Consider the following 72089-nt stretch of genomic DNA (forward strand, 5'->3'; position numbering starts at 1 on the left):
AACTAGCAGTGTTTGGTGTCATTTGTAAAGGATATTTCTGTAATGGTGCATAACTTGAACTTCCATGCTGTCCATTCCTTTACAGACTTCATGCTTTAAATTGCAAGGTTTTTAGATTTGCATCCCTTGGTTAAGGCAAGTTTTTGCTGGTTCTCCTTAGCAAAAACATCTCCTTAGGCAGATTCCTGAAAAAGTCGAGAAATATCCCCACTATTTTGGGATTCCAGGAGTCTAAAATTACTCATGAGCAGGGTGTGGGTATTTCCTTTGACATGAATATTTCCGGAGAATATATGTCAGTGGTACCTGTTGTCACTGCATTTTATTTTAAGCTCTTATTTCTTACAGTTCTTTATCTCTAAATTACCTGTGGAGACTTTTCAGTTCACATGAGCGCATTGCTATGCTTATTGTCCTCACTGTGTTCATTGAAGAATCTTGACAAAAGGCTTTTGTCTACTAAAGGTATTGGCTGCTGCTTACTATAGGGTCACCAAGCATTATCACAAATTTATCCCAGCTTCATTTTCTTCCTCTCTTTCACAACTGCTGAATGTTTAAAACCTAGTGGGATTGAGAAAGCATGTTCAGGGTGGAGAGAACTAAAAAAAATTAAATGTTTCCTCCAGAAACGTTGATTCATGGAAACAGATTATTAAGAGGCCTCTAAAGAGCTCACATAGACCTCTGCAGGGGAGCAGGCAGGGGAGCTCACACTGTGATGTGTGTGCACTCCAGTGGTAGGGTTTATTGGCCATGTGAAATGTGGAAGGAGGCCACTTGTTCTTCCCTGGCAGGAAAAACTGTACATGTTCTTCTCCTGACATGCTAAAGAACAAGGGCACTCATCCTTCTTCTGAGTGATGGCATCAGGAGTAGTGTAGTAACAATGACACAACTATTGCTTATTTATCTGGAAAGTGATGTTTTTCTCATTCCCAGTCTGTGCTGGCTAGTGGGAAGAATGTGAAGGCAGGAAGTCACCTTCTTGCCAGCTGCTGGGACAGCACTAAAATATTCAGATTGTTACACTTAGAATGTTGTAAATGGTCGTTGAAGTGTAGATATGATCCCTGAAAAACTGGAAGAGGTCTCACATCAGAATCAGCACCCTCACTAGGGCAGTGATTGATGGAAGAAGAAATTATGCTTCTTTCCCCACATCTTCTCAAGAAGGAAATCATAATGAGACCAGGCCAAAAAAGCCAGGACACCATGTTGATCTAACTAAAAAATCATGAGGTTGTAGACTCAAAGTGGCTGTTACATTTGAATTTGTTTCTCTGCGTTGGCCCTGAGCTTTGTAAAGTGGTACAACTCTTGATTCACTGGTGTGCACAAATGAAGTTTGAAGCAGGTTAGTCCCCAGGGTTTCTTAACAAGAATGGTATGGATGCCCAAAGGATGTTCATAGCAGAATTAAATAGAAATATTTTCATCAACTACTTTTCATGCCAAAATGCTGCCTGTAAAATAACAAGTAGAATGTACATGGAATTTCAAGACTTCAAACAGACTAAGGAAAGAATCTTCCGCTGATGACTGCTGGAGATTTTTTTGAGAGAGGCTAAGCTGTTAAAGTTGCTTGTTAAGTTTGTCCTGTATTCATTTGTGCATTCATTCATGCGCATTAAAACAAGAGGAGAAGCCACCAGGATCTGATGTTCCCAACCTGATTCCAGATGACTTAATGGATAGGCTGAAAAGCAGAGCAAGCTCTGTGAATAAAAGAGATAATAAATATAATTAGTCCTTTCAGTAGCCTGGGCTCTCCTGTTGTACCCCATTACCCACTGATGACTTCTGTCAGTCTCTGAAATGAGAGGTGGTGATGCTGTATGCTTGTTTCGACATTGAATTGAGAATGTCCTACCCTTACTCCTGTCTTAAATGGTGAGGGAAGCACACTGCCTGCATACTGCACACTACCTACCCCTATAATCTTCTCTGGGGTGGATCTGGAAGGTTGCATGTAGCATGCAGCTACTGGGAACAACAGCATGCAGAATGCTCTATCCCAACTGAGCTGGTTAGTGGGAGAAGAGTGGTGAAAGATGAAAAGAATGAGAAAATGCTTGTGGTTTTGTTTTGTTTTTTAAATTTTTGTTTTTTAATTTAAGAAGTTTGTTTTTTAATTAAAAGTCTACAGGAAAAACTTTATGCAAAATATTTTTTTTCCTTGTTTTCTTAAACTCCCTGATGCCATCCACTGATGTGGTGGGATAATTGATGTGGTGTACTAATGCTGCATACTAGTCCACAATATCCAGGTTAGGTAGCATTTTAATTTTCAAACATGGTTGGCTTGTCAGAGCTGTTTTTCATCTTTTCACACCAATACAACAGGGAATTTTTTATGTGACTTCTGGAACTACTGGTCTCCCTATGGACTATCTTATGTACAGTAACTCAGAACTGTTTTTAAAACCCAGGCAGTGAATGCAAATGATCAGGATGCATAAATCTTCAGTGTTGAGGGAAGAAGACAAAGCTGGTATGCAATGGAAGGATGAACCACTGGTCTCCAGATATCTTAATGTCATCTCCTCCCACTTGCTCTTTTAAGTGACTGATCCACTTTCACAATCTTTTTGAGGTATATCAACTCCACAGTTCTTTGTTTTCTGCTAAGAGAAAAAAAAAAAAAAAAAAAAGATTCTTGCTAGATATCTTTTATGATTAAAGTGTTAAGGCACATCATTTGAAATCGAGGGGGAATCACTTTTGATTTCCTAGTCTTTAGAGGCATGGAGTATGTATTCCTAGCTCTGGGATAGGGATAACCATAGCTGTGTTGATATGTTATGTTTCTTTACTCCAAAGACTGAAGAAAAGAAGCTTCACTCCCTTTGAAGTTTATCCTTCTGAGCTTAGTGCTGGTACAAGCAAAGCTTCAGTGTTCCCCTTTGGATATGTCTCATTTCTGCCTCGAAGTTTCTTTCATTTTTTTCCCTTCAAACTTGATGAAGTTAAGAGAACACAGAGCAAGCATGAAGTCAATATGAGGAAGGTTGTATCACCTTGATTATAACCTGAGTGGAGAGGTAACGTCAGCAGCAACAGATTTCATCCACTTCTGATAGAAAAACACATTCTTCCCCCAGTCTCTTCATGGAGTGTTGCAGCGTGAAACGAAAGGGCACTCACACCACCTGTAACCAAGGCACCAGGTCAGATGCTCAGCTGAATGGCTCACTCCCTTAAGACACTCCCTCTATCTTCACTTGTGCTGTCATCTTCTGAAAGTGCCTCCTTCACCATGACTGCTGAGAATGGAGACCTATAACTTTGGCACTTCCATGAGATACAGAAAGTCAGATTTTGCAGACACCCTACAGAGCCCCATCAAAACCTTTCACAAACTTCACCATTCCACTGTCTCCTTTGAGATACACATTTCTGGAGCTGTTACATATTTGATATTTTCCGAATACGTTTTAAGTGTTCATTATCAGCAGTTCATTTTACAGCACCATTCTGATTGTTCAAACTTTCTTCATTTAGTACACTATAAAGAGATATATAAAAAAGTGAGCTTCTCCCAGTCATTTTGAGTCATAGTTACTTTCTTCCATTTCTCATTTTTAATTGCCCTGTTATCTCTCTAGCTCCATTCCCATTCCAGTATATTAGGAAGAAAAAAAATATCCAACCTTCTGTTTTCTCCTAGCCTTGACTAACAGTAACTCATTCTGGGATTTTAATTGCAATTTTAATTAAGGCTGCCTCAACCCTATTGGCTTAGAGCCTTTCATCACGCATAGCAGTTTTTAGTATGCAGTGCAGTGCAAGCCAGTCAGCAGGGACAGCCTGTGCATAGAGGCTGTAGGCACAGAATGGAGCATGTAACATATTTTGCTTTACAAACCTGGGTAGGGAATAAGGAGATGAGAGGTAATTTCTTAGCTGTCGCGCTCATATATGAGTTTATTTTGTCACCACAACACTGTGTCAGTTCTCTGTCTTATCAACCTTTGAGGTAACAATACTCAGCCTCCATACACCTCAGTCTAATCACCACTCATTTCCTCATATAGGCACTAAATAGCACACCCTTGCTCCAGCACTAGCAGTTCTTCTGTTTGCAGAATTCCAGAATGGCTTCCTCCCCTCTTGTGGATACCACAAACCCAATATCAATTGCCTGTCCTGACCTAAAGCCTCCCCACCCACTTTCTTTTACACCCATTGAACATCTTCCAGGTGGCCCAGGACAAAGGTATGTGATCTCACCTGGGAGCGGAGAAAACCTGAGATGGCAGTTGTGCCATCTTAAGCAGAGCAGTCATCTATCATTAATGCTTAGCTTTTAAAGCCTAAAGGACACTTATTACAGATGTGTTTCATGATTTGCTATTACTTCACTGTATATGACTCATCTTACTGACCCTGTGTTAACATCAAGTCCAGATTTGTGTTAATAGAAGTTATGTTTAAAAGGTTGTGAGTGGGTGCTCCTGACACTGCAGTTGCTAAAAACAGCATTAATTCATTTCCAAGAATACAGAAATTTTAGCTTTGATAACATAGCCAAAACCTGTATTTCATCATCTTCACTGGCAAACAGCTTCACTTCCTACCTTAAACCTTGTTGGGATGCCTGGACAGTGTACGCAGTGATGTACACAGTGGAGCTTTTACTGCATTTATATATTCCAAAAAGATTCTAAGAAGAAAAAACAGTGACAATATTCAAATCTACAAATGGTTGTCATTCCTCCAACTTTTCTGAGAATTACTGGTGTTTATAAAATGCACTGAATTTCTCTGATGAATTGTGAGCTGTAAGAACAGTCACTGTGACTAATCACAAATAAATCCCATGTCTCATAATTATTTTGGCTCCAGATTCTACAGATTTCATAATGCATTAGGAAAACATAACCAGCTATGTGATTGCATGGTAATTAGTTTAGGAAAAGCAACATGGATTTTGTTTAAAACAAGCTAATGTTCTTCATTCATTTCAGCTTCTTCAGGAAAATCAGTTTGGGAAGAAATTCATTCCACATTCAGCAGCCAGGAGCTTGTGACAGTCACTGAGACAGGTGACTCAAACACAGTGTTCAGAACCCTGGTATCAGATCAGCCTTTCCTGTAGTGAAGCTATTGATCAGGTTCTGAGGACCAAATTGTCACAAGGATGGAATCCACGGGTTCCCAATACCCTTCCCTCATAGTGACAGTCTCAACAATGAGAAACAGAGCAGCTACATAAATAAAGAATAAATTAGGAATACTTAATAAATAGCATTCAACAGATTTTTAGCATGTCAAAGTTAGTTTGCAATAGAAACTTATCTGTTCTGATACAGCACTCAGCAAGGTTTGTTCCTCAGAAGACATTTGTCCAACAGAAGTGTCAGAAATTAGACAATCCCAAATGTCGCCTTTTCACGGCTGTTGTTACCCACCAAAGCCATTCACTTTTACAGGTAGTCCCATGAGTAAAGGGAAATTTTGTTCCAAACAAGAAATAACCACAGGCTTATGCTTTATAAATAATTGCAATAGCCATTCTTTCTCTTTCCCTCAAAGGCATGTAGGATTTGATAGACATTCGTCCACATATCAGAACACCAGAAGTAATTACAAAACATAAATGAGGCTTATCCATTCATCTCAACTACTCTGTCAGATTGTGTAGACAGCAGGCATTTTATCACACCTTACACGATTAAGTTTTGTAATAGCTTACTTTCTTCATGCACTACAACACCTTCATGCACTTAAGCTATAATGAAGCTCCCTGGATTCCTCTTTGAGAATCACTTCTAAAATACAACTCTTCAGCCTTTCTTACCAAACAAAAACAAAAAAAGAGGATGCCGTGAGAAAAGAAGAGGATTGTATAATTATAGGCAAGCTGCCCTCTTAACAGGAGCTAAGCATAACTACACTGAATAGGGCTCAGTGACCATAAAGCAACAGGTGTTCATAGTGTTTTGGCTCCTCAGTCTTGGTGCTCTAGAGCAGAAATTAATGAATTGGTTTCAGAGGGGGGGTCATAACATCTAATAGTGCAATTGTGGGTCTCACCAGCTTGGGCACACACAAAGCCCTCTAAAAATCACTACATTGCTTCTACAACCAAGTTGAACACCTACATATATGCTTTTCAGCAAGAAATGCAAATCATTTTTTGTTACTTTGTCCAAGACGGCAAATCTAGTTGACATACAAAGAGCTTTAGTTCTGGTTGTAAGGAATATTTCTGTTTTCATTGATTCTGGGACAGATAAAAGACAGGAGCAAAAGAAATCTTTGCCTCCCGAGTTTCAGAAGATTCTTGAGATTGCCAAGTTTAATGATATTTCTCAAAACTTCACCAGGCTACTTTGAAAGCCTTTCACTCAGAATTATCTGTAGGTTACTGTTGGTTATACATTAGTTTCATTAGTTACTTTACAAATCCTTAACTTTCACAATCTTTATACTTACTGACATATCCATAGCAAAATCTTTTAGCTATCTTCTACCTTTTCCTAGTAATGAAAATTTTCCTTTCCATTTTTTTTTTCTTTGTATGACTTTTTTTTTCTTTGAAAGAGCATTTTTAAAGAACAGCTCAATATAACATTTATTAGAAAATGAAAACTCTTGTAGGCTTTTGAAGCGCACTGAGTGCCCTGTGGAGTTTAGAGAGTTGCATCTTCTGTAGAATGCTGCAGGAAGTCTCAAGAGCACTACAAAAGGATACTCATAACTCTTCAGAGGTTTCAATAGTAATTTTCAGCAGAATCTTTTCAATGTGTCCATAATTCTCTTATAACTTTAATAAGACCTCTTGGGACAATCCTAATGCATTCTTGTTTTGAATGCTCCATTTGCTTGGAAGTTTATGGTCTAAAGACTGAATTATTACATATCCAAGGCTCTTATTTTTATACTATTTGGGCAATATCAGTGTGCCTTAGCATGAATATGTAGGCTAAAAAATGGAAATTAGGTACTATTAGGTACTATTTGTGTGAGCTCTTTTCGTCTGTTGGATTGGATTGAAGATAAGACTGCATTGTATGAAACCACTTCTTGGGTTCTTGTGGATGTGGACTTGGACTAATTCAAGAAGGAGAAGTTCTTTTTCAATTTTTACACCTTTGAATAATTTCTGTAAACCTATATTGGCTGCTTCTTGTCTTTTGCGTTTTCTTTGTTCATCCATTTTTAAATAACCAGACATGCACACTATTACAGTTCAATTTGTTCTTCAATATTGATTTTTTAGTCTGACATAAGATTTGTGGTTGTTTGCAGTGACAGATCTTTGAAGCCTGGAGTTCTTGATAAAAGAAAATGTGCTGTTTCCTTCAGCTACATTGTCTGGAAGCCAGGAGGGCAAGGCATGCCAGGCCACCTGAGCTGCTCACCCTGGAGATGAAGGCTGTGCTTACAAGACCATTTAATGAATAGAACTCAAGTCCATTGTGTATGTCTTAATCAGATTTGGAATATCTGAATTTACCATTGTAAGGAAAAAATATCCCAAAATGGGAGACGCTGCCTTACCTACCTAACATCACAAATGACAACATTCTTTCTTTCAAAGCAGGAGTCTGAAGTTCAAAGTTGGTTCAAGTTATATTCTAAAGTACAGTCAGGGTTTACTTATACTGAGATGTGATTTTTACAGTTTACTTCTGGCTAACAAGGGGAACTATTTCTTCTAAAAGTCAAAGGTCCTAAAGGGGAAACATTTCCATTGCTTTCTCTACCAATTGGTTCAAACACAAATCCAACAATGGGTGAGCGCTCGGGAACAACAAAAAAGGCACCAGGAGCCTATGAGGGGAGTGCAGCTCTGCTCTTCTCAGGGCTGTTACCCACAGCTACTGAGCAGGAGGCGCCTATATCTAAAATGCAAATAACTCCTGGTGCACGTAGCATTGATCTCAGAGCAGCTTGAACAGAAAATGAACTCTGTCTACCCAAAGTCTAATAGATGGCCAGGTGGAATAAGCCATCTCCATTTGCTCTTCTTTGCTCTGATCAGTGCTGGAAGGGAAAAGGATCATAGAGGCTCCATAGCTCCATGGCTGCTACCATCTGTTAGAGCAGGAAATGTCTAGCAGCAGGACATAAGGCGGATGGCCAAGGTGGCCAGAGAATGCAGCAGTTCCCTCATGTCCCTCTTTTTCCTTACATAATCCCCCTGTCCACACACTGTGTGCTGTAGGAATATCCAGAAGGCATTAAAACACAGCAACATCTTGGGAATTAGACAAAATATAGTATGATGCCAACAGTTATTGCAGGAGCCACCTCCTACTGTTCAAATTCTTTTTCAGATTCTTTTTTTAGACAAACAAACCTCACCTTACAAACAGCCATCACAAGTGGATCAACAAAAAAAAAAACCTAGCCCATAAGAGATGACATTGTTGTGGTATTAAAGGCAATGAAAATAAAATAAAATAAAAAAAAACAACCAAAAAACAAAAAGCGACATCTAGTCAGTTAGCATCTTTTCTGTTAGAGCACATACATAATTTTTTTTTCCATATCAGTAACCTTTATTCTTTATTTATATACTAAGACTACAGAACAAAAGAAAATAGGACAGTTGTTGAAATTCTATTACTGTTTAAATTGAGTAAATAACATTTCATATACAGAAGTATCACTTGTACAGTATATAATACAGATACTAAAATTCTCTGCTATCTTTAGCTACAGAAGAATCATTTTCCTCTCAAGTTTATATCACACAAGAATATGTAGAGAAAAGCAAATGATAAAAAAAATTGTGCTACTGGAATGAGAAGAAACGAGTCCTCAAACACGCCAACTGTTAGATTGTCTTTTTTTGCTAAATACAAACAAACTCTTTTGAAAGCATGCCATGAGATTGTAGTTTTAATAGGAGGAAGGCTTACTCTGAAACTATACATTTCATGAGCACTACAGTCTGGAGATATGCTAAAATATACAAAAAAAAAGATTCTAATTTTAACCTAATTATAAACAGATTTTCATATTCATCAATTTCCTCTGTGGTTTAGTGATGCTATACTTAATATTTTTCTTGAGTATTCTACTTTCATAATCAAAACTATTTCAATATAAAATATGAGGTGAAAATTCAGCTTTCTGCTTTAAGAACAAGCCGAAGAAAAATGTTCCAGGGACTTCATTTGTAGGGCTGGAGGGGAGATCTTTTCCTGCTGCAAAGCATTGAGCCGTTTGTCAACAACTTAAGATAAAAAAGAAGTATCTTGGGAATGAAGTCACAAAAGTATACTGCACAATTGTATGTAAAATACTGTGATATATATTTTTCATTAATGTTTAATGCCTTAGGATAGTTATATCCAGCTTTTCTTTCAATGTGAACTTCCCAGAAGACAGGCAGGATTTATATGTACTCTGGTAACAGTACATTTTGTTCTCCTGAAATAATGTCTATCTATCACAAGATATGAATGGGAATGTCTAAACTGACTGAAGCCTGTGGCTAAAAATTTCAGAGTGCCTACCTGCCAGCTCTGAATTAATGTTTAGGAAACGAACCACAAACCACAAACCACTCCCTAAGGTGCTGTGCTCTTACAAGACCTTTTTAGTAGCGTTCCTTTGGGTCCCTTTGCTGGTAGAAATACTCATACAGATGCAGTGCCATGGGCCATACATTGCTGTACAGCAACATCTCCAGCATATGTTGCACATTTCCACCACAGTTCAGATGCCATAAGTAACTAAGGCCAGCTCTTCCAGAGCCATTGTCCCGGATGGTGCTGAGAAAAGCAAAAAGGTTTTGGCCCATGGAAAAAAGCCACTCAGTGGGGGATAATGGTGGGAGACATGGAGGCTCAGGTACCAAACTATGTCATCAGCAGAGAAGGGTGTCCAGTAGGAAGGACAAATGGTGCCTGGCAACAGAGCGTCTGGGATACTGATGAGCATATGGGGAATGCCTGAATGCACACCAACACCCATAAAAACCTGCAGGAAATAATAAAGGGCAAAGAGGGTGTCTGAGAATGGCAGAAAGGTAAGAAAGACCCTACCAAGGGTTTCTGGCAGAGGCCAGCTTGGAAATTGAGCATCTCTTCTATATGCTGTTGAAAATTTACTTTGCATGTGCATTGTTTCTTATTTGGTGGCAGTAAACAACTGATTCTGTCACTGTTTTCTCCTCCAAGCATGAGATGACACTAAACAGCAGTTAGTGGCTTCAGCCATTGAGGATTTGAGGTGGAGGATGCTGGCAAGTCCTTTGTGAGACTGCAAAAACTGCTATGAACTGTACATATCAACTTCCTAATGATTACGTAGGCCTTTGCTGGTACTCTTTACTATGTTATTAAATGGCTATCCATGCCTCTTGATGGTTGAGGTTCAAAGTAATCTTCTGTTTCTGTAACTCAATATTCCAGATCTAAAATGAGGGAAATAGAACTTTCTGACTCAAAGGCTGCTGGGAGACTGAAAGCACTGATGCTTTCTCTCTTTTCAGTGCTGAAAATCAGTAAGCAGCTCAGTAATTATGGCATGATAATATCAAATAATAACATAATTTTTGTGGGTAAAGAGATATGACAATAGACTAAGGATGTAATTATTCAGTAACATACTGAGGAGAAAGAACTTTGCAACTGTGAATTTGATTATTATAGTTTTGTTTAGTAGGTATAAGCAACATCATTTCATTATCATCATTACTTTATGATTGGAACACCTCTCCTATGAAGAAGAGCTGAGACTATTCAGGCTGGAGAAGGCTCAAGGGGATCACATCAATGTGCACAACTACTTGAAGAGAGGATGCAAAGTTTCATTTACTTCTCATACCCCATATTAATTGCACAGATTTTCCCATTACCTCATGTAGAAGGTTGGTTTTTCCATTGCCTCATGTAGGTCTTGGTTACAGCTGGGCATTCATTTGCAAGCAGATCACACTGCTGTACAACATATATACAGACCTGAACTACAGTAGTCTCAGCTGGTGAACACTCATCTCTGCAACTGAGCTCTGTGGAAAATGAAATATAAATTCAAAATCGTAGAGAAACTTGAAGAAGGCAGAGACTGGTCAGGAAGGAGAAAAGCAACTGGATTATCATATTAGCAGTCTTTGGAGCATTGATTTTGGCTGATTAATTTTCAGATGTAGTCAGATGTAAGGATTTTTTTGTTTATTAAAAAAAAAAAAAAAGGTCAATTTTATTTTTTTATTTCAATTATCAAATGATAATGCCATTCTCACAGCATGAGAGTCCTTGGGTGTACCTCTTGTTGATACAAACAAGTAATTGGTCCTGAGGAACCAGAAACACCTAACAACTAATAACAGTTGCTTATCTGGTACTATCATCTGAGTTTCTCAGTTTCCATTGTGAGCAAATTTGGAGCTTTGTAGCACAGCAGAACCGTTCTATAACACACCATCCTTGCAGTATATTTGTTGAAAACATCCACCAGCTGATAGCAATCAACTGTTTGTTCTGAGGTTGTTTCAGGGAAGAAGATTTTTATTAGCAAAACTGACTACAGCCAACCTCATTTTCTCTCTCTGGCAGCTTGCTCCTAGCCACACCTTACAGCATGTCTTGGAGATATTAATATAGTTGAATTATGCAGTTGTGGCTGCATAGTGAAAGCAAGGAAAGATCTTGCTTCTGGCACAAACTTGTCAAATCTAATAGCTACAGTGACGGTTTATCAATAAAATGGAAAGTTTGGAAGATGTGTGATGTTAGGAGGTTAATGATGTGAGACTCAAGGATGCAGACTGTAATCTTGTTAGTATGCTATTATGGCAATACACATTCATAATTCAGATGTTTTATATACTTGGTGTTGATTAAAAGAATTAATCCAGCCAGCTCACCAAGGGCAATGTGCTAGCTGGCAGGCACTGGTAAACAACAAGGCAGAGCAGTGTAATCACCTGTAAGGATAAACGTAGGTGACACAGTCACAATAGTAGAAAGTAGATCCCAGGCAGGCAGCAAACACTGCCATTGCCTATTTCTGACCTGCTTGGACAGCTGTGGGGGGGAAGATCCACACTAGCATTTGGAAGGGCAAAGAAATCAAAGGACCAGGGACTCCTCAGTGAAGGAAGAGACATTTCAACAGCAAAAGAAAAAAAGATTTGACAAGCATGAAAAGTATTGGTGAGAGAACCTTTAATAAGAGGAGGGAAGGAAGAGCTGAAATAAGCTGAAAGCAACAGCGTTAAAATAAAGCAAGAGAAATCCAAACCAGAAAGATGTGACACTGGGAAAAAGTTCTTTTCATAGACCACAGCATAGAAATGCTTAATATCAGCGAAGCCAAACATTTAGTATGTATCAACATGCACAACATTTATGAAAAAAAACTTTCCTGTTTTCCATTCTGGTTCTGTTTCTCCTTGTAATCAAACACAGATTAACTAATGAAGAATACATAGCCTGAAAGATATTTCTTCTACAAACAATACATTCCATTTTGATTCATTAATGAATTTTGGATGTACTGAATTTTATCAGCAGATTTACTTTTGGTCCCCAACACTGGCTTGCACTGTTGCAGGTAAATTATATTCTAACAGACCTTTTTCAAAAAGAAACCTTTTGTGTGGTGTGGTAGCTGTACAAAAGCCTTTTAAGGTTTTATAAGTATAAATAAGTATCTGTATTTTGTAAGTATAAATATTTTATTGTCAAACTAGACATGGTAAAAATGTAACAGCAATGCAACAGAAGATGTTACAACTATATAAAAATAATTTCTTTATCTCTATTGACTAGTAATATTGAAATATATTTTAATACCCAGTAATATTAGGTTTTTCTGCTTCCTTCTTCCTTCTCTATGCACTGCCCAGAAAAAAAAGACAAACAAACTTCTGTTTACATAGTAAAGAGAAAGTAGAGTAATTGTCATTATGGCAATATTTCTGATAACTGTTAATTAAAACCTAAAAGTAGCTTCACCAAAACGTAAGAGGAGGAAGAAAGCACACAAAGATCACACGCTTAGCTAAACAGACAGTCTTCAGTAAGTGTGTATGCTGTCTGTTCCTTCTTTGTTCAGCACTGCACAGCAGCAAAAACACCCCTCAGACCTTGGGAGAGTTCATTAACGGAAGGACAGCTTGAAACATATGCTTAGTGTTTAATTTATTTGATTTTCCTTTTTGGAAAATATAGAATTAATTTTGAGGAATGTGTAGAAGTGGGGTTTAGCCAGAAGCATGAGGTTACTAGTTTAAACAAAGATGTGAGGAAGGTAGGGAAAATTATAATGCAACATAAAATCAGAATACACCATTGGCAGTGCTCCAAAGGGTTGCAAATATTAGGCCCCAACCTCATCTTTCTGAAGTTTTTTGTCAATCTCTTCAGATGAAGCATGAGAGATCAGAAAAGAAAGTTAGCACTGTGGGAAATGTTTTTTTTTTTTTTTCCTCTGGAAATTGAGTTTTTCATTTTCTTTATTCTCAGTTCCCAAGAAGACTAAAGACTTGTTTGAAGGACAGCAGCATGGATTCTGGGAAAGAGATTTCAGGAGGAAGGAGAGGGAATAAACTTCTAGCATATGTTGTCAGTTTCCTTCATGTTTCTTATGAGCTGGATGGGATAGGATCAGCTCACAGATACATTTTCTGCCATAACAGTGAGGAAAAAAAGTAGATTCTTTCTTTCTTCCTTCCTTCCTTTTGATACTATTAGATAAAAATCAGTCAGCCCAGTAGCATAAAATCCCCTCATATTAAAGCTATCTTACTTCACAGACCTTCTTCTCTTCTCCTGTGATGTTCTTTTTATCCAAGTGTACTTTTTCAGAGGAAAGTGTAAAATTTGGCCTCTGTCAAATGGTAATTTTTTCAAATCTTAAAGTATCTCACATAATTCAAGTTTTACAAAGATGCGTTTTAAGCGACAAATGGGTCCTTTTGTACTTCTGATAGGTTTGCTAGGTTGATTGAGAGTCAGTGGGTGAAAATAGGACTCAAATTCAGTTTTGATTGATGAGTCAGATGACACAGTTGAGAAAAAGTAGGGCACAGCAACTTGTATTCCCTCTAAGTGGATAAAAATAAAGGACTAGATTTTCAAAAGATTCAGGTCACTGAAGTAGGCTTTGGTATTCATTATAGCAGGTGCATGTGGCAGTAGTATCCGTGGGCTGTTTCAGGCATTGGTTCAGTGACACAATGAATCACGGTTCTTAAAATTTAACTCTGCTGAGGCACAATTAGCTGGAAAATCGATCTGTCCAAACAGCATGGCTAACTAGAAGTATCATAGATTAGGTGGTTTTGCTTTGTGCCTCCTCATGGTAACTCCTAGCATCTTAACACTGTGTTTCCTCATGGTTTCCTCTGCTTACTATAATGTAATAATGTGGGACTTCAGCTGTGAGAAATAAAGACCAAAACTCATGTCTGGCATTCTATGCTGCATGCCCAGTGCACTGCTATCAGTACTGAACATGTGAAGAGAAGAATTTGCACTGCAGCCATGGGTAGGGAAAGATCTCTGCTTCACCAATGCCTTCCAACATGTGCTGGCTGTAAAGGCAAGAGGGTTGCCTGCATTCTCCATCCAGCTAGGGAACTTGTAGGAAAATACTGGAGTTTGTGCTAGCCTTCAGATCAAACTTCTTTGAGCTCTAGGATCCATCCAGCACAGGGAAGACCCAAGGTCAGATATGAGTGCTCCTTCGGTGTACCTTGTTTTCAGGTATAGCTGAGAACCTAGGCTAGAGACTAGCTGTAAAAGGGATCTCACATTAGGACTCCCATTGAAATAAGTTAAGAGCTAGTTACTGAAAAGCCAAACTGCTGTATATCCTATCTCTCAGTTATAGGAGAGAGCAAGCCTTCCCTGTAGTTCCTCCTTCCAAGGTCCCTTACTTCTTGGTCTGCCATCCTAAGGACCTGCACTATTGGCTATGTAAGATGCACACACAAAAGCAATCACATCCATTGCCAGTCTCTCCTGTTACAGCAAAGTAATGTGGCCTGGAGGTGATGCATAGTTACCACAAGTTCTCATGTAGGCCAGGGACAGTCAAGGACACACAGCAGCTCCTGTTACAAATGACAGGAGTCAAACTGCCCAGTGCAGAGTCAAAGAGCAGTTAGTGTCCTGAACTAGGCTTTGGCACACCGTCTCCAGTGCATGAGGAGATCCAAACATGCATACTCTTCAGACAGCACTAATTACCAAGGTCAGGGAGGCCTCGGAGAGCCGTGCTGAGCTGTGTACACACCTGGAGTGTCAGGAAAACAAATGGAATCAAAGAGAGTTGAAGCTGAAAGCCATTCTGGCAAGTTAATGTGACCTTTCTGTGAATAGGAGCGAGGGCGTGCTACTTGTCAGGGAAAACATCACTGCACAGCATGCAGGTGCACTTCTGTGAATCCCAAAGTAATCGCACGTCCAACTCAGCTGGATGCATATAACTATTTATATGAATACACAAACTCTGAGGCAATACAAACCGAATTAGAACAGGCAAAGGATTTACCAGTACTCACCAACGACAGTATTATAGTGAGAGACTGTGACTGGGTCTCAACAACTGACTGCAAATGGCAAACAAGGAAATAAGGTGTAACTACTGAATAAAGTAATGACAGACAGGCTGGTCAGTACATAACCCTTTCTGGGGATGAATGTTTTGAAAATGACACAGAGAAAGCTGGTGGGCTTTCTGTCACCAGCACTTCTTGGGCACCCAAGAACCAGGACAACATCTTTAAGACAAACCCAAGTTCAGTCCAGGAGGTGATAAGATCAGGAGGAACAGCAGCTGTTTGAATCCACCTCAAATACTATGGCTTTTTTTTTTTTTTTTTTTTTTTTTTTTAACACCATAATCATCTTTAACACCAGGCTTGGAAGACGTGGGAGGAAGTACAAAAAATTCTACAGTGCAGAAGGAAGAGAAATAAAATATTTTATGAGCCATTATTTTCAGTACTACTGAAAACTAGTACTACTAACTACTTTTTTCCCCTCTTTCCAGACTCTTGAACAGAAGTTAAAAAGACTGATTTGCTTGCTGACTGCCACAGGATTTAGGAGGACAAGGTCACTTTATTTAAAACACTAAATTTTATTTAATGTAGGTCACATTGACATCCTGAATTCTCAGCCCATTGCGTTCCTTTAGCATTAACACAATCCTACAAATCACAGATAATTACCTTTTTTACCAAGACATAGCACAATTTATGACATAAGTAACAATGAAAAGCTTGAGAAAGCATACTATGATTTACATATTTTTCTTCACGTGGGCAGCCCTTGTACCCATTGGTCCCACACCTCTAAAGACTGACCAAGTTCCTTTGTGGATAACATCAGGATAAATTTGACGAGTCTATGCATGCGATTACTTTTTCCATGACATCTCATTAAAATCGTTAAGTATCAGCTGTATTGCTTGCACACTGACATCACAGGTTATATATGAATCCTTACTGCAACTGTAAAGGAAATTACATTTACTCTGAACAAGGCATGACTCACTTGAGAAAGAATTTGTGTCTGACTATGCATATAAACTTTCTTGATTCTAAACACTACTACTTCATGATGTAAACCTTCCCCTAAATATACTCCCCTAAACCCAGCCATGTGCATTCATTCTTTTACTATCACAGTTCAGTGGTCTTAATCTCTATGGACAGTGTTAACAGGATAAAATGACTTTTCTGAGGCTGCCACTAAAACACAAGCCTTCTCTCTTCCCTTTCAAGTAGAATACAACCAGGCAGGATATTGGAAATGGTACAGACGCACACTTTGCTGTCTCTTTTACTTCCACTGCAATATTTCTTCTGTCACCAGGTTGCTCAGTGATAAATTTTAAAGACCTAAATATGTCTGTACTCTCCTATCACATCTCCATCCTCCTGCTGCATTAAGATAGGACTGAATCCGCTCTTCAAAGACTGCTTTTTCCTATAACGTCAGATTGTGTTGTTTCAATTTTTGCAAGGTTCACATGGTTTGACCCAAATCTAGATGATTCCTTTTAGCTAAAATAGAACACCTTACCCATCTGATGCACAGCAAATGGTAACCCATCTGACACACAACACATGGTAACCCATCTGACAGCTTCTCAGCTACATTTGTGTTGGTGTCTGTGAGGACACGATTCCTACAAATTGACATCCCACATGCCCACAAGGACATAACATTCAATCAGAGCCACTGGATGACCTTATATTAACTTTTTGCAAAAGCTCACAAATGGAGTGTTCAGAAACAAAGGTTAAGGATACACTTTCTTCTACAAGAACAGGAAATAAATTATGCTCCTGCCTTCATTTAATAGACACGGTAAATTATGAAGGATTTTCCTTTTTCCTCAGAACAATTAAATGTGGCAGAATCCTTAATGCAAGTGGATTCAGTGTATCTTACATTTATGCCTATCTTTCTTCACATATATTTAGGACTAATAAGAGAGACTTTCAACTTGAAATAACCGCTGAATTCACACTCTTGTTGCCAAATTTGAAGAAAAACCCTGGAGGACAAATCAGAATTATTGCTATTCAGTATTCAGCTGTCAGGGTGATAGCTTTGATGCTATTTCATGTTTTCCACAAGTAACAGTTTACTGGCCCCCACACTGCCCGGGTTCATCCTGCTCACCACCACCACCACCACCTCTGCTCAATGTACTGTGAGCTCATGCAGTAGGTATGCCAGAGCAGAACAGGAGTGTCAGGATTGTTAGTGCTGAGTAGCTGATTAGAGTTATTTATTTGTGTTCTTCAGCACAAGTATTTAGACTTTTATTTGAGAGGAAGGATATTTTCTTGTGAGACATGACAAAATGGAGAAGTTTGTAATGTTCCTTTGAAACTAGCTCTTTTGCAACAAAAAACAGCTTTCAGTCAACTTGAAATTCTCTGTATATTTGAATCCCTTTCAATTACCTCACTTAGGTGATGAACGTAGCATATAGTTTTGTCATGAATAACTGTGCCCAGTGTGGTTGTTTCCCTTTCCCCAGACTCACCCCTCTCAGGGTGTAGAGCTCAGCAATGAGAGCAGCAGCACTCCAGCTTTCAATCTCTTTGCCATTTGCCATTCAGCAGAGGCCAGTCAGTAGAACAAAGGCCAGTGTGCACTGGCCTCTCTCCGTTCACTGTCTGCCACCAGGCTGTCATCTCCTCTCTGCCTACCATCATCTCTTGTTTTTTGGTGTTTGGAGCACTTCAGATTTTCAATGGAAATGTGTCAGTAATAAAAGATTTATTTACTTAATGTAAAAGCTCAAGGAAAACTAGGCTGTGTTTAACGCTCCTTATGTTGATATCATCTCTCCTAACGGAAAACGTCAGTGATTCACGCTGCTCTGAGAGGGCCTCACTTTTGTGCATGTGAGAGAGGATTTTCTCAGCAAAGTTTAGCAGACTGTGTACTATACAAGAGAAGATGCTGCCTAAGTGATGTGATGGGGATCGTCACATCTCCCTCAGTAGCACAGTTAGAGCTGACTACTACCTGTCTCTATGGTTTTCTGGCACCCAAGAAAACAAACACAGTTTCTGTCTAAGTTGCATTTGTGAAATAGGACATTTTTTCCTCTTTTCTACTCTTCCCCATGAGTTCCCTCACAGGACAAGCAGCTTGTACCTGCATTTTTTTGTAGCTCAGAACTGAGTCTGGTGCAAAAAGAGGGCACCAATATGTACTGGTTGCAGGTTTCCTCACTCTGCTAGCAGCTAGACTCATTCAGTTGGGAGCCCAGCCACCACTGGGGTTAGCTAGTGGATGAGTGATAGAATTACGGGGTTTGTTTTATTAACTGGATCAATGGCTTATGATGAGGGATGATAGCAACAGAATGAAATGTTGCTGTAAAAAAGACTGATTTCTAATATGTTTCTCCAGAATTTCATTCACTCTTACTGAGGCATTGTGTGTCTTTTTGTTATACAGCACATAATACTGAATTCAGCACACTCAGTCCCTCACTAGCTTGATCCTTGACTACAAGAATGATGTGAAAATGGACATAACATACTCTGTAATAAAACTGAAATGACATATTTGCATTCATATGTAGCATTACTATGGTAAGTTGCTGACAGTATTATCCAGCTAAACTCGGGCAACTGAACACTAGGACCCTTTTCTTTTTGCACATCTATCATGATGAAATCTATAATGTAATCATCAGGTATGTTAAGGGCTTTAGTTTAAAGCACAAACTTAAACAACAATGGCTAGAAGTCAGACACTTGCTTTGGAAGGAAGAACATGAATACTTGAGTGGTAAAGTTGTGCTGCTCTGCTGCTGTCCCCCAGCCTACGCTTTCAAAAACATTTTGGAGGAAAAAATCCTTGAGTTACAAGGGCAGCACAGGTTCGGTTTGGCAGAGAGTCCTGCACCTCCCTCTAGCCCAGCAAGCCTGCAAGTGTGAGAGGTTTCTAAAAATGGAGAATGACTGACTCATAAAAATGGAAAACAGAAGGAGGCCCATGAATAAAACTGTTCAGCTACCCACCACAGCTTCCTGTAACCACTGAAGAGAGGTGTGTTCGTAGGCAAACACTTTCCAATCTTTAAGCAAATATTTGGCCTGAAGGTTGAGAAAATACTGTTTTATAGAGACATCCATGCCCTGTCAAGCATGCAGTGTACCTACCAGATGTTGCTATAAATCAGATCATATTATGAAACCTATTGTATCGGGCGAACTGGGAACACTTCATCAAAATGGAGGCCAGTATGTCACAAGTTTCGTTTTAAATGGCTTTTCTGTTATATATTGACATACTCGGTCACTTGGACATGGAGGGGACAAGTGATTAAGTAATTGGACAGAGTCAGCCAAGCATACCAAATAGGTTAACGAGGTTCCTTGACCTCTTTTTCTATAGCAATGCTTAAATGCATGCTGTCCTAGTGCAGTACAATAATGCATTTGTTTGAAACACTCCCAAAGCCTGTCTGAATTACATTATTATTTCAGGCAGTATTCATTATTAATTGTCATTGATTTTGATTTAGGTAGCCTTTTTCCACTGTTTTACAGCAAAAAATGATCCTTCAAAGATACGCTGCCGATGATGAAAGGCACTGAAGTGATGGTGTAAGGATGTATCCATAGGGCTCACTCCCTGGCTGTGTGATGGAATGAGCACTCAGAAGGTGTATACACAAGCACAGCACACATACATCTGTAGGCTGAAGCACACCTGCACTCCTGGCACCTGATCTGCTTTTCTCAGGTGTGTACCGCCCACAGCATCGAAAGGCACACTTTGTCCAAGCATTCAAGCTCTGTGCTTTCAGGATGCCAATGTGAGTTCACAATAACAAGGGGTGCAAAATGCTGGCACAACTAAGCTGTTGGCAGCAGTGGTGTGGCCTGCTGGGCATGGTCATGCGACCTGCTCTGCTTCCTTTACCAGAAGCTGCCTTCAGCACTCTTGGGGTATGCCAGAGGGGCCAGAGTGTGTGCTGTTTCTTTTCATGTGGGGTAAACTTCTTTGAGGGCCATGAAGCAGCTGCCTATCTAAGATGTGCACCTTTCTCCTGAAATGTTCCTTTTTTTAGTGTCTGATCTAGTGATTGACAGCTCTGCCCATGGCAGGAGGAGGAACTAGATGATCTTTTCAGGTCTCTTCCAATCCAAGCCATTCTGTGATTCTATGAAGCTTAAGACATTTCATTTTGGACCATCACAGAGGGCTGGATGGACTTGTGTATTTCTACTTGTGTTTCTATTCGCTGTGGGCACCGCTCTTAGCTATTTATATACACCGCCACACACTTCTTGCTATTAAAAGAATGAGGATTTTTGGGAATGAAGCACAGAATCGGAGCAGTTCAGCCTGGATGGGGCTTCTGTAGGTTCCCTGCTTCACACCTCAGCCCAAAGGGTCCCATTTTTACGTCGTGGCTCTGACGGAGACCATCAGCTCCTGCCGCCAGAGCTACTTGGTGAACCCATCGCGCAGGTGAACAGCAGCTCCGCGTCCTGCTTCAGAGTGGCAGCTCTGTGGCATCACCCCCTCCTGCTTTGCTGAGCGGAGGGAAAGCTTTCGCTGGCGTCCGCGTTCCAGAGCGAGGCGGGGGGATCTCCCGCACTCCTGCGTACAAAGGGGAGGAGGATACGCGCCCTGCCTGGCTTCCCCGGCCGCCCCGCCCCAGCGGGTTGGACCGGGACTCCCGCCCAGCGTCCTCCAGGGAACGCCGACAGAGGCAGGGTGCGGGTAGGCCGTCCCGTCCCGCCCGGCGCGCCGGCGGCTGTCGGTTGGGCGGCCCCGGGCGCGCTACCTGCGCGGCGCCGCCACGTGAGCGCCACATCAGCGCCGCTCCGCGCGCTCCGAGCCGGCAGGCGCAGCAACTGCAGGCGGCAGCGGCCGCGCTCCCGCTCGGCGGCCCGGGAAGATGCTGCAGTCGCTGGCGGGCAGCTCCTGCGTGCGGCTCGTAGAGCAGCACCGCTCCGCCTGGTGCTTCGCCCTGCTGGTGCTGGGCTACCTGCTCTACCTGGTGTTCGGCGCCGTCGTCTTCTCCTCGGTGGAGCTGCCCTACGAGGACCTGCTGCGGCAGGAGCTGGGCAAGCTGAAGCAGCGCTTCCTGGTGGAGCACGCGTGCCTGTCGGAGCAGCAGCTGGAACAGTTCCTGCTGCGGGTGCTGGAGGCCAGCAACTACGGCGTCTCGGTGCTCAGCAACGCCTCGGGCAACTGGAACTGGGACTTCACCTCCTCGCTCTTCTTCGCCAGCACCGTGCTCTCCACCACGGGTAAGGCGGCGGCGGGCCCGACACCGCGCGGCGCCGGAGGCCTCACCGAGCGGGGCTCCTCTCGGGGCCCCTCTCGCCGCGGGGAGCGGGGCGGCCTCTCGGGAACCCGCGGGGCCGCGGCCGGGCCGGGGCCTTGCGGCGGGAGGGCAACCGCCGAGCAGGCCGCCCCCGGCCGCGGGCGGAGCGACCGAGGCAGGGCGAGCCGAGGCGTCGTTCGTTTGGCTGTGGAAAAAACAACGGCTGGGTGGGTGCCTGGAAAGAGCGCGTCTTTAATTCGATGAGCCTCCGTGTTTGAGCGCGCTGCCCTGCCGCACCTGGAAGCTGCGCTCGGCCGGCCGGTACCGCCGGCACAGCCAGCACCGGGGCGTCTGCTGCTCCGCCAGAGATCCGTCGTTCTACCTTTCTGTCAGTCTGAATGTAGCCCTCTGGTTCTATGGGTCAGTGTCGGATTTGGAGCATCTCGCAATGGAGGCAAGAAGAGACTCTTGTGTGCCTTGCACAGAGTCGGGGTGCAGAGGCTCTGAGTTGATCTCATTGATGTAACTTTCATCCCACCTGCCCTTGGCTTCAGGAGGGTGTCGGGCTGCCTTGTGACGATCATAGCAAAGAGGCGCCCGCAAATGGCTGTAGGGCAGAGCAGGGGACGTTCGAGCCGCGCCTGATTTCCCAGGAGCTGCAGAATTCTCCTGTGTAAGAAGTGTCTCTGATGAATTAGTGGTGCCTCCCACAAACATCTACACTGATGTCCCTGTGCATGCTAAATTATTAAAAATGAAGCTGTATTTTTAAGTCCGCCCTACTAAGCACCGAGAGCAAAAGTATTGACTTTGCTCAGTCCTCAAAGAGGCAGGCAGTGTGCCAGGTTTACTCCTCCCCTTCCCCCCCAGGAAGGTGCTTTTGGAAATCCAGCCAGATGCCCATCTTACAACTTCTCATTGCTTTTAGAAGCACTTATTATGGACTCAGCCTCTTTTGCATTTCTTTCAGTCTGAACTGAGGGGAAATACCTAGCTGTTAAATGACTGTGTTTTGGTTTGTGGCAGTTTCTTGGTGTGTGGGTTGATTGTTGTTATTTTTTTTTTTTCCCCTTTACTGTCCGTTTTGGCTTAATGTTACATAATGCTCACTTGGTTCCAGATAGCAGGTTAATTGGTATTTTGAAAATCTTGAGTCAACATTCCTTTAGCCAAAGTTTTTGTAAGCACTTATTTTTCAAAACAGTTGTCTTTCAGGTATGGGTGTGTAGTGGTCAGCCTCCCTGAGAAGAATGAGTTCAGGCATTTATGCTGGGAAGCTGAACTGTGAAAACCTGAACAATTGAGTTCCTCACTAAAATCAGTAGCAGAAGCTCTTTGATTAAGAAGAGCTTCAAAAATTTACCTAAAAGTTGTCCAGAGTGCTGCCCTTCCAGAGATCCAAGCCTTGGCAGTCAGGTGGTACTATACAAAATATGCCATGTTTTTTCCATTGCTCCAAAATGATCGCTCACACTACTAATGCAAACTTAATCAGCTGATACCAGTAATGGCATTGACTGTTTTGCGGTGTAGTTGATTTTAGCATTGCCTGAATTATTGGAACAAGCATTAACTTTTTTTTTTTTTTTTTTTTTTTTTTAAGTCACTGAGTATACAGATCAGGTTGTCTGCTTATTACAGAGAGTTTTTATTTAACAGAAAGGTGAAAAGTTTTTTGACAGATGCAATTCTGCTGGTCCCAACTGATGGTACCATGTTTTTAGGCTAGGAGAGGCAATATGAAATTGCAAGGAGCACTTGGAGGGTGTTCCTTAGGTTCAGCTGATGGAATTTGCCATTCATCATGTGAACAAATGCACGTAAAACTCATAGGGAAAGTTTGATCTCAGCACCCTGAACTCCACTTCTTGTTCCCTCCCTTTCATTTTATGTGCGCTGGCTTCATCCTAACTAGAAAAAAATCCTTGAAAAAGATAAGAAAGCCAGTTAAGAATTCTGAAATATTCTTCAATGGATGCCATTTGTAAAATAAAAACAGTAAGGTAATTATTACTTGGAAGAAATTCGTACGGGCTGTGTGTGAAGACTGCCCCAGGACAGCCACAAACTGCAACACATCCCTGCTGTGGGCTGGGGGTGAAGGTTCAGCAGGCTGTAGCAGTGACTGCATTGAAACCACGTCTGTTTGCTCTTGTATGTAAAAATACAAACTTTATGATAGTTTAAACTTGGTTATCTCTGTCTCCAGTGGAAAACTGAGGCTTCCTTGTGTTGCTCCTGTGTGTAGCACTTGTGGATCATTTAAATACCTATGATAAATTGCAGCTACTCACCAGGGTGGAGATGCTAAACTTTGGGAGGGAACTTCGTTTCTCTTGTAGGAGTAACTAGTTACTTAGCAACAGCACTCACAGGAAAATGTGGTTTGCTCAAGATGCTGTAGGAGACAAAGCTAGATTGTGCAGCAGTGTGTGGTGGAATGTTCTTTATGCTGGAACCTCAGTAAGGAAAGTGAAAGAGATGAAGAGGTGAGTCGGAGAAAGATGCCAAGGCGGGGTTACTTTTCAATGTGCTGACTGTTTGGATGTTGATTTAGGATGTAAGGAAACCACATTCTTTTCCCTCCTTCGGTTGGAGGAATTTGAACACAAACTCCTGGAGAATGGCTTAATGTTAGCTGGCACTGGAGAAACAGCCATAGCTGTTTGCTGTAGCTGTTTGCTGTAGCTGTCTCCTTACAGACTGATCTGGAGGTGGTCCTAAAATCACAGAATGGCCAGGGTTGGAAGGGACTTCAAGGATCATGAATCTCCAACCCTCCCAGAATCAGGCGTGGTGTCCAGTCCCACCTCATAGCTTCAGTAGTCATGCACAGAGTGAAAGAGTCATTCTGTCTGCCTGTGTGTCTGCTCTCCTCTTGGGGTACATTTCCATTTTTACTGACTGCAGAGCAGCTCCAGACTTGCCACTGCTCTATTTCAGTCCACCCCCAGAGTGCTTTCATTTGGGGCACAGGAGAGTTTTAAGGCGAGGTTTGCTTTATGCTCTTCTCAGGACAAAGATTTGAACTAAAGGTTTTCTCCTCTCTTGAGGAAAAAGAGAGAAAACAGCTTCATAAGACATACAGTGCTTGTCTGTAAGAGAAAACAAGACAAATAGGATGTAATAAGGTAGAAGGTAGATTGGATGCTTTGTGTCACAATCCCTGTCTTAGAGTGCATGGCAACATTAAACAAAGTCGAAACAACTTCAAATTTAAAACTATTAGATAAGGGACTTAAGTTTAAGAAAACAAAGCAAAAAACCTCCAACTCATCAGCCTGTCTGAGATTGAGGCAGATAAGTCACTTACATGACTATTTCCAAAATGCCAGTATTTGTAAAAATTAATGACAGCAAACATTTTGAGAAGGAAATATCCTTTTCTTAATGCTTCAGGATGTGAGTTGCTTTTTACTTACCAGAGGTGATAGTTCCAGCCAATAGCCTGGTGGCATTACCTCTTGTATGCCTGAGACAAAGCCCTTGTGTTCTCTATTGACATAGAAAGTAGAAAAGAGGAAATCCGGGTCTGTCTTCTCATGCAGGCTTGTAATTGCAGGCGTCTCATGTGACCACGGCCATCAGTTTGTACTTGTTGAAATAAAGGGTGGCAACCCTAGCTCTAATCCAGTGTTTATGCTTTGCAGGCCAATGAGTAGTACAGGCTAAATCCTGGCAGAAGCCAGAGAAGCTATGGAATAGCATTACTGCTTTGTTGTTCGGAGCAGTGGTGGCTGGTGATGGATGGAGTGCTGCCCTTACCTGCTCTGTCCTCACTTCTGCATCCCGCTGTGCTGCCTGCCTTGCTCTCATCTCAGTGGTGTGGAGCTACTCCAGCAGCTCTCCACACTGGAAGGACTATTGTTGCTGCCTCTCATCCTTCTGTATTAGGTCTAAGGTCATTTTTTCTCTTCTGGAAGAAAAAAAAGAAAATGAATGAAGCAGTCCATTCAACCTAGTTTGATACACAGTGTAACTGGGGTCAGGACTGAGTTGATGATGTTCTATCCTGGGCTTGTTAATTGACTCCTTTTGTAAATGTTAATTTTGTTACTTCTCTATTTCTGATGTGTTAAAATTATTTGCAGTTTCTCACAGATAGATGATGTGGCTTCTGATTTCCCTCTTATTATTTCTAATTATTACTCTGATTGGTTTTATTTTCTCCTCTGATACTTATATCTTGAAAGGAAGAGTAATCTCTTAAAAAATCTGCCTTTTGTTAAAAACTTTGTCATGCTTTTGCAAAGTTGGAGCTTTTATTGCCATTCTGCTGACATCTCTAAATTGAATCCTAAGCTAAAACTTACATACACCTTCAGAACAGGACTTCTAATGTGTGTACAGTTAATAACCAAATCCTGCAGTTCCTAGCCATTACTGAATGCGATTTTCACTTCCACATGTATATAACTCAAAACAGCCATTTTCTAAAATCTATAGTTTTTTTCAGTCTGTTGGCTGTTTTTTGTTCTCTGTTTCATTTTGATCCACTGCGTCATTTTAATCATCTATACTTTTCCTTATAGAAGAACATCACAATCCCAGAGAAATTCCTGGTTGAGCCCCTGCTCCATGTTAATTATAAAGTGGGCTACAAGCTGCTAAAACATACAAAGACCACAATGTTTCCTGGCACGTACAGAAATGAAATGTTCTCAATTTGAGAAAGATTGGCATACCTGAGCAAGTTCAGGAATAGAAAGTAGCAATAACTTTTTTTTTTCCTAGAGTTAGCTGCCTAAATTCCAGTGTTGTTTCTGGACCTGACGTCAGCTGCTTAAAGGTTACAATATTTGTACAGTGTTTAGTTCCAATTCTAGAGTAGTTACTGGTGATGACCCTGTGGTCTGCTGCTTTTCCACCTGAGAACCTAGCAAAAATCTTTTGTAAGATTGCATTTCTCAAAGGACAAAGAGGTAATGTAATTAAAAACTGGAAAAGAAAGAAAGAAATGAAGGAAAGCTTTTCTAGTGGATTTGCTTCAGAGAAGTATTGGAGTGGTTTTTTCAAGAACACCTGAATTTTCTTTCCACTGGAAAGAAGGTGTGCATTCCCCTCTGAAAACAGAGAATGAAAACTTGGAGAAAACCCTCATATCAATCCAAGTGGTTCCCCAGCCACCACTAAAGCACGGACGTGAAACTGGTGAGTTTTCCTGCTGATGATCGTCAGTGTTACCATGGCTCTCAAATAATTTTCATACCAGTAGCTTCAGTTTCAGAAAGTATCACAGTGCCTCTTAGGCTTCAGAGGAATAAAGATGTGGAAGCAATGAGAGTGCTTAAGTAGTGCTTCCTGACAGCAGCAGGGGAGTGAGGCTGGGCTGGGAAACAGGTTTCACCAGCAGAACAGACCAACCCAGTAGTCTCCACACCACTGTTTAGCATGAGAGAAAGCAGGGCGATGTCCTCCACCAAACTTGCATGTTGTGTACCAGCAGAAACTTTAATAGCAGTTTCCTTCTCTTAAAAATCATGAATCTGGGCTGGTGTTAAGCTAACAGAGAGTAGAGACTTTGTGCATCCTTTTACTGTCTTCTATTACAGTGCAAGAGTGTGCCTTAGTTTCAGGGAAAGGAAGTACTGAAATGACAGGGTTGAGTAATATGTTGTACAATGAAAAAAGGCACTAATTATTATTATTTTTTTGTAAGCAGAAACTTAATCTCAAGAATAGATGAATGTAACTTCAGGGTTCTGACTTTTACAAATGAAAATGAAAATGAACATCAGGAAGCACTTATATTTTGGAACTTTGTTTCTTTGTTGTACTTGCTATATGACATTGCTGACTGTTATGCTGAGGTGAGTATAAAGGGAGTCGTTTTCTAAATCAATACAAAAATATTTTATTTAGATGTTGAATATTTTTCAGCGTTTACAGTAAAGGAACTGCATGCAGTTGGAATTGATGTGGTGGTATGCCATTAAAATAGAAAGCTACACATCTGATTCAGCTTAAATATTTTCTGCAGTGTTGGTAGAAGCTATTTGCCAGGTTTTTCTTAAAGAAACACGCAGTGAGGGTAAAAGCATGAGCACAGGGTTTGTCTTTCATACCTTTGAGAGAGAAAAGTAGTTTGATCTACAGAAAACTTCCCAATTGCTAAGCCTGTGGGAATTCTAGCACAAGTGCACGTCTGGTTTTGAATCTTCCTTTCCTAAATGTGCCTAAATGTGACTCACCTAGTGTCCTGAAGCTAAGTGACGTACAGAATTGCAGGGCAAAAGCCTTCTGTGTCGAGGAAAAAGGAAGCAGCCAAACAACAGTGATTGTAAAATTTACTGTTTTACAAAGTTGTTCTTCCTTTTTGTTACGTGCATGTGTTGAATACTTAACTGTAATTGGTTTAAAATGCAATATGATTTCACAGCAAGAAGATGAGAAAGTGATGGAAGACTAAAGATGATGGTAGTGCTGAATTGAGTGGGACTTACGTACGCTTTTATCTTAAAACTTGTATTGAATTATCTCTTACGTGACAGTTGGACTTTTACTTTGTTATTTTAAACCTACAAGGAACACATTTTAAAATATGATCGCCAGGCTCAGACATTGCAACATACAATGCATAGTAGTGCCAAAGTCCAGAGGCAAGCTAGAGTGGGTGCTTTCCTTTGTTTATTATATAGTTTGAAAAGGGTTTTGTTCCTTCAGAGTCACCAAATGCAAAGGCAAGGCTAATACTATAATTTTGCCTGTTCCCCTATAGTAAGTAGGCTGAGTTCACGAAGGAGTCATGGCTTTAAAGCTGTAGTGGAAAGCAACAACTGTGCGTACAAATCTTTATGTGTAACTTCATAAAAGGCTGAGAAAAACCATGAAGATTTCTTGTTGTATTGAACATTAACATGAAAAGGCCATGAGATTTCTACTCTCTGTATCATTTAAGTAGCTGTTAACCAACCATACACTGTACAAGAAAGGGATAAGTTTTTCCTGTTGAAGCCTACGCAAATGAGAAAACTGTGTCGAACTGTAGAACTATCATTCCTCCTAGAATTTTGGAATCTTCAGGCTGTATGATCTACTGGGCAATTAAATTTTAAATAGTTTGCAGCATGTCTTGTAACATATTTTTATGGCCTAACTTTACTGTACTGCCGTCTCAGTATTCCAAGATGGCTAAGATTCAAAGATGTGCTGTTACTGTTTGAAAGATGTCGCTACAGAGAAGTGTTAGAATGATGCATGGAACAAATGTAAAATGCTGTCAATCATCTGAATGGTTGGCATTTGGTAATGAAGCTGTTATATAACAGATGCTAATGCCCATAGGTGAGTTAAACAATGTCCTTTGAAAAATCCTCTCCCCCATTACTGTAACTCCCATTAGGCAAACAAACAGTGTGCAGAAATGTCTGATGTTGTGTTCTGTCAATCCGCAATTCACGTTGATAAGAAAAGAGAAAATCTGAGGAAGGACAAGTTCCTGCCCTACTTTGTTATGAAGTTATTTATTTATATTCCGCCTATCTATAGTGCAAAAATCTCTTAGTCAGACCTTTCAGTGCAGCTGTTTGTACTAATTGAAGCCAATTGCGTGTTCAGGTCAAGCTTTCTGGGGTAATTGCCATCTGACAGTTTTGCACGCGGCTTGGAGGAAAATGTCATTCACATATTGTTACTAGTAATGGAGCTCACCCAAAACTAGGAACTCTCTTAACATCATTAACAGATTTTTGAGTTCCAGATTTTACCCTTGCATTATACCATGTTTGTAGATTTCAAGAGGGAGAGGGTGATAATCTCTGATGTTTCTGAACCATCTTCTGTCAGTAGATAGTGAAGCATTTGCATCCAAGTACTGCTTTACTTTCTGGAGCACTTTCATTATGTTCCGTGTCTTATGTGACAGAGTGGCACTTCTGTATGCATTCTGCAAAAGGATGAAGTAAGGCACAGAGGAGAAAAGACATTTATGAAAGATTGTGTAGGAGTGATCGGGATAGGATCATGTGATGTTGCCTTGCAGTTCTTTGTTCCTGGGCCACGCTCCTTTAGTGTAACCTGATTTTTTTTCCATCTTACAGATGCACTTCCTGATGATGTCATTTTCTTGCTTTGGATGGTTGTGGGGTTTGTTGTTGTTGTTGTTACTGGTTTTTGGCAGTTATACTTTTCCTCTTCAGTAGTAGTAGTAGTGAAAACTGCATGTACTTGAACAAGGACTTAAAAACTCCATATCAGTCTGTAATACATACTTCCATATTTTTTTTTTCAGTGAAGACTGCAGAAGTATTGCCACTCCCAGCTAGGAGGTTGTACCGTTGTGTACTCAGTGCAGATAACAAGACTTTTATCAGCTAATACAGCCCAGATAACTTTTCAGATGCATGAGTAGCCTTTGTGGGAAGAAGGTACAGTTTGCTCAGCTTTAGTCTGCTGATTGCCTGTCCTTATTCATAGCAAAGTGTTTGCTCAGGATGTGTCACGTCCTGTCCGTGAAGAAAGGGAGGATTCACTAATCCTTCTGGTTAGATTAAGGTAAAACAGTATTCAAGATCCATACAGAAGAGGAAAAAAGATAGATTTTAATAGGAGACTTCTACAAAACAGGTATCCTACATGCGTTGGCCTTCCCACAGTTCTATCTACCCAAGCAGTAGGATTTGATAGGAAATTCAAATAAGCCTTGCATTACTTAGTAACTTTGAAAGAGAGAGGAAAAGGAGAAAGAGAATTAAAGGCAGACAGAAAGATAACCAGGTTTGGATCCAGTGCCTGGCCTGCCACCATGGTGCTCCACGTGATGTAGAACCGAGAAGGGCAACAGCAGCAAAAAAGAGAGAGCAGGCCAGCCTCCCCCACCTCATACCCCTAGTTATAGCATCGGTGCAGAGAGGGAAGGGATGGTCTCCTCCAGCTTCTATTTGGAATTGTAGTTGGCTCCAGTCTGTGCCAAGTCTGGAACAGCAGCCACCAGCCAAACCAAAAAGGTAACACCAGGCCCAGTTCAGTGACTGAATGCTTCTCAGATGTTGTTCTGGGCTGTTCCAAGAGTCATTGAGACATCAGCTTAGTTGTGCTCGGACTCATTCTTTATGAGGATGAAATAAAATCAAAATGCTGAGCTGTGTAACAACTCTGCTGCTGGAAGGAGCGCAGCTTGGACTCCTGTCTGCCACCCTCTGGCCCTACCTTATTCTCTGTGCTAGGTCTATTGCTTCCTGGACCACAAGAGTTAGCCGAGTCAGCTTATCAGCCTAGGAAAAAAAAGTAATCACTTTCTGCAGGATTAGTTAGTTCTGAGTTGCTGCGTTTAGGTAAGCTACAACTTGTGCAATAGGGGTAGACCCACAAAGGGAAAAGATTTTCTTTCTCAGCAGGACATCTTAGATTAAATCAGGTGCCTCATGTAACAATTTGGTGCAAGTGTGAAAGGAATCCAAAGCGTGCAGCCAAATTGACAGCAGATGTAAGAAAGGGGCCAGCAACCTAAGAACGTGTTTCCTGTACTGATGATGCATCAGACAATTGCTGACTGCGCCTTGTGAAGAAGCATTATTTCAAGCAAGATTAAAATGATAGCTAGCAAAACTGAAAAAAATTTACAGGGCTCCTCTGTTTGTTAAAACAGGTGCCATCACTGAAGTATTTCTACACCCTGACAGGAATCTATTTGCTGTACCTGAGATGTATGCATCTTGAGGGGAGCTGTATTTTTTCCCACTAGATAATTAGTGTTATATGATAAATTTCATCATATTTGAAACTAGGGAGCTAATGCAGTCATACTACTCTGTTTAGTTGCTCTTTATAAATCCTGATCACCGACGATTACAAGAAACCAGGTATGTGTTCCTGGGGCCAGATGCTTGCAAAGAAATACTTCCCTTGGTAAGATATGCGAACTGTCAATTTACACTTTGCTGACCTGGGCTCTTCAGTGCCAGGCCTTTATTTTGGGATTACCAGCCGGCTTATCACCTTCTCCTCCCCACAATGTACAGAGGTCTGAGAGCTCCTGCTTACAGCATCCCACTTCCCTTAGTCATGGGTTGCATCAGTCTAGCCTTTTTCTCGTTGGCCATTTGCAAATGCACTGATAGAAGGGGGCTGAGTGGTTGCTAGGCAGATTCACATGCATATGTAACTTTAAGATACTGGGACTTAAGGAAATGAGATCTGAAGTCTGTTACTGTGGTTGCAAGAATTTCCAAAGATGTCAAATATCTGACCAAGAGGCATTTTGCTAGCAAACTAAAGAAACATCATTTTAAAATAAATTACCATTAGTCTGAACAGGCAGTTTGGTGTTTGATGGTGATTGAAGTTGCTCTGTTCATATCTTTATATTTTTGTCCAAATGTCTTGTATGTGTAGTTTGCCTTTCTCAATGCTACGTTGCTATTTATTTCTAAATAATTTCTAGTTGAACAAAGCTATCTATGCTTCTTCATCATAGCATGTGCAACTACAGTGCTGTTCTTTCCTTTTGCTTTCCTCTTGTTGGTAGCACATAAACAGCAGTGATAATCGTGGCTATCCCAATTTTAGTCTGACTAATTGAGTTTATGGCTGCAGTTGGTGTTTGCTATTATGGGCTGTACTAAGCATGTGAATGATCCAATATTCAATATTTGTAGAATTTGTTTACAGTTCAGTGGCTTAGCTCTCATGACAGCTGAAGTATTTTCTTTATTTTGTAGTATATCTTTATGTTTTGAACATAAAGTGGTGAGTACATCCAGCTAGACTGTATGCAGATAGCAGAGTACTGTCAAACATCACGTTTAGGACTGTGATTTAACATAAGCCATTTCATCTGAGAAATATTTCAATTTGGCCCTTTTGTAAACTGTTAATTTTAGAAGCTGTGTTAACTTCAAGTTAGAAATAAATATTCCAGATGAAACATACCTTCCGTGAAAGTGGAGACTGATGCAGTTTAGTTCTCTATATTTCGGTCAGATGATTCACTGATTGCTGCAGCTCGTGTTGATTTGCTTCTTTTTTTGCTCTTTGTGTTTTTGAATTCTTCACATTTCTAAGAAGTAGCTATTAAAACTGCAGGTAAAGGATTTATTTACATGCCAATGCATTGTCACATCTGATTGGTTTGAGTTTGAAATATTGAGGCATCTTGTGAAGATATGTAAGTAGTGCGTGTCTTTCTCTGCCAAATGAGGGAGCTGGTGCTAGTCATTTTCCTGAGTTCCACATATCAAATAAGCTGCAAGATTAGAAGTATAAATTCCTATTCCCCATTGTATTTAGTAGATAACACTCTCTTCCATGTGAGGTTGCATTTTAATGGAAATATGCTGCTTACGGATTTGTTTTCAACTTCCCAGCATGAAATTGCTTAATTTTCATTGCTGCATGATAATTCTTTACTGCTCACAATGCCAGTTTCATTCACTGTTTTCATGCTCTGTTCTTCCTGATGGTGCAATAAAGCAATTTTTGTTCCAGAGTAGAGGTGGGAAGCATACTAATATGCAGCTGGTTGTTTCTTTTTATTCCCAGATGATAGGAAGAACAACTGTGGCTCATTTCAGTGCAAGAAATGATAACTTAGCAAGGCTAGATAGGTATTCTTCACTAATTAGATGTGATGAAAGTACTGCAGTAAGTGCCACTGCAACACATTCAAAGCTTTTGACACCTCCCAAGATAAATTCAGGATGGTACCAGGTGCTCATTATCAATTTTTAGAAGCCCCTTCCCAGTAAGCAGCACTAGACTCGTTCTTTTCAAGCTGAATACTGTACTGCACAGGTGCTGGGCTCAGCAGTGGCAGCTGGCACATCCCTGTAGTATAGCGCGCGTAAACAACGTCTTTCAGATGTTGGAAGACTGAAGTAGTTGATAGAATTTTAAATCCCATTTCAGGAAAATTAGAGGAGGTGGGGAAAGAGAAAATTGCAGCATGAAATGAAACCACGGTTCCAGACGTTTTCTGAGACAGAAGCAGCTCCATCTTTTGCTATTCTCTTCACAATGTGTGTATCTTCACAGGTTCACTGCCACTTAAATGCTAAGTACATTCCTAAGCTACTGAAATGAATTTTTTTGTAGGTGTCATTGTTGCAGACTGCCATATCTAAGGATGAAATCTGGAAGTATTACTGTTGTTCAAGGTATATCACTTACGCTGTAGTCAAGGCAAATGTATCACAATGATTTCGCCAAATTACCACAAGAAATGGGAGGATCACTGTCATGTACAAAGTAGTGACTAAATCTATTCAGTAACATTGCATTCTCTGTTTTGCGAAAGCATTTTCCATGTGAAGATTTATTTATCTTTCCTCCACACTGAACATTCTGGGCTGTGAATCCCAGGAAGAACTGCAGAAAGGTTTGTACCTTTTTCAGTACTTCAGAATTGATGTTAAAGTTCTTAAGCTTTTTAATAAACCTGTTTCTTTGATTGCTTTTTTTAATCTTGGCAATCAGTCGCTTTAAAAACCCATGATTGTAATATGAAATATTATATTGCAATATATAATATAATATGTATATATAATGTAGTACGCACGTGTGCACGTGTGTTGTTAAACCTAATAGAGCAAAAACCCTTAACAAAAGATAAGCGCAAAACCTTGCCTCGTTTTCTAACATTCACAGAACTACAAGTAGATGTTCCTTTCTAAAATCCATTCATGTTTCTCTTTTATCAAATTTTAGTTTCTGAGGCAGTTTTTCTATTAGGAAAAATGCATAATAAAGTAGTCTGGTAGGAGGGAGGGGGTACTTCGGAACAGATTTTTTTACCATCTGTTGCCTAGCAGGCAGGTAAGCTAATGAAACAGTAACTGGAATTCTCTTTGCTGAATTCTCTGAGTAGCCCTCAGGAAGTCTAACCTTGCTTTTGACCTGCTGGTGTTATCTTTTATTCAGCAAACTTTTGTCATTTTTGTATTCCTCTTCCCCCCACATTGAATTATGAAGCTGAGATTTCAGGGGAACTCTTGATTCAAGATGCATGTTGCATTACTTATGCTAAATGACTGCTAGTGGCACTTTTAAAAATGTGATGCTCTGGTTTTGGATAAATATTTCTGGCAATGTGCTGTTATTGAGAGCTGGGGGGAAGGCAAACACCAACAGAATTCTGGTTTGATTGCGTTTTACCCTTATAGGGTCTTAAATCCAGAAGAGCACTAAGAGGAACCAAATCCCAGTATACATATATAGTATATACAGTATAAAATATATATAATATATTTATGTACTTCAGGTTTTAAAACAACCTTAGTAAGTTTTGCTGCTGTTGTTTTTAACTAGCAAGCGCAGCAATGCCTGCATATCTTTTGACTGTCATCTGTGATAGAATTGAAGCCTGAATGCTTTGACACATCGATTTAGCAGCCTTGTCTGATGAATACGCTTATGTATCCAGTCTTTGCTTCTGTCTTGAGCACTGTGTACACATAGAACATGGAGTCCTTAATGGCACATTTCTCCACAAAACATGGTTGAAGCTATCAGGACTCTGTCCAGCCCCCACAAACCTCACATTGGGCTGAAGGTTTAGCATGCTGTTGGAGAATTTTCACAATTAATGGTTTTGTAGGAACTGGGTAGCTTACAGTAGGATTTAAAAAGAGCTGATTTTGTGTTCACACATGGCAAATGGGAAAGCTCTACCAGTTGAGCGTCTGGAGAACTCAAGCTTATCCTATAGAGCATGTGTCCTTTCTAACGGCATGTTTAATAGCCCTGGAAATTGAGCCTTGCGTAGTTTTAAGCAGCAGGCCCTTTTGTAGGGGCAAGCAATCTGCTTTTGTTTAGACTGTTTGAGGGTCCTCTTGGACTGCTGATGAGTGCTTTACTCAGATGTAATGTATCCAGGCAGGATTAGGGAGATCCTGTATCAGGCTGCGACATGAAAGAATGCTCTCATTTTTCACTTAAAGTTATTACCTTTTGAGCTGTGTTTCTCTCTAACCCTGAACTGAAAAGAAATGTTACTTCACCAACCACTCACCAATAATCATCTGGGGTGTGGAAAGGACTTACTAATTTCTGTACTTGATTTTTTTGGCTTTATTTGGCTTGTGTAGTGAAACTACCATTTGCACAGCTCTGGTAGAACCCATTTTCCTGTGCAGCATTGTGCTGAGCACTTCCTTATAGCCACTGGTGTGTGACTAGTTCATCATTATAACTGTACAGCAGTGATGGTAATATTTTCCACTACATTAAATAGAAACTATAGGTAATAACTGACTAAAACAATAGTCACAGTAAATGATCAAAATATTACTAGCCATTCAGAGTGCCCATCCATCTGTAATCTTTGCATTGGTACGCGTGATATGATGAGTGAGACATGGAGTGAACCATGTGGTGGAAAAAAGTGTAGAATTAGGCTAGAATTAAGGAAGTATTAGTGTTTGTTTGGGTTGACTTAGTTATGTCTAGTTTCCTTCCAGATTATGGAGTGTCCTTGTATTTTCTTGAGCGACCTGTGGTTCAGGTAGCCCCATGGAGTGTTAATGCTGTCATCGCTGATCTTCCATCTGTATGAGTCATCATGGCAATTCAGAAACTATTTATAAATGAAGGTATTTCCTATGAAAACTGGAGCCTATCAGAGAAAAGGAAGCATTTCTCATATAAGGAGCTGCACAATTAAACTGCTCTGGCAGGGGCCTGCTGAATGTGAGTGCAGGAGGTGATGCTGCAGAGGTACTTTTAAGCTAATTTTCAAACCTTTTGAAGGCTGCTGCAGTCTACCAGATTTCTTAGCCCTGTGTGGGTACATCTGCAGTAGTGCCTTGCTTCAGGTCAGGAGTGTGCTGCTGAACCAAGTCTCCTGATCGTTCCACTGGTGGAATGCACCATGGACAGGCCTTGGAGCATACAAACTGGATTTCTCTTCAGTGGAACAAAGCTGATGGAGGCAACACTGAAGAGCTATGAAGTGCACCTCAACTACTAAAATGGGCATCCAGTCTCTGTGAAAAAAGTAAAGCAAATCTGAAGCTAAACTCCTGCTTTCCCAAATGTAATGACCTTAGGCCTGTGCAATCAGTTATTCTGCTGTACAGATCCACATCTACTGTGCTAATGCAAACAAAGTGGCTATGCAAGTCTTACCTTTTTTCCACCTTTATTTCTTCCATTGCTATACTTGATATTCCTATAGTTAAAGTAATTCGTTCTGGACAGGACTTGGCATATACTTGATGCCTTAGATAGTATGATCAAATGTTGGGGTTTTTTTTGTTTGTTTGTTTGTTTTGTAAAACTTAGATGAAAAATTTAAAATAAGATCTCAGCTCTTGTTGCACAACCAAGCTGTTTTCTTATTTTAAAGGACTAGTTTTGTCAACAAGTGAAACACAAAAGATTTCCTTTTTCATGACATCTTGTTATTTCTCCTGCTGCCTCTGGGTATCAAAATTGTCAAAATTTAAATAGAAAATTACCATTCCTAAGTATATAATTTTCAAAGGCCCCCCAGCACTGGCTGCAGCTTTTCTCTTGGTGATTGAAGTGGTAATAGGGTAGTTGTACTGCTTAATATTATGTCACTTGTACTTAGTTGAAAAAAATGTTTTTAACATGCATTGCTGTATTACTATTTTATGGATAGAGACATAGCTAACTCAAGGGTGGAGCACTGCAAAGCTATTTTTCATCAATCCTCAATAATGTTTTTTCTCCCTAGTTTGTATGAACATGTTAAATTTTCATTTCTACTTGGTAGAAAAGATTAATAATAATTCATATGAAAGTATGTCAGAATTTGGAGACAGAAACAAAAGGATATTTGTGTTTTATTGTTACTTGTTCTGAATATTTACAGTGGCACAGTTCCTCTTGATGCATAATTGATATAGGAAAGAAAATAAAAGGACTTGGAAAGACATGCACATGGCACAATTTTGGTCTCCCATCTGGAGTATTTCATGATATGTATGGTGATGTAGGGCAGTCTTAATATCATCCAGGCTAATGGTGTCTTGGGCTGCGTGAGGAGTGTTGCCAGCAGATGGAGGGAGGTGATCCTTCTCAATGCTCAGCACTGGTGAGACCACACTTGAAGTTTTGTGTCCTGTTCTGGGCTCCCCAGCATATGAGAGACATGGGGCCACAAAAATGATGGTGGAACTTCAGCATCCCCTCCCATCAAAAAAATCTGGGGCTGTTTGGCCTGGAGAAGAGGATGCTTAGAGGGATCTAATCAGTGGTTGTAAATACATGAAGAGAAAGTGCTAAGTGGACAGAGCCAGACTCTGTTGGAGCAGATGGACCCAGAAGTCCCCTCCAACCACAGCCTGTGATTCTGATTCTGTGAGAATGTATGAAAAAATGTGAGGCTGATTTTGAGATGGGGAGCTTAGAAGTTCTTCTCCAAAAGGGAATTGTAATATGCACATGCTGTTGTTTTTCTCTCCCATACTGCGCCATTTAATGATGATCTCCATTACTATGTTTTGTGTTTTTTTTTTTTTTTTTATTTATTTCTCAAAATTGCTCTTTAAGTGTTTTTCTCATTGATGACTGCTACTTTAAAAATGGGGAAAAAAGGGAGGTAGGTTAAATAGTGATGATGCTGGTATAGACTCTGTCTCACAGTGCTCACTATAATCATTCCTTTTCCACTGTGTTTCTAGTGTGATAATAGGTATCTTTCTTACTGTTTTTATTTTGAATAGTTATTTGTATGTTGAGTTCCAAATGCTTACAACATACATTTAAAAATATAATTATTCATATATTATTTTTTAAAAAACTGACTAATTTTAATGTAATTTTTTTTGCTGCAAAGTATTTATTTCATCAAAGTAATTTCCCAACAGAAGCATTATCTTGTGCAAAGATCAAGCTCAATAAAACCTCATGCAGACTAAACTATTCACGTAGGATTGCTGTGCTTTCTGAAAATGGGTGTGTTATGTGTCAGTAGATCACTGTGTCTGTGTTTAGGCTGACCTATGACATATTAGTAGGACAGGAATTAAACAGGAGTGTTTTTTTGCCAGCAGTGATACAAACCCTTTGGCGGTTCAATACCAAATGTAAGATCATAAAGCAAATATTTTATCACAATGTATTTACCTATATATGGGGAATATTTCTTGCTCTCCTTCAGACATTTTCCACAGTTTTATTCATCAGCATCCCCTCTTCCTGAAATCTGTAGGCAGAGTTTCTAGACCTGTTTCTTTCTTCGGACAGGTGAAATATTCCTTCCTGTGTAAGAGCAGATGTGGTAACCTTTATATACTTTCCAAGATATAAATGCTTTGATGTACAACTGTTCTGGTAGAAATTAGTTTTGAAGCCACCTTTAAATGTAGGTACCATTATATCCATGTCATTGGGTTGATACCTTAGATTCAGATGATCCTTACAGCCACGCAAGTGACTTACACAATCTTATTACAAAACTGACTGCGTTCAATGCCATTTCCACCTTTCTTGGTGCAGAAGGCAACGTTAATGAGCTCATTATATGAACCAGTTCTTTCTGAGCTAACTCCAGTCTCAGCTGGCAGGACGGTGGTTCTGAGGAATTAATAGTCTTCGGCATTGACGCAGTAGAAGATGGTTTCAGAAGGAACTGAAGCTGTGTACAGTCAGTCAGTACAGAGATGCATGTCAGTATGTTGGAGTCTCTGCTTTGGAAGAAACCTGTGTAATTTCGCAGTGAAATTGTAACTTGTAATTGGCAAAATAGAATTCTCTTTTCTGAGAAGTGATAAGGTGAAAAATCATTATGGGAAAGATGTAGTTTTTATGATTAACTTAATTGTTTAAATATTTTTTACCGCTTTTGTTCTAGAGACGTTGGAGGGATGTGTCGTTGGAGGGAGCTGGAGCAGCACTAAATCAAATCACTACAACTGGGGAGTTTTAAATCACCCTTAATGCTGCTGTGTGAGCAAGGACTTAATGATTTCCTTTATGACAAAACTGTCTTAAGCAGTTTCTGCCACGCCCTTCGTCGCCTTCCTAATTAGGCTGCTGCAGCTGCTTGAGGACTGCACCATAAGCTTTAATTAGAGAAATGAACTAAGTTGCAAGCAAATTGCCTCCTCACTTTCCCTCATTTTTTTGACCCAGGTCACTTAATCAGTTCGGTTTACAGCATGCCTTCCTCCTCCCAGCGCACACAGAATCAGTTCCATTAGTGGCTCAACTGAGGAGGCAGCGAAAATGTGATGCAAATGGATTTCCTTTGTTTAAAAATGCCCACCATAAATGGGATTTTTTTTCTCCTTCTTCTGTCCCGGCTGGACATCGGAGTTCTCAGACTTGTTTAAAGAAACTCAACTGTGACCTCTTGATTTTTTTTCCTTCTGCTTTTTTTCAAACAACTTTTAAATGTCGTCTTTTAGTTGTTTTAAACTGTCTCAAACTTCTGAGTGAAAGTTCTGAAAAATCCTTTCTAGCAGAAGCGCAGCACTACTGATTTGCACTTTTTTTAATCTATGAACCAGTTTTTGCCTATTTTTCCAGTCCTTCAAATTCTTTTTTCCCATCTGTGATACAGAATTGTAGGGGTTGGAAGGGACCTCCAGAGATCATGGTGTCCAACCCCCCTGCCAAAGCAGGTTCCCTACAGCAGGGAGGAGAGAGGTTTACATCTGATGGTGTGCTAAGAAGTTGTTAACTACCTGCCTATGTATTCATCCCTGAAGTTGTTCACTTGTTTTTCCCAATGCATGGCTGATAGAAGTAGAAAAGGCAAAATACCTTTCCCAAGAGATAATTTGAGTCTGAGTAGATGGTTTGGCATGTATAGATCTGCTGCATAATGTAGTGTTTCTTTCATTCTGTGTAGTAGGTGTCTGTTGTCTAATTTTATTGAGCACGTAGTTGACCTGTGTGACTCTCTGCAACAAAGTCAATATAAAAAAGTTAAAGCATATTAAATTATTTTTTAAAATAAGAAATTTTGTAGAATAGAGGGTCATTCAAAACTACATCCAAGCAGGTAGAGATGTTTTGTGTATTTGTGTAAACTCACAACAGCTGAAGCTCTCCAAGTCATAAGAGTTAAAAATTTTTAAGGAGATTTTTTCCAATACATAGTCATAACTGAAAACCAGACATGCACATCTTGAGAAGTTTTGCTCTTTGTATGAACAATTAAGTAAAAGTCCATGTCAGGATGCTGAACTAGATGGAGGGTTGATCTTATTTAATACGGCATATACTGCTGGTCTTGTATGCATTTCTGTGTGAGTTTTCTAGAAGGAATGATGCTTCTAACTTATGAATAGTCAATAGAAAGAGTTAGGTATAAATAATACTCTTTAAACTCAGTGTCACTTTGCTGTGTTTTGGCAGCTTTTCTGAAAGTTTGGTTTTTCAAAGGTCCGTGTTTTTAAGGAAGTGATTGTAGTCTGATGTTCAGATTATACATAAGAAATTACAGCCCATCATAAATCTTAGACTCTGTCTTGATAATCGGTGTGCCAGTTCTCAGAGATGCTACGTGGGCAGGTTAATTCTTGTCCCCCATAGTAATTCCATTCAACTCCTCTCTGACAGATTAAATATCATCAGTGTAATAAAGAGAATGTCAGTAATACTGTCTTCGTGAGGTTCCTTTGTCATAACAAAAGTTTTAGGGTTTTATAAAAATAAAAATGTTTTAGGATTGCAGTTGTTAAGGCTTCTGAATGTTATAGTTTTTGCTGAAAAGGCAAATGGGCATATGTTTTATTATCTGCGTAGAACCAGTGCATGCTATGAACTTTATAGAAGGATCATAGAAAGCCATTTCCCTGAAGAAGTAATGGTGCAAGGAAGCAACAAAAAGATGCAGAAATGGCTAAAAGCAGACATGGATATAAGAGAAAGATTAAACAAACAGAGAAAAAAGAAGAAAAAAAAAAAAAACAGTGGGGGAAAATGGTTAGTTCTTGAGGTAGATGACTGAAGCAGCTGAAGGAGCTGGGATTGTTCAGTCTGGGGAAGAGGAGGCTCAGGGAAACCTTATTGCTCTCTATAACTACCTGAAGGAAGGTTGTAGTGAGCTAGGGGTCAGCCTCTGCTCTCGTGTAACCAGTGATAGAACTAGAGGGATTGGCTTCAAGCTGCACCAGGGGAGATTTAGGCTGGACGTTAGGAAATACTACTTTTCTGAAAGAGTGGTCAGGCACTGGAATGGGCTACACAGGGAGGTGGTGGAGTCACTGACCCTGAAGGTGTTCAAGGAGCATTTGGATTTTGTGTTGAGGGACATGGTTTAGTGAGTACTGTTGGTGATAGGTAGATGGTTGGACTGGATGATCTTGAAGGTCTTTTTCAATCTTGGTAATTTTGTGATTCCGTCACAAGGAATGTTCCTCAAAAGCCTTTTTTTGGATGAGTGCTGTTCAATTATATTAATGTGTTTGTAGATGAGCTAGAAAAGAGACTAAAGACACAAAATTAAGGTTGTAAGGATGGAAAAACCACTGGGCAACTGGATCATAAAATAGCACTGGAAAGTGAGTAGGATAAAATGCTAAATGAAATACGTAACAAATGCCATCATTTACATATGAAGTTATGGGATCTGCTTTGATGAATACTGGGACATCTCTGAGGGGCAAGGCCTGAGGTTCTGATGGAGAAGGCCAAGGAGATGTCAGCTCAGCACTTACTCACAGTCAAAAACAGTTTAGATGTACAACGTTTCTAGGGATGAGTAGAACAGAAAGTGGAAGCTTTGCTGTTCTTTTTTGCACCCATGATTTGCACTTAAAACCAGGCTGAGCACATTTGATGGCATAGCTGCTAGCGCTGTGTACAGGTGTAATTGCACCACACATTTGTGGAATTGAGATGGGCCTTGATTGCCTTGTAAAAAAAACCAAACAACAACAACAAAAAACAGTGAATACATTTCAGGCTGGATGTGGCTGTGGGCAGCCTGGTCCAGTGGTTGGTGACCCTGCACATAGCAGGGCAGTTGAAACTAGATGATCTTTCTTCAACCAAGGCAATTCTATGATTCTGTGATTTCTGCACTTGAAACAAATGATTGTTGGTATTTGTAGCACAAACAACAAGGCAGAAATCCAGCCATATTCATTTGATCCCCTGAGTTTTCCTGTGAAAATCTTTGCTCTGCTCGTAATGCTGGATGCTTTATTATCTAAACAGTTCTTGGCAGTATGGAAGCATACAGTCTGGAGTGTTGATTTAAATGCTTTAAGTCCAATTTCAATGTTTTTCACATAAGGACTTAGAGCATTTTACTACTATGTAGATCTAGGAATGCTTTTCTGGAGTATGAATGATTCTTCTTGACAAGGTGAGTAAAAGAAGTTGCTGCATCACTTGGTAAAACTAAGCAAAAAGGTCAGTAGGAAAACCCAGAATTAAGCAGTTTTCCTGCTGTAGGTTTCCTGCTGTTGAGTACATGTTACATTTTTCTTAAAAATAAGCATTAATATAGTTACTTTTACCATTTTGAAATAGAAGAATATTTTTGGATTTTCATTTCCTTCTTGTCAGTACTTAGACTCCATTTACCTGCTTAAGCCAGGTCAGCAGATCCCATCACTATTCTTTATTTCACGCAGTATATCTAATATGAAATGGATACGCGAAGTCTAAGCTTTGACTCAGCCTATGTTTTCCCTCTGCTTTATTCTAGGTTATGGACATACAGTGCCTTTATCTGATGGAGGGAAGGCCTTCTGCATCATCTACTCGGTCATCGGGATCCCCTTTACGCTGCTTTTCCTGACAGCAGTGGTACAGCGCATCATTGTTTACGTCACCAGGCGGCCTGTACTCTATTTCCACATTCGCTGGGGTTTCTCCAAGCAGATTGTTGCCATCATCCACGCTGTAGTCCTTGGGTTCATCACTGTCTCATGCTTTTTCTTTATCCCAGCAGCAATTTTTTCTGTTCTGGAAGATGACTGGAATTTTTTGGAGTCTTTTTACTTTTGTTTCATTTCCCTGAGCACTATTGGCCTAGGAGACTATGTGCCAGGAGAAGGCTACAATCAAAAATTCCGAGAGCTGTATAAAATTGGAATTACATGTAAGTGTTCAAGCTGACCAGTTACCTAAGAGACACTTCATTAAAAATTAAAAAAAATAGGCATTATGTGTCTCTTCCAGAGTTGGTGATTGTTTTGTGAGCTGTCAGCTTGCAAACTGGGTGTTGTTGCTAACTATGCAGTGTTGCAGCTGAAGGCAACTATAGGCAACTGTGCTTTAAATAGTCAGTTTCCTAGTTAAGAAAGGAGAATCTGAAAACAAAACTCTGTTGTGCTAAAACATATCTATATACTATCTTATTAATAATAGCAAAAAAATGTTCATGTTATTGTTATGAAAATGGATAGGAGCACGTGGAGCTAAGATTACACAGAGCATCACAGAGTCAGAAAATGATCCTTGTAGCCCAAGGTCATCCTGTAAGGTGAGATGACAGGCAGACAGAGATAAAGGAGGAATGGGAAATGGGCAGAAGAGCAAAATTTCTTACTCCAGTTGTAACATAAGCTAGCTGTAGCTGGCTTTAGGACCTATCAGCTGTCAAAGTAATACAAATAGAGTGAAATGATGATACAGCAAGACTTTGAATGTTAAATTATAATTGCTTAATTAGGTCTGACACAGAGCAGTGGCACAGTGATCAGTGATTAGGTGAAAAAGTAGAACCGAGAAAGTGATCTGTGTGTTGATGTTCTGAATGAATGTTTCTGATCTGGCTTCGGTCTGCACAGTCCTGGTTCAGCAGAGGCACTCATTGAAAGATTTAAGTAGCCAAAACAGCAAGCCATCCTGTCAGGTCCGTGTCTTAGGCTACCATGTCTTTATCTGGACTCCCATACGTGATCCAGTAATCATAATGTAGTCAAAGTGTCCATTAGCTTGGTTTTGTGTTTTGCATTCCTGGAAACAAGTCCTTGAACTAGCCAAAACTTAACATGAAACTACTGAGATTCCACAAGGCCGAGTGCAAGGTGTTGCACTTGGGTCAGGGCAATCCAACCTATGTGTACAGACTGGGAGAAGGACTTGGAGGTTCTGGTGGATGAAAAGCCACTCAAAGCTGCTCTTGCAGCCTGAAAGGCCAACAGTATCCTGGGCTGCATCAAAAGAGGGGGAACAGCAGGGAGAGAGAGGTGATTGTCACCCTCTGCATTTGTGAGGCCCCATCTGAAGTGCAATATTTGGGTCATTTCAGATTTTTTCGTTTCCCCATCCTGTTTATGTTACCGACAGTAGCTTTTAATTACTATCCTGCTGATCTCCAGAGTTAACCTGGTGATGCTAAATGATTGAGTGGTGAAAGTCATGCATAATAAATACATCGTAAAAATTCTGAAACCTTAAAAACTGTAAGATGACATTTGGGATTAATTTTTTTTTTTTTAACCTGAAAAGTCAAGTTTTCTTTTTCAGTACACAGACAACTTTTCAATTTCAAGCTTTAGAATGCTTAGAAAACAAACAGAAAGAAATTCTAAATGGAAAAAGTAGCCAATAGGCAAAGTGATTTATTTCTAATTTGAAACAAAATAATCCAAGGTCGTAACTTTTGAATTAGCCTTTCTTCTCTCATGCAAACAAGTCATGGAACAAAACACAATGTGTAAAAATATTGTTCTCTTTCTGAACCTAAATTTTCTTCCAAGAAAAGTTGTGGAGTCCCAGATCTGAAAACCCTTAATGATTACTGCAGGCTTTCCAAGGAAAATGCAGGTGTCCTAAATGAAGTGTTGGATTACTTGGACAGTGTTTCAGAAATGATTAAAAGTTCTCATTGCAGATTTATAGATGCCTTTTAATTGGCATAGCTTTGTTATTTCCTCCCTGTGCTAATGCATACGTTCCATTTGAATTCATGAGATAAAGATTAAAAACAGTTCATATATTTTAGCTATAGTGTTGATTTAGATCAGCTCTTGGTATTGCAGTATTGATTTAACAGTGCTCCTGGAAGAGAGAAGGAAATGTTATTTTTAGTGAATAATCTGCAACTGCTTGTAAAATATTTATGCCTTTTGGTAACAGAGCATTGTCCATGCGTAGATTGTAGTAATTAATCTGTGTTGATCTTTCAGCACATTTAATATTCAGCCTTTGGATGAGCATGTTTTATTAATAATTATACACTTCTGCTTGATTTACTCATTGAAATGATAAATTATTCAAGTTGTCATGATCCTTGATACGTTGTAATGATGAGTTGCAAGGATCTAATGAAGCATTGGGATTAAGAAATGCTCATTTTAATGCCTTTACTCCAATTCAGTTACACATTTGGAGTGAAAAACAAAAGAGCATAATGAGCTGCTAGTCATCTGGAACCCCGATTCTAAAGGTCTCAGTCTGAGAGTTAAAAAATATTTTGAGAGTGTGTAATCAATAAGCTTGTTAAGTTAAATTTTAAGATTCCAGTTCGTTAAATGCTTTTACATACTTTTCTCTGGTACAGTTGCAACAGATTCTAAACCACTACTCTTACTTTTTAAAAATTATTATGTGGAGTCTTGTTGATTGTAGAATGCAAGAGAGCAGGGGCTGGATTTGACAGCCCAAACTGGGTCAGAGAGAAGATTAACATAATATTCAGAGATGGCAGGGGTGGAATATATGGAGGAAGATACAGGGTTAAAAGTGTTCAAGCCCCACTCAATTTGATAATAATTACAGCCTTTTTTTTTTTTTTCCTTTTGTACCCAGGTTACCTCTTGCTGGGCCTCATTGCGATGTTGGTGGTTCTTGAGACATTCTGTGAACTCCATGAGCTCAAAAAGTTTAGGAAGTTGTTTTATGTGAAGAAGGACAAGGAAGAGGACCACGTGCATATAATGGAACATGACCAGCTCTCTTTCTCCTCCATCTCAGACCAAGCAGCCTCCATGAAGGACGATCAGAAGGCAAATGAGCCTTTTGTGACTTCCCAGTCCCCAACTTCCAATGACAGCTCTCTAAACAATTAATACAGGGGCATCCACAACATTGTTTTGGTGCATATATGCTACTTACTATAAGAAATAGAATGTATCTTTTATTTTCCTGAAAATATTGAAGCTGGAAGACTGTGCTATTTTAAACAAAGATTCATCACTTCTAACATAGGAAGGACTTCTGGGGAAAAGTGTGGGAGCCACCCTGGGAATAGGGAAAGAAATGCAGGATGTGACTGGGAACATCAGGCCATTTTGCTTGAGAAATAAAGAGGTGGGAATATCACTTTCAGAGGTACCAGAGAGAAAGGCTCAGACAAGCAACTTCATCTGTCTTTAGGAGAGCAGGGCCTTCACTGAAATCCAGGTCATCTGATTGCATGCCCTGACTTACAGCTGGGTGAAACTTTGCAATACGTACTTTATCTCAGAAAGGTAGTCACAGATTTATTCCAAACACACCAAATATCTTCATCTGGAAAACATTTCCAGAGCAGTATCTGTAGACCTGCTGGAGGGGAGTATCTAGCTGATCCTTCTATTACCCAGTAAGTTGCATGTGCAAACAATAATGCTAGGAATGAAAAAGCAGGTTTCCATCCTCTGCCCAGGCCATTTGCATTCAAATTTCCTACTTCCTTAATATGTCTCCTAATCACAGGAAGAATGTTGTTCTGAAGAGAATGTGCCTTGAGTCTTCCATGCTGTTTTGCTTTGTAAAAAATACTTATGTAAACTCTGAGAGGTTGCAGGAGCCATTCGAAAGTGCTGGATAATAGGGCTGCAGGGAAAGGAGAGTCCTCTTCCCTTTGGAATGTGTAGGAATGTTTTGGGTTTTTTTGGCTGAATGAAACAAAATGAAAAGGGGAACTGAAATTCAACATATGCCATATTTGTCATAGTCAACTGCTTTAAGTATTTCTCCTTGATAAGGGTTGAAGTCTTATGAGCAGAGTAAGGGCTCAGCTCTGTTTCATTTTTTACATTTGCATGTGCTGGGCTGTTAGGCATCTGGAGGAACAGAAGTAGTGTCATCTTTGAGCACAGCCCCTTTTTCTTTATTTGGTTTTCTAGCTAGTACTCAGAGCACTTTGGAGGAGAATGGAATGTTTCCAGACAATTTTTCAGTTTTTCATATGGCAAGAAAACAGGAAAAATGTCATTTTGGTTCAGATGGAACCGGATGGAACCGAATTTTTTTCCCCTTGGGAAAAGTCACTACAAAGTCAAGATCCCATCAACTTCTGAAGCTGGAACCTCTTTGGCTGTAACAGGAGAGGTGTTTTACTCCAGCTACCTGTCACTGTGCTGAATGCAGGGACCTCAAAGTGAATTTCAGGGAGCAGGAGATGAGACTAAGTGGTGACAGTACTCTCTTCTGGCCTTAAGAATCTACAAAATGGGAATCTCGGTAATGTTTTGCAATGAATAAAAGATCTGGAGCACAAATAGCCATATTAGGACAACCTCCCACATAGGAATAGTGTAGAAGAGAGCCTTTTCCCTGCAGTGCAAGCATGCCAGATTGCCTGTAATTTGGCTTGTAGTGTTTAGAGCTGAAGAATATTTTACTGTAAAAGAAAAAAAAAAAAAAAAAGCAGCTTGTCTAGAATTAGCTCACATGGGAAAAATACTTGAAAGTAAATAACCCAAAATATTCTGTGTTTGAACTTAATTATAGCTAGCATCAAACCAATTTTATATCTTTACTGGAAAAAACATACTTTATGGCTAAACTAACGAAAAGTCTTCAATTTATATTTGTAGAAAATCAGAGCTAAAGGTTTTGGTTGTTTTGGGTTTTATAGATTAGGTGAGAGCATACTGCGTTTGCATGTTCCCAGGAGAGTGGCTATTTTTATACTGCTTAAGTTAACAGTTCTATTTATAACAAATGTTAATCAATATATATGTACATATATACATAAATATATTTATATACTGTACATATATCATAAATCACCAGAGTTTAATCAATTTAGGCACAGCATTTTAGATTTTGTTTTCCTAGGTTTCTCTTTATACAGTGAATAATAGGAAACTATGGCATAAAATAAAACTGGCATAAAAATAAGCATACTGTACCACAAGAAATATTGATACTGTTTTGGTTTTTTTTTTTTAGTGAAATTTTATTGTTGTCAGTACCTTAAAATTTAAGGTTTCTTTTAATTTAGTGTAGCATTAAGCTGTAAAGGATATGCACAGATACTAAATGGTATACAAAATAATTCTGCAATTTGTACACAGTTGCAAAACATAGACACGTTAAATGAAAGCACAGAATTCAAAGCAGAAGCGATAAACTAAGCAGTAATACTGTGATGTAGGTGAGTCTTTGTTTTTTTTAACTTAAAACGAGTATGGCTTTTGGCTGCCTGCACTATGAAGTGAGGCGTATTTTCTTTAGTAGTGTGTGTGCGTGCACATACTGTGCAAAAAGCCTGTCTGCATTTGTCAAGATTGCGTGTCCTTTAGGTAGTCTTCCTCAACACAAGGAGAGACTGTTAATGCCAGAGCGTGCTACCTAACTTTGAAAATGATTGTAGCTTAGCGTTGTATTGGTTATTCGTGTAGGGAAAAAAAGCATTCCGAAGTGTGTTTGTTTTTGTTTCAGATGCTGACTGAATATAGCAAATAAAAAATAGTGGCATAACATTTACCTTGTCTTTATAGACTAACTACTGCAGTATTTGAGGAAATGAATGAAAAACTGTCATTGCCTGTTATCAGTAGCACTGATCAAAATAGTGAGCTTCATTTCCTAGTGGATTTACATCTTTGTGTGAAATCAGTGCAGAAGGCCGGAGTGTTTAAAGCTGCAATCCAGGTTAGAAGACAACAGATTATTGTTCAAGAACCTTGGTATAAAATGTTTATCTTTCCTAGGAGCAAACTGTGAGGCATGTATGTGTAAACTCACATGGAGAGCATTGGTTGCAAAATGCCATTGCCTGAACAGACGCTGCGAGAGAGAGTCAGAGAAGTGAGTAAGTTACCTATGGAGAATTGTCTGCATCCTGTTGTCACCTACAGTTGATCAAAGAAAATGGAAGCACCACTTGAGTTTTGATGTTGGGTGACAGCCACGTTTGTCCCTCTGAGAACATGTTCTGTGCCCTAGGAGAGATTCTTCCCAGACATTACAGATGGTGTCTACTGAGAGCGAACACAAAACTTCTGGGGGTTGAAACGAGTAATTTTTTAAGTAACTTCAGAGAGTTGGGTGGTTTGCAGCTTTAATGCCAAAATTACACAGGTTACCTAACAGGGCATTTGTGGTGGTTATACAAGAACAGCAGTTCTGGATTACACTAAATGTCTGTTTAACCCAGTTATTTCTTTGGCCAACAGAAGATATGCGTGGGCTTCTATGAGGAGAAGGTAAGCATGTAGCAATTGTTCCAAAGGATATCTTCCTAGCTCCCAGCCACATTTAGCTTTTGGTTTATAATGGTGCCTGGGAGGTACAGAGCCTCAGTGTAGGTGTGCTGTAAGGCGCAGTATGCTGATGTGCATGCTCTCAGCAAGTCAAAGGTTGTTGTGCACAAGATCAAATGAAGGTTACCCATTACTTTCCCACAAAACAGCTTGAGGATAGGTTCTTTGCAGCATCCAGGTGATCCAAGAAGCATAGTGACTGCGTGGGAGGGCCTCTTGAAAAAGGAAAGAAAGGCAGAGGAATTAATATTAGCTGCTGTTACTTGGACACTGCTGTCCTTTGCTTAGGTAGGAACAGAACCTTGCAGCTCAACGTTACTGTTTGCTTTGTAAATAGCAGTCAGGAAAGAACTGAGATGAACCCTAAAGCTGCTAAAACGTTGCTCTCCCGATGCTCTATCATTATTACTCCTTCTAGATGCTGCTTTTTATGGAGGCAAAATGAAGTTATGATACTGAAAGCAGTGTCAATCCAAGTGTGCACCAGTATGAAAGTGCAGGGCTTTTCTTCTTTTCAGAGCTTCTCCTAGTAATGGTCATTAATGTCTTGTGTATCGAGAAGCTCTTAGCCAAAAAAGTACGTATCTTCATGTTGCTTGTTTCAAGCAGTAATTTTTGAAATCACCATGAATAGTTCTATAACTCATGTTCTTGCTAATGCATATTGATGTCCTTTTTAATGCCTATATTGTAAGTCTCTTCATTTCCTAAGTTATCACTCTATTTGCTTTATATTGTCGTCATCCTGCTGCCACTGATGATGAATGCAGTTATTATGCTGGTCATGGTGCAGCTTTGTGCCTCAGCTAACAAAGGGGCTGCCATGTATGTGCAGTCCAAATGGCAGAGTTGGGGAATGAGGAGGGATGGGGGCTGGGCAGGTGGTGGGGCTGCAGCCCAGGGGTGGCACTTCTTGTCCCTCACAGCAGTCCCAAGGCCCAAAGCTGTACCATCGTGGTGGGATTTGCCCAGCTATTCTCTGTACGGCAGCCAGAGCACTTGCTGTTTGTAACATGAGGGCTATATAAACCAGGAGCTCATCTAGAAGGATTAAATTATTTTCTTTTTAAGTTCCTCACTACTCTGCTTCTGGCCATTATTTAGAATCTAATTTTATCCTGGGTCTGCAGTGCTGTGGTATCCTAGAGCTGTAAAGTGCCTGTTTCAGCCACGCATTGTGAAGATTAATTAAGATACTTGCATAAACAGAAGGCAACAAACTGTAATATTGGTTTAAATGGGAGTTAGCACATCCCAATTTTGCTTTCCAAGGCTGGTTTCCTGACTGTGGGCAAAAATCTGCTGGATCTGTTTTGCAGCTGGAAGTTGTGATTTGAAGCATTCTCTTGGAACAGATACAAAAAATACGAATGTGAGCTGAAGTCCTTGAAACATCCGCTTAGCGGCTTTGCGGGCCGCTCCTATTTGCATGAGGTAACAAGGCCTTGTCGAAATGTGTTTTGCAAAAATTCAATTCTGCTCTCCACTTAATGCAAATTCCATCTGAACAATCGGGGAAAAATACTAATAGAAACCCTAGAAGACAACTTTGCTTCATACTCCATTTCTCATGGAGCCCAACCTGTCTCACAGTGCTGCTGAACCACAGCCAAAGCTGAGGAACCCCCACCAAAGCTGAGGAACCACTGAAGCAGAGTGTAGAGCCAGGCAGGCTGTGACCTGGGAAGGGCTTGGGCAGCATCTCTGCCTTGATGGGGCTGGAGGGAAGCAGGATGCTAGGGTGGGATGTGGCAGTGGAGCTAGAATTGGAACCTGGGCAGGCTCCTTGCAGGCAGGGCACCACAGCTGCCATGAGGACGTGCATCTGATCCATCTGAAAACCTGCAGGTATCTTCCAAGGTACCAGTTCTTTTGATGGTGTGAGTATTCCTAGTTCATCTTTTCACTAAGGGGGCTAATGAGGTTTTTTTCTTTGCATGTTGTGCATTGAAACGAAAACTCATCTCAAAACATCAATAGTTTTTCCAATGGTTTCAGACCTGAATGCTCTTAAATGTGAGTTTAGTGACTGAACAGAATAACGTATTGATCGATCTACAGACAGGGGTCCAAGGCTGAATGCTTGAAAAAAAAACATCCTCTGGGCAAACTGTTATCCAGGGCTGTGTTCCTACACTGCAAAACTCAGGCCTGCAGGAAGCACTCAGAAATGATGGCAGAAGCAGAGAAGTAGGAAAAATGGACATGTTTATCACAGAAGACCTCATTTCAGCAGGACTCCAGCTAATGCTATCAGCTGCAGACATTTGCTTCTGCTGCTTTTCTACCTTTTTGTCATTGTTATGCTTTACAGCTATCCTATAATCCAGGGGCTGCCATCCTTCTTGAATGCAATCCAAGCTAATTTTAAGTGATTTTTAGAGGATCATGACAGCATCCTAGCACCTCTCTGTTGGCAGCTCTGTGAGACATTCTGAGGCTGTGTGGTCAGTTGGGTACTGTAACAATCTCTCAGGTCTCACAGAGATTCTGTCCATTTTGTATTTGTGCTGCTGTTTTAACAGAGATGGAAATCACTGACGTTGGCAGATTGCCTGAGAGAATCAGAACCATTGTATGAGACCTGGGACTTCCCCTAGATCCCAGGAGCACAAGTGCAGCATCTCAGGCCTAAGTGGCCTTCCTTGTCTCAGGAAGCAATGGGACTGTGAGGAAACAAGAACAGGGGGCATGAATTCCTGTTCTCGTGCTTTGATTCAATTCCTATTATAGTCTTTCCCCCCCCCCCCCCCAACAGCTGTGGTACACAATCCCATGGGAACTGATCAGTTTTACTGTAAATTTGGCCTATTCTGCATTGCAAAAGCAGCAGCATGAATGATGAGGCACAGGCTGCCCAGACAGATGTTGGAGTCACCGTTCCTGCAGGTGTTCCAGAAATGTCTAGATGTGGCACTGAAGGATGTGGCTAGTGGGCATGGTGGGGATGGGTTGGTGGTTGGACTAGGTGATCTTAAAGGTCTTTTCCAATCTTAGTGATTCTGTGATTAGCCATTCTATGTGGCACTCTTCAATCTGAACCCTAGCTAAATGGATTACATGGAAATCCTTGTGACACTTTAGGAGGTGCTGGATGAATATCATTTAGAGGGACAAACTCAAATATACTGTCTTGGGCTTCAGGTATGTAGTAAAGCTGTGCAGAATTGCATATGCTTTTAACAGGCTCAAGTCTTCACTGTTATCAGTCCTCTGAGACGTTGCTGTCAAACGGCTTTGTCTAAAGACATCTGCTGTTCAGTGGCTGGCCAGTATAGGCACTGAAGGAGGTTTTGGATAAACAATGTTCCTGCTGAGGAAGAATGACTTTATGCGTATTTACATGGCAGATTAGTGGCTGACAATTATTCCTTGGTGAAAAATGTACACTTTAAATAACAGCTCCTTTGGTTGTGCTTACATGGGTCATTACCTCTTGGGGTATTTTTATGCAGTGATTTCTGTGTGTTGTCCCTTAACAGTATGTAGTTTTCTTGTTCTAATAAAACAAGAAAGCCTGGGAGAGCATTGGCTTGGGAATAGTATAGACTGAAAGCTCCACTTTGCAAATACTTGTCTGTGAACTGGTTTCTATAGGTCAAGTTCACTGAAATCAGTTTATCCAGCTGTATTGAAACACATACAGGAATAGAATCAGTCCAAGTCAGAGGAAGTCCATCAGGTGCAAGTACTTAATTGGTCATGCCTTTCTTCATCATGTTATTTTCTTTGGTTTCATGCTGTTAGCTGGCAAATCTGAGTACCCTCCCTTCAGATCTGATGGAACTTAAGAGAAAGTGGAACTCTCCTTTGGTTTCGGTTGACCTGATCCAGCCCAGGCCATGGGACACCAACTGATCAGATGCCTGAAAGTGTTACTGGTTCCACCATGCACCTGGAGCAGCACCCTGCTCTGCTTTCAGCTGCCCTGCTGCTCTAGGCATGAGTGGAACCCAAAATCAAAATGAACACCATCAAACCAGGCTATTTAATCTACCCTCAAAAGATTAATCTTGTCTCTGCATGATCTGTGTAGTCCTTTCCCTGCTTGTCTGTTGAATGTACTCCTTTTGTAAGGCAGGTGATGAGTAGTGCACGCTGACCTCTAACAGAGGCCATGACTGCCTCAGAGCTCAGCACAGATCCTTCCCTGCTGCTGAGGCACGTTTCACCTCATGCCCCCCTGCCTCTCCAACATAGGTGTATGTTTCACAGTGTGTTCAGATCAGCTTCCTCTGGCATCTCTTGATAACATCTAATTAAAGCAGCAACAGACCTTGTTCTTTGACCTCAGGTAAGTTACGCCGTGCTTATTCCATCACATTTCATACTTGCAATGACTGCAGGACAGTGTGATTCTTCTGTAAAATAGTGCAGCCATCCATTATAAACACTTGTCTTGTCTTGTACCATAAGCATCGCAGGAACGGAGCTGCTTTGTGACCTGAGATACTTCTGTGTGCTGGTCATGCCTCTACCAATTAATCCCCTAGCACTACCCCTTTCCTCAAGCCCTTGCTCTCTTTGTAGTTCTCTTAACACCTCCCATCTTTGCAAGCAAGTCCTTGGGAGGCACTGCACTGAATTCTTCTCTGTAGATGTGGCTAACAGATCTAAAGTGATTACTGAAAATTTCTTACTCTGCCAGTATGAACATGTACAAAATAACTTGCCATTTCTGTGATCACGTTAACTTTTCAGTGAATGCATCTGGTGTTATCTGCCCAGTTCTACCCCTGTGCACTGATAAAATGCAGCAAAGACCAGAAATATTTGTCATGTTGCATGAATGAAAAGGGAAATGAACTGGTGGATAGAGCAGCACTGGCTCAGTGTATTACGAGATTCAATACCTGCTATGTTTTAACCTATTAGGTGTTTTCAAATGTCTTTCTTCCCTGTTTCCCTTAAAGAGTTTGCCACCCTGAGTCTGCTGCAGCCACTATATACCATTCTCACAGTGTCAGAATCAGGTGACAGTGCAGCACCATGGCTGAGCACACTCTTTGTGCCACCCATTACAACCATCATCTCCACTCGTGTGCAACTTCGTCTCTGAGGGACACATCCAGCTTCTTCCAGGTTGGAGGATGTCAGTGGTTTAGGCAAGTTTGTTTTACTTTGCACAAAGGGGCTTGCTCACGTATGAGTGTAGAAGAGAGGGTGATCACTGGTTTCTACCTGAGAAGTGGCAGAGACTGGCTAGTATCTCACCCATTTTGGTGTGGTCACATTTCCTGAATGTGGTGGTGTGGGAAGGTGTGTGCTGCCATGCCAAAAGGTGGAGTGTTCAGAGATGGGCTGTGGGCCTCCGGGGTGAGGCAGCCTCCTCAGAGGCAGTGAATCTTCAGGGGAGATTCTTCATAACTCCCTGAAGGCACCGCCAGAACAGAGAGAGGCAGAGAATATCCAAAAGCACAGAGCAAACCTGTTGTGATAGTCTTGGGCTGCTGCCTCCTGGCCACAGAGGGCTGTGCTCAGCCAGTACAGCCCCCTCCTTCTATGTGCCAGTGCCAGCCAGTGAAGTGACCCCATACACCCATTGTACTGTGTGTGGCAGCTCATGAAGTGCCCTGGAGATGCCTTCAGCCCTCATCCACCTACGGGCTGCATCTCACCTCCCCTTGCCCATAAGGAACAGCGTCCTGGCCAGGGCTGGCTACGTGCCTATAGCTGCTGATGAGCTCTCTGGCTTCTCACTTAGGGAGGATTGCAGATAGATCTGGAAATCAAACCTCCTTCTACATCAGCCCATCTCCCTGCATCTTCGTTGATAAATTTTTTTTATGTTGCTTTTCTCAGAAAGGTCAAACATACGCTAGCTAACACCAGCTCATTTCCCCTCAGTCACTGCATGCATCCATTTGCTGATGCTTCAGCTCTGCCAACTCTCCACAGCCCACATTTCACACAAAAGAAGGCTGCATCTCCACTCTGGTGTTCCTTTAATCATTTCCTCCTCAGAGTGGGGGTTGGTTTGTTTGTTTGTTTGCTTAATCATCTCCTGCTCTGTTGTTCCGAGCTCTAGCCCCATGCCTGCTGTTATTCTTGGCACCCAACTATCTGGTAGGTAATCAGCCTACATTTTACCGACCGACATGTGTTCCACTGTCCACTTGCATTTCAGTTCCTGCTCTGAGACTGGCTGCTGCCCTGCTGTCTGCCTGTAGCTCCAGTTGCCATGCTGTGTATTGCACACCATCCCTGGCTCCACTCTGCAGCACTTCCACGTGTGCATTGGAACAGCTCGGTGCCCAGAGCTGTGTCCCCACTTCCTGCCCAGATATTGTGGCAAATGTACTCTTGCGTCTCCAGGTTCATCATTCTGTACAGAATATTTATTAGTTTTAAGCCTAATATAATTGAGTGTTAAACAAATGCCTCCTGACAGGCATGTTCATACATTATAAAGCACCAGTCTGGCTATTTTAACGTAGAGCTATTTTTGTATGTTCTGCTTTTGATAATCCAAGTCCTAAATAGTATTTCACTGGATTCACACTTTTCCAGATTTGTATTTTATTGATCACTAACAGTGTGTATTGTGCTGAACAATATAAGTGTAGCTACAGGAGAGGTGTCAGCCCACGGGACTGGATCAGGCTCTGTTTGTTGTGGATAAGACTACAATTAAAATAATCTTTGGGAAAAGCTGGTTTCTAAATATCACCATTCTACCTCTCACACTCAGAACTTTCTAGGTCACATTTAAGGCAGCCTACCTATTGTCTGAAGAAATACCTACAGTATGGAAGGCACCTTTGAGAGTGGCTCTCACGCCCCACAGAAAGGTGTGCAGGGGCCCAAGTTTTCTCCTTTCCAAGGTGGCAGTTGCTCCCAGTGAGTGGCTGCTGGTGCTGTCAGCCATAAGGCAACCTGTGGACCCGGCTGGTCTCTTAACAGGGCAGTAGGTGAAACACCTGGAGCCTTACAGGTACGTAGATGCTAAAGGAAAGAAAAGCTTGTGTGGCTGTCTCCCAAACATTTATTAAACATCTAAAAAATGTATCCTCGGTTCCTTTGTGCCACACAAGTTCTTAAAACTGTATCCTGAATTCCTCTCCCTCTTGTGTTGGTTCCCACTTCCCAGATTATATATTTGGGTAAATGGGTGGGGATTTCATCATCCAGTTTACGAGAGAAGTCTCCTGGTCACGGCTGGGCAGCCAGGAGGAGCACTCCAAGCAGAGAAGCAAAACAGCGAAGATGAATATAGATTGTTTTTAAAAGAAGTTTCTCAGATGTAAGAAGCAATGAGCTAAGCCATTAAAAATCAAAGAAGAATCACAATTCTTTCCTTTTGATGTTGTGACTAAGGATGAGATAGAAGAGTTAACAAAGGATAAAATATTCTGAAAGAGATAAGATGTAGCAGTTCATTTAAAAATAATTGAAGAAGACAGCCTGGATTTCAAGATAAGGAAAATGAGGATGCAAAAGGCGTCGTGAGCTCAGTGAGAGTCTGGCAGCTCTTTTGTGTGTCTTGATGCGTTTTCAAAACTAGGCAATATTGTCTGTTGGGCAGATGCTGATGGAGGATAAATATAACTGTATTTTTAGCAGCAGATAAAACAGATATCATCTTAAAGTGGGAGTAGTTATTCCTCAGTGGACCAAACCCTGCTCCCACCCAAACCATACTCGAAGCTCTCTTTACGATGCTGTCATTTTCTTTAAGCTAAAAGTGTTCGCTAACTTCAGTGGGTTAAATGTGAGTGAATGGGCTCAGGGCCATCTGCCAGGCTCCTTAAAACAGGGAAATGCCTCTCATCTAGGGGTTAGGCAGCCCTGCCTCGAGGTGGGCTGGGCAGGTGGGGGCAGTCAGCAGGCAGGCCAGGAGAGGCTTGCAGCATGCAGTCAGAGCAGCTTGTCCTCTGAGGAGAGTCAGGCTGGGAAGGGATATCGCAACAATCTAAGAAAGCACAGGGGAGCACCGTTGTGTACCGCCAGCCCTGGTGGCCTTTGCTGTGAGCAAGGACTTGCACTGCAAACTGATGGCGGCAGTTGATGGTGATGGTGGCTTTTAGCTGTGCTGGCAGGCTGCCTCTCCGGGTCAGAGCAGCTGTGTGTGTGCAGAGACTCTGGAGGAGGAAGGCAATGGCCAGGCCTGCTTGCTGCACCTTTCCCCAAGCCCAAGGCTGGTGTTGCAGAGCACATCCTGCCCCTTGTGGGTTGCCTGGCCCATTGCAGTGTGCCTGTGTCTTGGGGCAGCTCTGAGGGCTGGGGATAGTGCTGGGAGTGGGACACCGGGGCTGGTGGGAAGGCAGAGGGCTGGGCTGGAGCTAGGTTTGAGCCAGGGGTCCACTTCTGCTTGGGCTCTCATTGCTGCTGCTTGGAGGCCTAGGGAGAAAGGCTGAATTGTCTTTTAAGGGAGTTCTTTTTTTATGGCAAGGCAAGGACAAAACCCTTAGGAAAATGGCCAAACATATTTCTTTAACCAAGTTGGGTTTAAACCTCATCCATATGTTCATTAGTTCCAATTTATCTGAGCTATATGCCTCCTTGTATCTGCATTTCCCTAACATATAGCAATGGAAAAAAACCTCAAAATGTCTAAAGCATAAAATCTCAACTGTGTCCTATCAGTGTCATAAATCCATCACTGTCCAAAGTCCTCCTTACCTTACCTTACCTTACCTAAGAAGGGGTTGCCCACTCCTTGCTCCACCCAGTCCTTCCTTTCCCCTTTATGTACAACTGATCTCCTCCTAAGGCCATGCTCAGCTTGGTTTAGGTCAGATGAAATCTCACAGAGCAAATATGTTTCCTACATGCAACAATCTGAATGCATTTCCTGCTTGGTGCTAGCTGGTACAAGTAGGACAAAAGAAACCACGTTTTGTGTGTGGAGCCTGCAAGGAAGTGATCATTTATTAACGAGTCATTGAGCATACAAAAGAGCAAGCATGCCAGCCAGGCTGGGTATGAGCCAGTATGAAAGCAGCACTCAGCTGTGGGTGTCATCTGAGGGAAAGCACCAAACCCAACCTCTAGTGGAGTGTACATTAGGAAGATCACTGATGTTAAAATGGTGCTGAGTGCATCTTCCATCCTTTTTCACCCTCCGGACCCATTATCAGGTAAGCAAGCCAGATGGATGCGATATTGTTAGGACAAAAGATTTGTTGTCTGGCTTCAGGCTGTCTTGATCAGTACATGGAGGTGACAGGTAATCTGCAGAACCCCAGATGGACAAGTTGCTTTATGTAGTAATCCCTTTTCATGTCTTTTTCCTTCCCGAATAAACCACCTGCTTCTGTTTAATCTTTTTCCATCGGCCCCTGATTTGCTGTTTTGGTCTTAGTGACAGCCAGTAAGCCAGCATCTCATATCATATTATGACATGTTCAGCATCTCTTGAGATTTCTCCTTAAGAGTGTTCCTAACACCCCTCTTTCATGATCTGATATCTCCTTGTAGTTTTTCCAGTTTCTGCTTTGTTAGTACACTCCCAGGTATGGTCAGCCAGCTGCTTTTCCCTTCCATCATCTGCAGTGTTTGGCTATATTCCACACTGCTCTCCTATGAATTCAGCCTTGGGTCAGGGCTGGCCATCTGTATGCATACCTTAACAGCTGATGCTTCCTCCTGAAAACTACAGAGCACAAAACTTTTCTGGTGATGCTGAGGTTTGTTGCCTTCAAAAATGCCAAAAAATGCTGCTGTTTATTACTTTTGTCCTCTCTTCTTCCAAAAAGTAAAGCTGAATGAAAGGAAAACAGGCAAAGAAATACTGATCTCAATCTTCTGAATTTCATGTGCATTACACCGATGTCTCACAAGCTATCCACCTGGTGCAATCTTGAAGCACCTTGCTTCAAGGTTTCACCACACTGTAATTCTGGGGGACTATTAAATACTTCCCTTCAAGTTTACATGAGACTTTGTAGTAAATATTTGCTTTTTTTTTTTATTAATTGGAAGAAGTAAGACCCCTTCAGGTGCTCAGCTCCAAGTTTTCAGCATGCCAATGCCTGTTCAACTTTGTGCCTTGTGTGGCCTCCCTTGCTTGCTCTTTGTGCCCTGCCTTTGCTGAGAGCACGATTGTGCCTTGCGCTGTCAGCGAGTCGGCTGAGTGCTCAGGGGCTGTTCAAGGCACAATCAATTGTTTTGCTTTTCGATCTTGGCTACAGGATGAGAAAACCCACTCTCTTGACTTTCTGTCCAAGTCTGTAGCATCTCCACATGTTGATTTACACTCTGATGTATTTGGGCTCAAGTGCTGCAGGAAGTGCTGGCAGAGCTGGGTGAGCTTTGTCTGCATGCCTGTGCCATTATTAGGAGGCATACAAGCATACATTCACGTTCACCTGGGTTCTTTCCAGGCTGACATATTGCAGAGTCTGCCCCTTCCTTCCCCAATGGTATTAGTCATGCTGCTGTGCCCATACGAGAGCTGACACCCCTCATTTTGCTGTGCATACAAATCCTTAAATATATACCTTGTTGCGTAGTGTAAGACTTACGAAAGCACTGAACACCTAAACACACAAATTACATAGCTAGGAAGTGGGCTTCAAAGCCAGAGGTTGTGCCAAGATGATGTACTGCTGGGCTACAAGAGGGATGGAGTATGTAAATAGTGCAAACAATGGTGCAAATAATATCCATAAGGTAAAATCCTTTGTGGCTCTCCCAGCACTATTATTTTGTCTGGAATACCTCAGTTAGTTCAAGCACCATGCTGTGCCAAGCATACCTATTGTTATAGAGTTATAGAATTATCATGTATTACAAATCTGTTTAATATAAGTGCTCTCAAAGGAGAAATCCTGTCTGTCTGAAGCTGGTACTGTAGTGAATGCATGGTCTGACATTTAAATTAATTTCTCTTGATCCTCCATCTATAAAAAGGAAGAGAAACCCAAAGTCCAGCACCTCTACATTGCCATGACAGTTAGCATACACCTATTTATGATATGTTCAGACCATGCACAGAAAAGTACAGTAAAAGCAACAATTCCCCATCACGAGGGAACAGAAATACTGTGTGGTTAGATAAGGCAATGGAGGTGAGATAAAGCATTTGATAGCTGTACTGAGCAAGCTCCTGCTTCATTCAGTGTACAAATGGGCCCTGTAGAGAAAAGCAAAACAAAAGCAAAAAGGATCCACTAATCCAATACATTGTTTGAACAAATTACCTTTGTTGTGATGCCTCCTAGGATCTGAATAGTTCAACCAGCATTACAAGACCATTAATGTCATAGGGTGTGCTTTATTATACTCATAATCTGAGAAAAGGGAAGGAGAAGACAGATTTGTCACAGGCGCGTTTGGCAGAAATTCTGTACAAAGGTACGTGGTTGGGATGCCAGGAGATGGCCTGCCTTGAATTTATGGTACTTGCCCTAGGACTGTAGGACTGAACAGCATCAGCACTGCAACTGCCCTGCAGTATGCTGCTTATTTGTCATAATTGTTAAAAAGAAGACTATAAATAATAGTGACATAGGCAAAGCAACAGCCTATCAGACGGTGCAGAGGGTGGTGATGCACTGGAACAGGTTGCCCAAGGAGGCTGTGGATGCTCCATCCCTGGAGGCATTCAAGGCCAGGCTGGGTGTAGCTCTGGGCAGCCTGGTCTGGTGGTTGGTGACCCTGCACGTAGCAGGGGGGTTGAAAGTAGATGATCATGGTGGTCCTTTTCAACCCAGGCCATTCTATGATTCCATGAACAGGATTTTGGAAATGGAATTCAGTGTGGGAAAGCATAGGTAGACGGAAGGTGTAGGGGAAGGGGCAAGGAACAGCTAGCCGTGGGCCTGGTTTTACTTCCTCCTGCTTATCATTCAGCTACTCTACATAGTCAGCTTTACACAAAGCTCTCTTATGCAGGGGGTCGTTATCTTCCATCGTTTGTGCTCAGCTAAGAGGATCTCCTTATGAGTTCAAGCCTTTCTGGCAAAATAAATAAATAAATAAATAGAATTTTCATCTTGACTATAGATAAGCTGAACAGTCTTCATTTTATCTGTCCAGAAGAACATGGTTTACAGTATGCAGGACATGAAAGTACTGTAAATTACTCAATATGATGGACATCAATAGATGCCATATATCATCCTTACATACTTTCTGCCTGACTTCATACAGTAGGTGAGGTGCATCTACTGATAGACATGGAGTACTCAGAGGTGAAGACATGCATAATATAAAAAGCTGGAAATAAATAGCCAGCAACTGTGCTCATGCAAATATAGTATATAAAAGTAGTGTGCAGAAATAGAATTTATAAATCTAACTAGCTCCTGAAAGAATAGTCTTCTGGGATCACAGAGTCTTGATTGCAAACTTCATTGTATTCGTCAAGTAGATGAATTCTCTAATGCCTTGAGTAAGAAAGCAGCCTGGGGTTCAAAAGCTCCAGACCACTTGTGGTTTTCAGAAGTCTAAATAGACTCTTGAATTCCTAATGAAGATTTTGAATAACAAACTCTAATAAACAAGATGTTCTGTATAATAACATGGAAATTCTTGCATAAGTCTCTCTTCCACTGATGTGGAAAAAGAAATTCAGTAAAAACTGCATGCAAATAGTAGTCATAAAGTCTTAACATACTGCGCTATCTATCATCTTCAGCTGGACCTAAATCTGAATCTATTGTGGAGTTGTGATTTCTTTTTACAAGTATACACTCTCCATGCTAAAAAGGAAATTAAATGAGCCTCCAGTGAACTGCTGCCTGGTGGGAGGCAGAAGGGACTGTCACTTGGCACAGAACTACTTGCAGTAATCACCAACGAATTGGAAAGAGCGAGCATCTGACTGGATGGGGTGACCTGCTGCCAGGCAGTGCTACCATATCCAGCCATAGGAAGGACCTTGACAGGAGATCCTTCTTGAGCGTTCAGGACCTGCATTGTAGTGGGCAGATTCAAGCCTGATGAGTCCTGCCATAGCGCTATCACTATCAGTAGCAAAATGCATGCTTAGTCTCTAAATATCTTGATTTTCCAAAACAAGGTATTTCCACTGGCTCAGAATTTGTCTGTGTCTGTGAGATAGAATTGTCTCTAAAAATGTTCCAAATTTAATGACTAATTCCTGCAGCTACCTATAGGCAGGGGATGATGTTAACGCAGCTTCATGGAGGAGGAGAGCATGGTTCTGGTGTTAATCAGAGAAACTAGGAGCTGTGCTCAAAAGATAAACATGCTGATAGAAAGCTGCAAGGGTGAAAAATGTGGCCAAAATAAAGGCTGCTAAATAACTCCTTTGCTATCTAAAGAAAAAGATTTATTTCAGATTAATATGTACACAAGCATATATTTCACGTATACCTATTTACGTGCATATATTTACATATGTATATGAAAACATGTCATTGCTTATTAAGATATTTACATTATGGAAACAGAGATGGGGGGAGTATTCAGTCAAGGCTGAGGGCCAGACAGAATGAGGCTCCGAGCAACCCGACCGAGCTGTGGGACCTTGTTCTTGCAGGGCAGTTGGACTAGATGGCCTTTAAGGGTCTCTTCCAACTCAAACAGTTCTATGATGATAAGATATTAAGCTGACAGGTACAGACACAGCTCTGTTTTGTCTTCTGTAAACAGTAATTAATTTTAAAATAACAACAGTCTATTTTTGATTGATACCAAGGACCAAAATAGGGATTGGGACCTGATTAATTAAGAGGCTTGTGTTTTGTGAGCGATAGGGAATCATCCAGAGCACTGCACCGCTCTGTGACAGCAGCGCATCTGCCTGGCACTGAGTAAGAGGATACATAAGCAGGGTAGTATCACATGAGCATGTTGTTTGTGAACAGGATAATAATACCACCCCACAGGAATATAATGGCTTGCTTTAGGGCTAATACTTTTTCTCTGTGTGCTTCGTGCAAAAGGATGCAAGAAATTTTTTAACGTGAGGAAAAGATATCAAATTTAAGCTATTCTCTTACTGCAGTTAAAGGTTAGGAGGTGGCTTGATCACAATTCACATGCATGCGAATAAGAGATGGGGTTGAGTGTTTAGAGAGAAAACCATCAGAAATAAACCTTCAGTGCTTTTCTGATAACCCATCACACCTCTACTCTCCCTGCTCAGTTTGAATTCAGAGAACCTGAAATGTGGCCATCCAGATGAAAAGAGTGAGGGCCTGCAAATTAAAAAGGCCTCAAAACTGTATCTGCTCACTTGATTCACTCTGCAGAAAGGTTCTGCAGAAAGTCTGGCACAGTCTGGCAGATCAGAGCAGCCACAGTCTGGCAGAGCAGAGCATCCAAGTCCTCATAAATAATATTGCAAAAGCAGCAATAGAGAAGAATCTGAAAGTGAAAGACTTTTCTGAGGAAAAGGGTGATAAATTTGAAATAAGTCACTAACTTGAGAGAAAGTGGTTATTAACAATGAGTCTATGCGACCAAGGCCTGCCGAGTGGGAGCTGAAAAGTCCCCTACAGATATGCTATTAAGTTCTGTAACATCTGGATGAAGATGCACTGCAAATGTGTTCCTAACTGGAGTCTTATTTGGCAGGAAAAAGGATTACTACTATGCATATATTTAATTTGCCTTGATGAAACTAGCTTCTCTATTCAGTATTCAATCTTTCACACCCTTTTCAGTGATTTTAGTGCAAAAATTCAAATAGCTTTTAAACCTGTAACAGTTAATACTGCTCTGGAAACTTGCCCCAGAAATGTACCAGTACAAACCCTACACAATGCATACTTCTTCCTACTCAGATGCAAGGATGTTAAATCTAAGCAACACAAAAGATTATTTGTAGCTTATTTTCATTAAAAGTACACTGTGCATGTCTGGTGGATCTGACAGAAAGTTCTGTTTTTTGTCATGAAATATATATTTTTAGGCTCATTTTTAGGTGTTTGAGGCTCCAGTTTTATCCTTTCAGCAGGTTTACAGCAGTCAGCATGATTACTTGTGGCAGGAATCATTTTTCTCTGTACACAGATGTTTTCTGAAAGAATAGACCAGATTATCAGTCTTAGGTCATGTGAAAGTGCTAGCTATTCATTACACATTTTCAGTCTGATACATACGATCCAATGCTAATTAAGCCCCTGCGATCTCTGCTTCTGTGAAAAGTGACTCCCTGATGTTTCTTGCTGTCTTTCATTTGCAATTATGGGAACTCAACAGGAATCAGCTTTTTCTCTTTCTTTTGTATCATGCAATTTATATTCTTAACTTGCAAAATGATTATCTGCAGAACAGTCCTGATCGCTCTGAAAATTGCACCTAGCTCATGAATGCTGCAATTGCTTTAAAAATGGTGGCTATTGTTACTTCCAGCAATCTCAGAGCATGTCTGAATGCACTAAACTTTGTCTAAATTTACTGGGCAGCACTGTAGAAGTTTCATTCTCTGGAACCAGTGGTTTTCATTTGCAAATTTTAATGAGTCTGTGACCTCCCACAATATCAGCTTGCATCTCCTAGTAATACTAATAGGAGTTGCTTTGAGAGAGTAGTGGCTTTGTAAGAGTATTTATGTGTGAGGATTTTCATGCAGCTATTGAATAAGTCTTCTGTGCTGCATTACCACCCACAATACCCAAATAAATACAGTTCAGTAAAGAGTTCCTGTTCAAATTGATTCCAACTTCTTTTCCCTTTCATCCAATGGTAGTCATGGTAGCCCACCACATTTCAGATCTTCAGCCTCCTTTGTTCCTCCCCTCTATCTTAGCAATTATAGAAATCTGAGAGTGAAATGTTGCCATCTCAGTCTACATGGATAAGTTATTTGTGAACAGTTATTTAGAAGAGCTCAGGCAACATGCAGTATAAGTCAAGATACATCTCTCTGGTGTCTTGTAGGAAAACCTTAACAACTGAGTCAAATACACCTGCCAGTGAACTCTTCTTGTGTTGGATGCTACTCCCAAAGTGGGGCCAGCAAGTAGCTAAAAACTGTGTGGCCAGGCTTATCACTCAGTCAATGTGTCCACCGACACATTTAATCAAAGCTTCCTGGCAAGCTCAATACTGTTGTATTTTTCCCCCTATCAATGCATGGCAAAACAACATGTCTATACCCCAGTGTGGCCTCAGATTTAGTGCATTTCTGGTAAGTATGATGCTGCAGTCGTTGCCAGAGCTGTTTTGTAGAACATCCAAGTTATTTCTCCCTTGGTGAGCTGAACTGATATTTTGACGCAGTGTTGGGTGGTTTTGTTGTTGTTTTTCACTAGCATCTCCGTGAAGGTCAAAATTACTTCTCTCATTCTAACCTGGCACAGCCATTTACAGGAGCACACAATGCAATGACTATGATCCTTTGCTTGCCATCTCAGATGAGCTACAAACTGTTAGCAATGGGCACTTCGTGTTTGGTAGATCAAGATCCAAGTGTGCTGGTGATGTAGTGGATGTATCCAGAAAGAGCCATCCCCCTGAGTCAAAACTATCCACATGCTGTACATTCTCATACATAAATTTGCTGCAGTGGGGTTGAGGGAGGTGATCCTCCCCATCTGCACTGCCCTGGTGAGTCCACATCAGGAGCATTGTGTCCAGTTCTGGGCTCCCCAGTTCTACAAAGACAGGGAAGTGCTGTAGAATGTGCAGGGGCCTGGAGCATCTCAAGTATGAGGAAAGACTGAGCAACCTGTGACTGTTCAGCCTAGAAAGGGAAGGCTGGGAAGAGATCTTATCAATGCTTATAAATACCTAAAGGGTGTGTGTCAAGGGGGCACTGGGCACAAACTAGAACACAGGAAGTTCTGTGCGAACATGAGGAAAAACTTCTTTGCTGTGAGGGTAACAGAGCATTGCAACAGGCTGTCCAGAGATGTTGTAGAATCTCCTTCTCTAAAGATAGTCAAAACCCACCTGGACACTCTCCTATGTAAGTTACAGTAGGGAACCTTCTTTAACAGGCGGGTAGGGCAAGATGATCTCCAGAGGTCCCTTCCCTCCCCTATATTGTATTATTCTATGAACCTCAGTCGGGGGAAAAGGCCAGGTTCAGGGTGGAAGGACTCCTCTGACATCTGTCTACAAACAGCTTCTCTACAAGGCATAATTGCTCCCCTGTATGAGTGCATTAGGCTCTGGCTCATCTCTGTGTGCTGGATCAGTGTTTATAGTCCCACTTGCCACCTGAAAGATGCTGAGGAGACTGCACTGGGCAGTCTTGAGTGATCATAAGGTTCAAGGAAAACACAAAAAATTATATTGTCTATTATCTTGGAATCTACACAAAAGAGGTAAACTATTTTGCATTTTTTCATCCAAATCTTTTATGTATTTTTGTTTTGAAATTTTTCAGTTCTTTGAAAGAGATTGGATTGCTGTAATACAACACAAACATTTCAGAAATACGTTGTGATTGTTATGAAAAGAAAATTGCCAGTAATGTCACCAGGTGCTCTTCAGTATTTCAGCTGTTAATTTTAGCTGTTAATTTTTTGGGCTATATAAACTTTGAATTAAAGAATGACAGTGCTTGCATTCAGTATTTGGGCCCAAAGAAACAAAGATAAGAAAGAAACTGTAAGCTCCAATCTGCCTGTTTCACCAGGTTTTTAGTCAGCTTTCATGTCTCCTGTTTTCCTGTCCTTAAAATAAGAATGTTGCCTACTATTGGTTTAAAAGACACATTGGTGTTGGAAAGATGAGGACTTCATTTAAGAATGTAGACAATGTAGAGTCTCAAACAGGCTTTTGAAAAAGCAGCAACTGAAAAAGCAACATAGGAAGTCAAGATCCTTCCTTTCTGATTCAGGTTAAATCTTAAAGTAAAATTGGGCTTTCAGTATATGCTGGTTTGACTCGTGGGTTCTGCAAATCTACCTCACTTCCCATATGTGCTGTTCAGTGGGGCTTAAAGCTCACTGCGGCCAGTGAAGTTTGGAGCAGGGCAATCTTGCTAACCACAGTCTTGAGGGGGGAGGAAAAAAAAAAGTAAACCTTTCTCAAAACTGTAAATAAACCTGTTTAAAAAAAATATATATATATATATATAAATTTCCCCACTTGATTTCCAAGCACTTTCCTTTTCAACCCTCTATTTTCTTCTACACATTCTGGTGTAAAATCATCTTAGGTGCAATTTCTCACCTTCCCATACTGAGCAGTCACTGCCACATAAACGTCCTGAAATGTGAAATAAATTGTGCTTAATCACAAAAATGAGATCTGCCCTGCTTGGGATATGCGAATCCACTGCTTCATCTATTCTTTTTCTTGCCTGAAAGATTCATCTCATCTCCAAACTCTTTTACTGCCTCAGGAAGTGCCACGAAAAAAGGCAACAGTGCATATCCAGGTGTAATATTCTGTACCATAGGCAGGTGGTTACAATTATACTTCTAAATATCCTTTTGTCTTTACACAGACTCAAAATTAAATATTATTTTTATATGATAAAAGTCAGTGAAAACAATACAAATACAGGCTTGTGCGGGCATGAAATGACTGAATGAGTCATCCAAGGCTCTCTTTGATAATAAGAAATCTTTTTTTTTTTTCCTGACTTCAGTCTGTCATATCTCTTTAACTTCATCCTCCCTCAGATAATGCTATTTGAATAAAGGGTTGTTTTTTGAAAAGTCTTGTGACAAGGAAGAGTTATATTAAAATAACATGGTTCACGGTAAGGCAGTGCACTCCTTTACTTTACATATGATGTTGGGAGTGAGAGGACCCCAAGCTGGTCTTATACTTTGGAATAGGATGGTCTCATGGCTTAAAAATCTCAGTGATTTTCTTGCTTATCCTTTAACGTAGGATAGCTCAGCTTGCTGCTCCATTGGGAACTGTTGAGAGTTTAGGTATATAGAGCCAGATCCCAACAAACTTGAGAAGAATGTGAATTGGAGTGTTCTCTGTTTGGAAACCAGCTGGGGTACCCTTCCAAAGCATTTGCTTGGCCCAACATTCATGTAGAACAGTCTTGAGAGGGGAAAAAAAAAAACAAAACAAAAAAAGTAAACCTTTCTCAAAGCTGTAAATCAACCTGTTTAAAAAAAAAAAAAAAAGGCAGTGAAAAGCAGGAGTGTCCTATGGGAAGGACCCAGCACCTGGTCAAAGCAGCAGTAAGAACTGCATAGAGATAATTTTTACTGCTCATAACGATAAGTAGAGATATTTAGCGGGGTATTATTAGCACTTGGTCTTCATTTGCTCAACCTGTCACATCCTGTCCCTTTAAAGAGCACAGTTTCTGTCTCAGGCACTGAGGAGTACTTGGCCATGTATACTAAACAGAGAATGCTTAAATACTTTTATGAACTCAAGTAAAAGTGAATAGCCATCTTTAAATAAAACAAGACTGTTTTCTCAAGAAGAAGTTTTATTTCTGCCTATTTCCTAGGGTTTCCCTGATATTTCAGCTTTCCATCCGTACCAACAGGAACACCTCGTTATGCACAATCACTGTGAAGTTGTCCCTCCACTTCTCCATCTTACTTTTATTACCCAAAATAAAACATATTTATAGTGATGTTTCCCACACAAATTTTGCAGTGCATCTCTTTTAGAAGATGAGAAAATTTTACATGTTCCAGTTTAGTACAAACACTGGGGGAAAAAAATGTGATTCTTCAGCCTATTTTATGGGTTCCAACGTAAAAGATGTTAAATCTGGAAATTTGCAGTGGTTTCTTGCAAGCAGTTTGGGATCTCTCTGTGTTTGGGCATTGCTGCTTATTATCTAATTTCAGAAATGACACCTTTCTGGATGTTTTGTGTCTCTGCATGTTTAATACACTTGATTAGAAACAATGAAAAAGGCAAAGTTGCGTTAATATTCTATTAGGTCTTTTATGCAATAGTTTTGGTCGTATATACATATGTTTTTTTTTTCTTTAATTCAAAAATAGTAATAAAAAACAGACCCCTGCTCTATCTTTTCCAGATCCCTGCAGGAGCAGAAGATAGGACAGCAGCCTCAGAGTTGGAGGGCATCTGCCAGAGCTCAACTGCTCATCTGGGTCTCTGTAATAAGGAGAACTCAGGTTTTCCCAGATGAAATCTCCACATCCTCTGTAATGACTTCATGTGTTCCCTCTTGCATACTGTTACCTGACAAGCTCTCTACAGTAGTCAGCAGCATGTCTTTGCACAAAATGAGCATGTGTAATAAGAAGCCTTGGCCTGATCTCACAGTTTGGAGGTATGTGTGGGAAGGCAAGAAATGAAACCCTTAGATTATAAAATAGGTAGTTGAGGCTAAAATCAACTCTGGAGATATCTAGTCAGTCTGCCTGCTCAGCCATGGTCAGGCACAGCAGGTGGCCTGGAACCGTGTCCAGAGATTTTATCTTCTAAAATAGAGATCAGAATAGTCTCCAACATGTAGGACAAGGGGAAATGGTTTCAAACTGAAAGAGGGAGATTGAGACTCAATGTAAATAAGTTTTTTACAGTAAGAATGGTGAGGCACTGGAACAGGCTGTGCAGAGAAGTGGTGGATTCTCTGTACTTGGAGACATTCAGGGTCAGGCTGGATGGGGTTCTGAGCAACCTGATCTTGCTGTAGGCATCCCTGTTAGTTCGTTACAGGGGAGTTGGACTAGGTGACCTCTAAGGGTCCCTTCCAACTCAAACAGTTCTATGATTCTATGATAATGTGTATGTTTAATATAATTTTCATGGCTAAAATGCTTAAAAAATGTTGCACGTTTTAGGGAGAATATCTTCCTAGTATTTTCAGAGCCAGTTCAGAGGGCAGGATATATACCAGGCCTTATCTAGTAGGGCTGTACTATAGGAGTATGGGCTCTACTGTAGATCAAACTCATAGATTCATCTAGGTAACTGCACTGAGCCTCGATGTTTACAAAGTAGTGGAGGGAGCCTTAATATACAGCTCATCTAGAAGTAGGATAGTTTAGTGCACCTTTTGCACTAAAGATGTCTTAAAACAGGAAGAAAAAAAAATCTTTATTCTTTTAAAGTATTAAAAGAAATAGAAGAACTTAGCTCTCTGCTCCACAAAACAATTGCAGTGCAAAGCAGAGACTGATTCTGAAAGACATCGATTCTTCCTGAAAGTGTGGAGGACCCCTTGAAAACAGCCAGTATGAAGGAGCTGCATTGTGCAATTTTCTGTTGTCAGGGCAATGCAGAAGAATGTCAAAGTGTTCCTGGAAATGCAGGCAGTTTGTATATCACACTGACATAAAAATACATGTTCCTAAATGTTGGTATGAATGCATCTGCAAACAAGAAAAGTAGAAAAGGGATTGTTAAAACCTGCACTCTGTGAAAGATACCATGAGGCATTCCGGAATGTATAGAATGGTTTAGTTATGAAAGAATGTAATGAAAAAGACTAATCCCTTCTCCTATTTTTATAGGCAGGTTTCAGAGATACTCTTCTCGTTCTTGGGTATAGGGGAGGGTTGGTTTGGGGTGTTGTAAGCATTGCAGAAATGTAAAAATGTCTTATTTTAGCAGTATTCAGTGTCAGTCAAAACGTTGTTTAGTCTTGGTTCTCCTTTAAGAGGGAAACAACAGTCTATTTTGTTCTTGTGGAACAGAAAGATGCTTTAAATTCCAAACAGTGTGAGATTCAATAGAATTAATCCAAGAGATAAACCATCAAATTCCTCTGAAGACTTTATTGTTACTATAGAAACCTGCCTAAATGCAGAACCTCATTGTGAGATAAAAAGGAAGAATTTGCTCCATTAATCATCTTTGCTCTTCTATCATTATGTGCTGGATTGGGCTCTGGAAACCACAGCAGAAAGCCGTGGTGGTATGCAAGTGTCTCCTGCCCTCTCCAGAAGAAACAGGTTAGTCAGGGGGCAAGTTCTTTGTCAGAGCTGGGGGTAAGGAGACTTCTCTTTCAGCCATGTTGTGTGTTACAGGAATAAACACCCAAAAAGATCCTCCTCACTTTCCACCATGAGACGGCTACAACTTCATAGGTATTAGTTCATGATTAGAAGTGTCATCCTGAACCTCTTGTGAACTTAGAACACTGGCATAGCCCTCTTTTCTTACCTCCTCGTCCAAGAGGGGTATTTGATGCTTCTTTAAGCAGTTATTCATTAGCTAGTGGATTGTGCTGTTGCAGGAGGTCAACAGTACTGAAGAGAGAAACTAAAAAGTGGATGGAGAACTTCA

At 40.8% G+C, this 72089-nt stretch overlaps 1 protein-coding gene across 1 annotated transcript; it reads left to right on the forward strand.

Annotated features, from left to right (window-relative positions):
* Positions 1 to 21368: 21368 nt before the first annotated feature.
* Positions 21369 to 48663, forward strand: KCNK1 (potassium two pore domain channel subfamily K member 1). The gene is made up of 3 exons (XM_042895290.1): positions 21369 to 21724; positions 43310 to 43705; positions 46363 to 48663. Exons 1-3 carry the CDS (start codon positions 21370 to 21372, stop codon positions 46620 to 46622), a joined length of 1011 nt encoding a protein of 336 aa, XP_042751224.1. The 5' UTR covers position 21369; the 3' UTR covers positions 46623 to 48663.
* The last annotated feature ends 23426 nt before the right edge of the window (positions 48664 to 72089 follow it).

This window comes from Lagopus leucura, unplaced genomic scaffold, assembly GCF_019238085.1.
Source record: "Lagopus leucura isolate 7727_CA_CO unplaced genomic scaffold, USGS_WTPT01 Super-Scaffold_73, whole genome shotgun sequence".
NCBI lineage: Eukaryota > Metazoa > Chordata > Aves > Galliformes > Phasianidae > Lagopus > Lagopus leucura.

Coding starts and splice junctions, on each gene's coding strand:
- KCNK1 (XM_042895290.1), top strand. CDS start 21,370: ATGCTGCAGTCGCTGGCGGGCAGCTCCTGCGTGCGGCTCGTAGAGCAG. Junction 21,725..43,309: donor CACCGTGCTCTCCACCACGG/GTAAGGCGGCGG, acceptor GCTTTATTCTAG/GTTATGGACATACAGTGCCT. Junction 43,706..46,362: donor GTATAAAATTGGAATTACAT/GTAAGTGTTCAA, acceptor TTTTGTACCCAG/GTTACCTCTTGCTGGGCCTC.